The sequence below is a fragment of the Tachysurus fulvidraco genome, chromosome 19, assembly GCF_022655615.1.
Source record: "Tachysurus fulvidraco isolate hzauxx_2018 chromosome 19, HZAU_PFXX_2.0, whole genome shotgun sequence".
NCBI classification, from domain to species: domain Eukaryota; kingdom Metazoa; phylum Chordata; class Actinopteri; order Siluriformes; family Bagridae; genus Tachysurus; species Tachysurus fulvidraco.
Window position 1 is genome coordinate 13,309,355 of NC_062536.1, and position 68,233 is coordinate 13,377,587.

General features: G+C 38.2%; 1 protein-coding gene across 4 annotated transcripts; it reads left to right on the top strand.

Annotated features, from left to right (window-relative positions):
• The first annotated feature begins 11,310 nt into the window (after window positions 1–11,310).
• Window positions 11,311–59,764, top strand: arhgef39 (Rho guanine nucleotide exchange factor (GEF) 39). Of its 4 annotated transcripts, none has more exons than XM_027151909.2 (12): window positions 11,311–11,440; window positions 16,175–16,378; window positions 17,071–17,165; window positions 23,312–23,432; window positions 25,919–26,037; window positions 37,406–37,476; window positions 44,742–44,870; window positions 49,675–49,904; window positions 54,216–54,304; window positions 56,788–56,917; window positions 57,071–57,180; window positions 58,679–59,764. In XM_027151909.2, exons 2-12 carry the CDS (start codon window positions 16,229–16,231, stop codon window positions 58,716–58,718), a joined length of 1,284 nt encoding a protein of 427 aa, XP_027007710.2. In that variant the 5' UTR covers window positions 11,311–11,440; window positions 16,175–16,228; the 3' UTR covers window positions 58,719–59,764. The 4 variants fall into 4 exon arrangements, 3 of the variants coding, with proteins under 3 accessions (XP_027007710.2, XP_047660350.1, XP_027007711.2); XM_047804394.1 differs by lacking the exon at window positions 11,311–11,440 and adding an exon at window positions 11,497–11,757 and having other exon boundaries at window positions 49,762–49,904; XM_027151910.2 differs by lacking the exon at window positions 11,311–11,440 and adding an exon at window positions 11,501–11,757.
• Window positions 59,765–68,233: the final 8,469 nt, after the last annotated feature.

Below are 68,233 nucleotides of genomic sequence, written 5' to 3' on the forward strand. Positions count from 1 at the left end.
ACAGACAATACTGCTTTCGCATGAAGTCATGCAGGATGGCATTAAACCTAATTCACAACTGGATTAGCGTAAACAAAATTAAGTATGCTGTTTAACACACACACACACACACACACACACACACACACACACACACACACACACACACACACACACACACACAAAAGCAGGTATAGAAAGAAAGACCTAAAGGTAATGCGCATTGGATATGTTTTCAACAAAATCTTGGGAATATGTATGTATGTATGTATGTACGTGTCTATAAACCCTGTAGCATATGATACATTGTTAAAGAAAAACAAAATAGTTTTAATATTAATGGATACAAGTCTATTGTTTCATAAAGAATTATTAAGACAAAGCATCCAACAGTGAACTGAAGGTTCAGCTACAACTCCAGGCTTTGTAAACTCTGGCACAGACAAAGTCTTTGAAACACAGTAACCATCTGTGACTCAGATCCCCAAGGACGGCCTTTTGAGAGCACCCCGTTAATTAACCACACTGTACAGGAAACATTAGCGACTGTGTGTGACCTAAAATGCATAAACGAGTGCAGGGATAAGAAGGGCTATTCGTCCTGACGGGAATTTAAAAAAAAAATCGTTCTAACATGCATTTAGGTGAAATTTTGTCGACATTTGATTCACAGAGACGTTTGCTTTTCAGCAGTCAGAAACAGTCAAGATATTTTGTGGATCTTTTCTATGTTCTGTGTTTACACTGTGAAGTCACATATGAACGAGGCGAATGGTGATAATTAAAACAGACATATCAGGAACAGCAGAGTGCTAATAATATGTTCAAATGAATCAAGAGCACACCCGGGCCTTCTTTGCATAGAATCACTTTGAAATAAAAGACAGAATATCTCAGGAGGATAAATGCATTGTAATGAGGTAAAGGAAATCTAAAAATAAGGCTTCAGTGGAATGAATCAACTGCTCCTTGTCTGTTTACTTGTGCTAATGCTGTTGGAAGGCTCCATCTGTAATAAAACAATCAGAGAAACAATGTTGGACTTCAAACGACTTCTAAATAACATAAGAAACTTACTCATATGAAAAACAATGAGCATATGAAATTGCTTGTACAAATTCACTAAATCCTTCTTTACCAAGTCTCAAATAATTGCCATTTTTATAACTAATGCCATTTAACAAAACATTTATTTATTTGTTTGTTTGTTTGTTTGTTTATTTATTACGAAATTAGATATTTTTCTACACTCACTTCTCAATCACTGGTCACACTAGTGCAAATATGTATGTATACTAATGCAAAATAAACAAATAATACATTTATTATCAATCCCACTGGACAAGTAAAAGCGCCCATATTTTGGTTGCCTGGAAAGTCATTAGGCTAAAAATGTAGCTAATTTAATGCAGAAAACATATTCTTAGCAAGTTAGCAGACTTAGTTAAACTGTAGCTTCGTGGTTATAGTGTTGGATTAAAGATTGGAAGGTCATGAGTTCAAATCCCAGCACCAGTTGTATAAGATAAGATAAATATGTAACTCGCTCTAGATAAGGGTGTCTGCTAAATGGTGGAAATGCAGTAGTCCTGATCATCTTCTTTTTCGATATAGCACTCAACAAATTCATTGGCAAATGTTTCGGCTAAGAGGGGGGGGCATGGTGGCTTAGTGGTTAGCAGGTTAGCCTCACACCTCCAGGGTTGGGGGTTCGATTCCCACCTCCGCCTTGTGTGTGTGGAGTTTGCATGTTCTCCCCGTGCCTCGGGGGTTTCCTACGGGTACTCCGGTTTCCTCCCCCGGTCCAAAGACCTGCATGGTAGGTTGTTTGGCATCTCTGCAAAAATTGTCCGTAGTGTGTGAATGCGTGAGTGAATGAGAGTGTGTGTGTGACCTGTGATGGGTTGGCACTCCATCCAGGGTGTATCCTGCCTTGATGCCCGATGACACCTGAGATAGGCACAGACTCCCCGTGACCCGAGGTAGTTTGGATAAGCGGTAGAAAATGAATGAATGGTACAGGCTGGACTTTTCCATCCACCTTCTAGCTGTATGCTATATGCTTTATTCCACGTCTAGCATTTTGGCCTACATTTTTTGTTCGCAAACCATGAAGTCCAAACCCCTTGTTGAACAAAAACTATTCATTCATGAGAAGTGAGGTGCTTGTTAAATACCATTCAATGGACTTTTTAATTAACCATTGTTTTGTGTGATAAAGAGTAATTAATGAATCCAAAAGATCTACAAGGTGACACATACACTTAAACAAGTTTTTAATTTATTTATTTTTGTGGGGGAACAGTTGCTTAGAAGTTAACATTTTCCCCTTTATCCTCTGGGATAAGGGGACCAGTTCCTGCCTCCACTATGTGTACATGGAGTTTGCGTGTTCTTCAAGTGCTTTGCAGGTTTCTGTGAGTTCAAGGTGTCTAAATTGTTCATGGTGTGTGTGATTGTGCTCTTTCTATACACAAGTATAGAAACAGAAGAGAAAAATATATATATATATATATATATATATATATATATATAATAAAGAAGAAGAAGAAGAAGAATAAATAAGAATAAAAATAAATAAATACATACATTTAAAGTTTAAAATGAATTTTAAAATATTGATTTAAAATTTAAAATACTATTTGTCTATCCCGATGCCTAATGAGCAAGCCGGAGGCAACGGTGGCAAGGAAAAACTCCCTGAGATGATATGAGGAAGAAACCTTGAGAGGAACCAGACTCAGAAGGAAACCCATCGAAACCCAACTACGACAGTTTATGATTATTTTTTTATAACACTTTATAGAGCTCCTGGGGAACTAATTTGTCTGAGTTCACCATGAACCCAACAATAATTCCTTCCTTTCAAAATCTTGTGGTTTGGCTCCATGTCCAGGATAGACATGGATAAGCTCCAGGATGGTCTGTGATTCTTATCTTGGTTTGATTGGTATGCTTCCTTTAGCCACGCTTCCTTCATCTTCCATACATGCTGTCGCAATGGCATTATTATTGGCAGTACAGTGGTTTTGGTGTGTCTTCAAGCATAGTTTCATGAGCTTGGAGGAAAGCTGGATAGGGATATAGCTCAGCAGCAGGACTCCTTTGTGTGAGAAGGAACAGGAGGAGCTCTGCCAGGGCCTTACAAAATTACCTCCAGCAGGCTAGAGGGTGTGTATGCTCCTTAACAAACTGTCAGAAAACAGGTTCACACTTAGCACATGGGCTCAGAGTCTTGCGATGCCATAGGGAACACAGTGCTTCCTGCAACATCATCCAGCATGACCGCTTTGGCGGTTGCTCAATGATGTGGCTCACAGACCTTTATGTGCTAGCCAGTGGTGCTCAAGAGCCATATGGTCCTCAAAGCCATTGTCATGTCATCAGCCTCATGTGGCCAAAGAGTTCCCAGACCCGAATCCAATTGAGCACCTCTGGGATGTTATGTTAAGTAGCACCACAGGATGTCCAGGAGCTCACGGATGCCCTGATCCAGGTCTTGAAGGAGACGCCATGAGACACCGTCTTCCAAGTCCGCAGTACCAAGCCCAGATATTGACAGGAGTACATACAGGCACATGCGAGCCATACAAACTACTGACTTACATTATGAGTTTGTAAATTTATGCAATCAGCCTGTATTAGAAATTTTTCTTTGATTTTACAGCCCTGAGAAGATTGATGATTTTGGATTTCATTGCTCATTGTCACCTCATTTTGTTCTTAACGAATTACACAATGTACATAAGTAAAGTTTTCAACTTGATTATTTTGTTTATCGTTATTCAATATATGATTTAAGTGTTTCTTTAATTTTTTTTAGCATTGTATATAAGAGATGGGCAGATCAGAAAGAGTTAAAGGTCACCAGGTTGATTTACATTAAAATTTTCTTCTTTTAGCATATTCAGAGCAACTTCCAAAAGTGTTTTTCAGCCTCCATCAATAACAAGTTCAAGTACTACAGGTTAGAATGTAAAAATACTGTCAAGCTACAGCCTGTTATAGAAAAGTCTGTTGGTACAGAAAGAAAGCACACAAGTGAAGATTCTTTTCATATTAAAATGAGTTCTTATTTAGTGCTGTTTGCTGTAGGCAATGCTATAGGTTGTCTTTAACATCTTGAGCCTTATGTCCATTAAAAACAAATGAAAAATGCTTACAGAAGCACTCACCAACCCAACACACACACACACACACACACACACACACACACACACACACACACACACACACACACACACACACACACACACACACACACACACACACACACACACACACACACACATGCACTAAAGGATCAATAAGTATTGTTTTCTGCACATCAGAAATATGCAGAAGTTTCCAAAATGTCAAATTCAAGAAGCTCTTATAGGAAAAGTGGATAACTGCAGTAGAGTTAAATGTCATGCAACTATATCAAAGTATATAATTGATAGAACAGAATTTATCCTCCTACACCAAAAAGCAAAAAGTAAATCTTTTTAAAATGCTTAGAAACTTGCCATCATACATGGTATGCGTCAAAAGCAAGTTCAATCTTATCGACGAAAGAGCCACCGTGGCCCTTTCACGCCGGATAGATATTGAAAGATATTTCCATAGAATTCTGAAGATACACCAAGCAGGCATGCACCGAGCCTAACTTAAACATTCATACACATTCAAACTCTTCCTCCCTCAGCTAACAAGCAGCACAGACACATAATGTCATTTTAGGAGTTTAACTTCAGATTTGTTTTCTAGTCAGAGTGTGACAGGCAGCCTCCCCCTGCATGGAATGCTGCTTTTTTTTTTTTTTTTTTTAACAAAAAATAAGTTTCCTCTTCTGATTTCCATTCCCAAAAGTGGCCAACCATGACAAATACAACAGTGATGGACGTCACCATGTCATAAGCACAACACGGGCGATTCCCAAACGCTGTGCAAACCGCACACAAATTCAATACCCACTCATTCTAATGCTTGATGGCTGAATGACAGCTTTCAAGAGAGTTAGCGTCCCCCATCGTCAATTAGGAGCAAACCTCATTGACACGCATAAAACCAAGCCATCCTGCAGTTGTGGCAATTCATAGCCATGACAGTTTATCATTATCCATGAAAACCACTGGGTTTTGCAAGCACTACACTTTTTCAATGGCCCTCCTCAACTGAAGAGTCACTCAATTTTTTTGTATATCTATTAATTTGCACATGATTATTAGTTTTTCTCAGGACCGAACACTCATTTTAATTTAACTCTCTCAAACCCAAGCATTAATTGTGCTGTTATATTTTTTTCTTTTATCCTTTTAGTGGACCTATTTTAATAAAACTGTAAAGGATAAAATTACATTTATTGGGTTGGAAAACAATCTACCTTGGTGACTATTTAAATAAAAACACCACTTTTTCTAAGCTTCTGTGTTTTGGGGGATAAAACTAAAGGCAAAGCTGTATTTGTTTTGGCTTCAGATAACCAAAATTACTGACTATTATCTTAAAATATACAATTCAACCAATTAGCAAACATCAACATAAATAGAAGAAGAAGCCTGTATTTTGTCACATATACATTACAGCACAGTGAAATTCTTTCTTCCCATATCCCAACTTTGGAGTTTGGGGTCAGAGCACAGGGTCAACCATGATATAGTCCCCCTGAAGCAGTGAGGGTTAAGGGCCTCAAGGGCCCAACAGTGGCAGCTTGAACCCTGATCCTTCAATCAACAACCCAGAGCCTTAACCACTTGAGCCACCACTGCTTCATACATGGAATCACGTAAAATGGAAACACTAAAGCATTTTCCCTCATTTTTTTAAAGCTATGTAAATTAAAATATCAACAATCAAAAAAGGTTAATAAAATTTTCAATAAGCATATTACTAAATATGAATGTGATGGAAATAACAACTGTAAAATAACTGTAGGGGAAATTTATTTTTTGCTTATTTATTTATGTAAGTTTGCCCGAATTACCAGAATTGTAAGGGTTACATCTTTGGATACAAAAAAAAAAATAAAATAAATTCACACTAATGGAGCGTTATTTTTGAAAAAAAGAAAGGAAAAAAAAGGAAATATTAGAAGATAAAAAGATACAAATATTTGGATTTCTAAACATATGGATTAAGAAAGAGGTTCATGAAGGTTCCTTCATATTATGGAATTCTATATTTATATCCAAGATTGGACCATTAGGTCAACAATGTTAGCAAAGTGACAAGGTTTCAAGCTGCCATCAACTTCACTCCCTCTTGCATTAACATGAGGAAAACAGAAAGCCTGAAGTAGACAATGAGAATTGTCTGGATTCTTTGGAGTGCAAGTAGCTGAAAGATCACCATTGCCAGGCCGGGTTTTTGTCCGTCTGGTCAGTTGGAGCTAACTCTTCTTGCACTTGTGCTCGCCTTCTGCTGCTATGGATAGTCCCACATCCAAGTCTCACTCATGTTTCAATGGATAATCTCACTGGATACTGTCCATTTGAAAGTAAGAGCTGCTGCTGGTAAGCATAAAGACAATCCTGTGTTCAGCCCAAGATGCATTTGCATTATTCTCATACTCAACATCTTTTAAACACACTTACAAACTTTTTAGATATATGTACTATATATAGATAACATGGCAGCTTATTTTCATTTTGATTTATAATAATGAATGCTTTGAATGAATAAGCTATGCTTGCCAAACAGCTTGGAGGTTTTCGAATAACCTTTCCCTGATCAGTAGCTACAAACAGCATACCTAAAGGTAGCTTGTTTCGCTTTACATTGCCTAAAGCTATTCATGTATACGTTGTGCTTAGCAAATACAGAAAGCACAAGAGCTTATTATTTACATATTTTTCAAAATATCTTAATACATTCTACTGAAGTCAGTGATTCATCTAACGTTATAGCATTAAAATTGCCCAGGTTAAATGAATAAATAAATAAACGCTTATTCTACACTGGGTCACAGGGAACCTGGAGCTTATCCCAGTGGACATGAGACATGAGGCAGGGGACACTCTGAACAAACACAGGGCATGATCATACACATTTACGGCATTTTGGCAGACGGCCTTATCCAGGGTGACTTACCTTTTTTTTTTACTGCATTTTATGCAGCTGAGTAATTGAGGGTTAAGGGCCTTGTCAGGGGCCCAGCAGTGGCAGCTTGGTGGACCTGGTATTCAAACTCACAACCTTCCGATTGGTAATCCTTAACCACAAGGCTAGAATATCCCTCACACACCACACACTCGTACAATATGGACAGCGTGGACATGCCAATCGGCCTACAACGCATGTTTTTGGACTGGGGAGAACCAGGAGAGAACCCACAAAGCACGAGGAAAGAACGGCCTCAGGGGTGATGCAACCATGCTAAACCACTAAACCATGGACTCATAATAGCAACAACAACAACAACAATAATAGTAATAAAATTAAGAAGAATGGTGATGATGATGATGATGATGATGATGATGATGATGATGATGATAGTACTGAGTCATGGAATAATAATGGCCTATACTACTACTGCTACGTCTACTACTACTATTACTAATAATAATATTATATATATATATATATATATATATATATATATATATATATATATATATATATATATATATATATATATATCCATTTAATTGAATTGAATTACATTGAATTTTTGCTTTTGCTATTCATTTAAAGGTATTTATGGTCTTCCTACTATTTCAGTCACTGTGGAGTTTTTCCACTTCATTTCACATGTTAATGCAGGTAGGCTTATGTAGTCTACACTCCTTTCCTATTAAAAAAACACAGTTTTTTTTAATTATTTTTGAAGACACATCGCTTTTGGGTCTACAGGTTAATGAGCACATTGTTTTGTATACTTGTATGCCCAAACAGTGAAACGTATAGTGGCTTAGTTTGCAGATGGCTTTAATCAGGGTCACTAAATATAGACTTCAGACCATTTCTGCAAATTACTTTTGAAATTCTTCTTACAGCATTTCTTCCTTTTTCATTATAAGCCTCCTACAAAAGGACGCATTTTGCTATTATTACATTAGCTCAATAAAAACATTACCACCCACAGTCCTGTGACACGGCAAGGCTATACATATAAATGCTGATTAAAAAGCCTGGATTTGTTTTTTTTTTGGTTTCTATGTAATTAAATGTGTTTTGGAGCTGCAGCATTGCCGCTCATGACATCTTCAAGCGCAGGGTTACCTTCACTTATTCTTTTGAATGATTCATAAGCTGAAATTCAATATTATTGGACTGGAGTGAGAGGACTCAAAAAAAGTTGCACTACAAAACATTGCATTCTTTCATCTCGTGAAGTTTTTGCGTGGAGCAAAGGTCAATTAAGAGTCCTCTGGCAATGGTGAGGATGAATAATGCACCACGGGTCTGAAAAACCTTGGAGAGTTGCTTTACTTGTGTAGATTATCGACTCCAGTACCAGTTTTTCCCCCTCCTCTCCTCTCTCCTCAGGTGAAAAAGGACCCTTTGTCTGTGGTGTCTCTCTCACTGTGTATGCCTCAGTAGCCTGCAGGCAAAATGGGCCTAATTTGCACAGGTCTGTTCTGGGGCCAATTATTATAATACCAAATAGTCTGGAAACATGATTAAATAAATACATAAACAAATAAATAAATAAATAAATGGGGATTTTAAGATCATCACTTGTTGTAATAAAACCCTCCAAAAACATGATTTTTAATGTTACCCTGACAACTTTGAGTACTTTAATATCTTAACACTGCCAAATATCAAATATGTCTTTGCCTCAAGGGAATTTACAGGTCACATGACTTTGTAAATGCATGTATTTAATACTGCAACTGCTAGAAAAAATGGGACTTTTGTATATTTTATGAGAGATTTATATATTTATGTTTTGGTCACAGTGTGGTATTACTCCTGGTACTGACATTTTGATGCGATTTGGTTTCTACTCAATGCACAGATTTTTAGAAAGGCCAGTACTTCAGGATACCCTCACTCATGCATGGAAGTGTGCTAACAAAGCATAGATTCCAAATTTAAATACTAATTTTACTGGTCACATACATGATTATACACAATATGTGCAGTGAAATGATTTTTTTTGACTGTCTGTGTCATAAGAATAGAATAAGAATAGAATAACAATAAAATAAAATTTACCTATACAGATAGGAAAGGAACAAAATATATAGGAAATATTAAATAAAACATAATATATGAATGCAGATTGGTGGCAGAGAAAGTATGACTGTAAGAATAAAGTGTAGCTGTGTGCAATTGTGTGCAATAGTATGCAATATGTGTGGTGCAAAGCCCAAGTGAGGTAGCGAGTGTTGAGTTGACGAGTTCTGTGTGTCCTGGTTGAGGACCCAAATGGCCTGAAGATTCTGTTCATTCTTTCTGTGATAGACTTCAGAAGCCTGACCGCAGCAGAGAAAAGAGTCCATAGATCTTGCTGTATGAGATGTGTTTTAAGAACACCACGAAGGTTCTGTTCTTATTTAACAAAAGTGCATTATAGAATATCTTTCTTGTGATGCTTTACTGTAGGAAAAGGAACTTAATATAAAATGTGTTTTGGGCAAACACAAAATGAGATCATTACTCTGAAATATGGTGTGTGGGCTGGTTACCTTCATACAGGCAACACTAGATGTCAGTGTTCTTGCCAATGTGGGTTACTAGGGTTGCATGAGTTTGTGGGGTTTTGGGGTGTCAGAAATATGATGATGTTAAATTATAAGCTTTTTACATTAAAATGGAAGGTCTGGCTCCTTCTAAAGCACACACACACACCACACACACAAAAACACACACAGGCACTTGAGCTTTGGAGGAGGTGAAAGATCAGAACAGACTAAAAGGCTAAAGCACTGCTGCATCACTCTCACATAGAGATGAAGCAATGAAGCAAGAGCTAAATACTGCTCCATTACTCTCAGCTACATTGTTGGAACTGAACAAAATCATTAATGAAAATGGCAAATATGTTGATGAAACTAAATTCTAAACTTGAAAAGGAGTTATCACTGAATTTTCATTATAAAATAATGGTAAGATAAATGAGCAAGCCATTCAGTGTGGATTTTTCCTTTATTTTTATGGTATGACTATAAATATTATGGATTAAACCAATACTCTGTACTTATTTCTTTATGAATTAAAATGTATAATTTCCCTGATCCACACTACAGGCTTGTTGAATTATTTTAGTCTCCAAAACAAAAAGCTAAGTGCCCAAACTACTCATTACCAACATGTTGTATTCTCTCAGCTTGCTAGAAGTACATTCCTTGACCAACTACTTATAATATATACAGCAAATTCTTGCCTTTGGAGTAAATTCTCTGAGAGTTTATTCCAGCTACACTTGAATGTACTTGTGTGACAATGGAATAAATTCTAGTACAATGTTAAATGAATGCTCTTCTGGGAGTTGATTTTTCAGCTCTTTTAATGAGTTAAATCTAAACACCTGCGGAATTCAATTTCTACTAACATATAGAGTTAAAGTTAATTTCTACCTAGAGTTTATTTAAATAATAACCATTTCATAGTATTAACATATATAAAACACCAAAACTAGTTTCAGGTGAAAATAATTACAAGGAGAAAAACACAAATACATTTACAGCATTAGGTAGACACCCTCATCCAGTGTGACTTTTATACATCTGCCCCAGGAGAGGTAGATTAGCGGATCTGGGATTCAAACTCACTTCCATTTGATTAGTAGGCCAACACCTTATCCACTGAGCTACTATTTCCAAACAAGGTCAGCTTTCTCAGAAAACCCCTCACAGCATAAAAAATAGTTTAACAAATTAAAATGTCACTTTTACCTTCCTCACAACAAAGTCCAAGCCTATGCAGCTGGGCACAGGGAGGATGTAGACCAAACAACACCCAGGGAGTTGTATAGGCTCAACACCCAGTGCATGAACACCAAAATAGTACACCTTTAGAGTACCCTTTCCTTTACCCTCTAAACATCAGCTGTAGTCTAAGTTAGAAAATAAACTCGGAAAATCTAACTCTTACCCAAGTCTATATCTAACTCCAGAATATTCAACTCCTGTATTCAAACTCTTGACTGATATTTTACTCCAAACCAAGGACTTACATGAGACATAATAATTTGATTTGGCATCTGTCTTATCTATTATTATTACTATTATTATTATTATTATTATTATTATTAGTAGTAGTAGTAGTAGTAGTAGTAGTAGAAGAAGTATTTATTATTATTATTATTATTATTATTATTATTATTATTATTATTATTATTATTATTATTATTATTATTATTATTATCATCATCGGGACGTCAGATGGGACCGCGTGATCCCAAGACGCAACTCCTGACGTCAAGACGTCGTCAGCCGAGAACCAATAGCCATCTACGCAAACCCGGAAATTCCTAGACTAACAAAAAGACCGCCTGGATTCAATTTGAAAAGGATACACACTCTGTCAGGTTTGTCCATGTTTATTATGATATATATGGTTACAAACGACTACGGAAGGAGTTATATGTTTATTAATACAAGCTGTTGATAAAGCATAAAATGTGCGATGTTATACTTGTATTTTTACCTCGGTGCGGTAGTAAAACCTTCAGGCAGATGGTTTATATGTAGGGAAAATAGCAAGGGGAAGACAGGATTGTTTACAAATGACGTAAACCGCCTGCATTTTTGAGTATGAACAGAATAGAAAATAGGTGCTAACGTGTTTGTTTTAGAAAGAAGTCGTCTTTGGTAATGACATCGCAAACTAACTCTTTATTTACACGTAAGTCAACCCAACTCTCTGTTTACAGAATACTGTGATTTCTTGAAAGAATACTGACAAAAATAATCAGTGCAAAAAAAAACAAAACAAAAAACAACAACAAAAAAAATGTTTATAGATAATAACAGGATTTGATGATTACTAAACTTAGCAAAGAATGGTGATCGGTGATTGGTTGGTTGGAACAATGTGATCTCTGATTGGTTATTGGGAACAATGTGATCTCTGGTTGTTGGGAACAATTGTGATCGGTGATTGGTTGTTTGGAAGAATGGTGAACTCTGATTGGTTGTTGCGAACAGTGGTGATCTCCGATTGGTTGTTGGGAACAATGGTGATTGATTGTTTGGAACAATCAGCAGCGAGCTAGTGAACTTTATCAAGTGTAGGACAGTCTGATCACAAAGTCACTAGAATTATTATTTTATTTTTTTCTAAGCTTCAAATAATGTTGCCAAAGGGGTTAAAAAAGTTATGAAATCTAGTCAACATGCTGCCAAAACAGAAATCCCATAGCATCTGATTTCCAGCATTCTCATTGCATCATTCAGTGAGCCAGTGGATGGGGCGGGACCATCTTAAAAGACAACGCCCATCAGAATAGGGTTGCCTAATAATAGGAGCTATTTGCAGTAACACTTAACTTTAGGACTAACGGACCCAAACCATGACGGCAAAATTAGACACCCACCTCAACATAGAAATTGATTTTCTTCCTTTATTATTTTTCTTACCAGAGCTTTTTTTTCTGGTAAAAGTAGTGACTGCTCTGTCTTTTGTCAGCAGAAACATGCCCAACAAATCTGGGTAATACAATAAATGGGGGAAAAAAAGCAGTGACTGTGTAGAGATTAAATTGTGTTGGTCAGGCGGCATGTCCGGAGTGTGTTCCTTCCTCGTGTCCTGTGTTCCTGGCACAAGCTGCAGATCCACCATAACCCTGGCCTGGTTAAAACATTTAGACCAATGAATGAATAAAGAGTAAATTGTAGCTGATGGACTCAGACGTATCTAATTGCGGCACATGTTTCAGACTCTGTTTCTTATCACTGCCTCAGGAATCATTATATAATATTTTATCGTGTCTCTAGCATTTGCAATTTTTAATTACTCTCCTTTCCTGAAGTAAGCTAAATGAACATAACCGGTGGCAACATGGGGTTGATTTTTCTGCTTGGTCCATCTGCTCGTTATTAAATTGCGAGATTTGTTTACATAAATGAACAGAGGGCTTTGTGGTTTCTAGGTAGCCTGAGAAGCTGTTTTATTTGTCTTATTAATTTTGCGAGAGAGAATAAACAGAGGCTGGTGAGGGAAGCCTGTTTTCTAGCTGATGTAATATGAGTGATGCCAGGAGCTACCTTGTTTCATAGATGATCCATAACATTAAGCGTAACTATAAATGGATAAAAATCATGTCATCTTTTGCTCAATAAAACTCTAGGTGTAATCATTGGAAAGAACTGTAGAAGAAGAAAGTATAATAAGAATAAAACACTTTATAAGCTGTTCTAGTATAAGTCTTTGTTAGCTGATTGTTTTCCTGTGACAGCACTATTGATTGTGTTTTTATTTCCTGACTTTATAATCTAGCCTGTGCTCATATGGGATCACTTTTTGTTACTTTATATAAGCAAGTGGACTAATCTTAAGGTGTTTAGAATTTCGTCTTTCTACATAGTTCCTCTCCAAAGGAACGGAATATTGCAGATTCGCTGCACACTGCTGATATCTGATCAAATCGTACTTGCTGTAATTGGAGCATTTCGCTTATTTCAGGTGTTTGTTTAAAGAAATAAGCAACGTTACCTACAAATATATTATGTTCAAGCTTGAAATGAGAATTAAAGTCTAGGCTTATCTTGTTTTCAGCGAGCGGTTTGCAAGGTCAAGCGGTAATAGAAAGCCCATAAATCCTAATTAGAGCATCAGAAAGTCATCATTTGGAACCTGAGCCCATTGAGTGTATGTCTGTTTATCCTTTGAATGCTTTTGATTTGCTTACTGTGCACCGTTTCCCCCAGCCCTCCTCAGTTGGCCTTTAATTGGCTTCACTTGGCCAAAAAATGCTGCTGTATCCCCTTAAAAATTGGATGATTGTGCAAGAGAAGTGATGCAATTTAGAGTAAAACATCTTGGCTTTTGCTTATTGTAGATATAACCAGGGCTACATGGTGTACTTATTACTTCTGACTTTTTAACTCGCTTATTTGTGCTGTTTTGGCTGCCAGACGCACACCGAGCCGAGCCCGGGTGACTGACACTGCTTATGCAAGCACGGCCGCACAAAAGTGGACAAACAGCACATTGTTATGGCACCTTTTATAATCCACCTTTGCTAGCAGTCAAGCTACTGGTCCGAGGTGTTAATGAGTGCTCTGCTGGCAGCCGTCGTACAGCGGCTCTTAGGAGAAGAGCTCGAGCCTCCCCCTGCTTTGGTTCGCGCTGATGGAGGTGGCTTGTTTACCATGTTAGAGAGCGGCTGACGCCAGCTTCCCCGGGGACAGCACAAGGGTTAATTGCTGTTAAAGTGGTGGTGTTGTCCCTCTCTCCTGCCCTGATGCTCCATTAGAGCTGACACTAATGAGGCAGCGCACGGACGACACCCTAGAGCTGGGGCACAGTGTGAGTGAGTGAGTGAGTGAGGGAGAGAAAGAGCAGCAGAGAGTGATGGAGGAACTGTGTTCAGCAGAGTGCAGGCTAGGTCATAGATCAAGAATGTTGCGTAGTGATGGCGAGTGTGTCGGATGTGTGTAACTGCTTTCCTTTAATTGGAGGTTCAGATAGGGCTGATGGCCTACACATGGTTTATCATGAGTTCAATCGTGCAGTCGAGTTGCTAATATTTGTAATTTAAATAGGATCAGTGCAGGAGATATGACAAACATCATGTTTACGATACTTAATGTCATCTATACAATGCACTATATGTATATAGCGATAGACAATTTCCTCCAAAAGTACTGGAACAAAAGGTCAATTCTCTTTGTTCTTGGTTTTGCTATTAGATCAAACAAGGAATATGAGCTGATAAAATGGATATGAAAAGTTTACACACCAGGAACAACAATGTTTGTGATCATTTATGAATGACGAATCATGTCCAAACTTTTATCCACTCTCTGTGTAAAATTACAATTAGTAAAAGTTAAGTGAAAACCGATCAAACAAATTTTAGGAAAATTAGGGAAAAAAAATATCCTGCAGAAGTATTCACTCCCCTAAAGTTTAAAGTTTAGTAAGAGTCTGTCAATGTCGCACATCATGATTCTTTCAAAAACATTCACAATCCAAAAAATTGTAAGGGCATTTCAACTGTGCATGACCTATGAGCTTATATGTTTCTGATCATCCTTTTGTACTCCACATTTTAATTCTTGTGGTTCATTTCTGTACTTCTTTTGAATTCAAATCTGACCTTCCAGATTACTGCAGATGAGTGGATTACTTCTTGTTTGTCTCTGTTTCTGGTCCTTCAATCCTGGCCTGTGAAGGTTGTTGTGGATGTCACTGAATGTTGTTTGGGTTTTTCTTCACGGTTCTCGCAACTTTTGTCATCGGCTGCTGTTGTTTTCCGTGGCTGACCTCTTTAATGTCTTCTTAGTACACCAGGACGTTCCATATTGTATTGTCTATACCGAATGTTTGTGCAGAGGCTCTGATTGATTTTCCCTCTTTTCTCCCACAGACAGCTCTCTGATCTTCATGTTGGTTTATCCTATTTTTTTAACAACAAACATTCACACCTGTGAAGCCCTAAATTAGTATGTGGTCATTTGGGAAGCATGTAAATATCTTCTGTAGCTTCTAAATGGCAGCAGTAAATGAACAAATATGGCATTTATACAAATTAACCATTTATACTGATCAGCTTGTTCAAAAGTTTATACCCACGTCCTACCTGGCTATAAATGTATATCCTGTTACATTCGTGAACATCAGTGAACACGTAATGGTTGTGTTCGAACCGCTCAGTTGTCCTCGGCGTGAAAAGACGGATTTCAATCTCTCATGAACAAGCAACACAAAACGTAAAAAACGGTTATCATTTATCATCTAGGTATCAACACAGTATTAAGAATTAAACGTATGGTAAAAAAAAAAAAAAGTAATATAGACATCTGTTATGTGAAATAACTTATTCAGGGTAGAACTAAATAGAACCAGTAGATAAATCCCTCCTTTTTTTTAAATGATTTACATTTGTAGATACTGCCACGTGTATGTAAACTTATGACCTCAGATGTAATAGTGATAATAGCATAACAGACCTAGTCAAATTATAAAGGACATAAAAGATATCACTCAGGAAGTCGATCAACCGTAAGAGATATAATATCACCCTAATGTGTCTTTACTATTTCTCTCTATACATTGTTTTTTCCCCCATTGTGATGCATATCAAATGTTATTTCAGAATAAAGGATAAACCCCTGTCTAGCTCTGGAGACGGAACCCCAGCTGGACAGTTATGAGTTTTTCTCCGAGCCCATGCGTTCCTGGGGGCGTGCGCAGCATCCAAGAGCAGAGGGAACGCTGGGACAGGAAGAGGAAGCGGACCGGACGAGAGCTGGTCCAGAGTGAGCAGAGATACTGTGAAAAGCTGGACCTGATCACCACGGTAAGACTTTGAGTGCTTCTCGATCTCATTTCAGCAATCACGCAACAGAAATTAGCTTTTTTAAGAATTCAGCGATTCTTATACAGAAAAGTCGAAGCGGCTCGAAATTGCAAGTAATTACACGATATCTTAGTTACGCTCCTCTCCGTCCCTGAAAGTAGCACTCCTAAAGTTTCTATTTTACTCTTCAGTGATTCTCGACACTATCACACAATTTTCCTTCTGTGGTTTCTAACTCACCGAAGGCCTTGAGCACATTCAATTTACACAGCTCAATTTATTCCTAAATGACCTGAGAGCACCGCAGCTGTTTCTGTATGTGCCATTGTTTCTGCGTGCGTCAGAACGATTAATATTTGAACCCAGAGAGCGAGCACGGCATACCGCGTTATTCCTCTTGTTTTGCAGCGTGTTTTGTTAGGTAAGTGCCTGATTATTAAACCCCACGCATATTTTTATGAGAATCTATATATTCTCCTTCAGGTTTTCCCCTGCCCTTGGGTCGTGTTGAATTAGTTATGCGCCTAACCTTTTAAAAATAATTGAGGTGCCATTGATGCGAAATGCTTTCCTGTGTGTCTCAAGGGTGTGCTGGGTGTAAGGTGACACTCACAAGATGAAGAGTTATGAATGAGAGGCGTCAAAACGATTTAATTTTCTCCTCCTTCTTCATCTCTCCTTCTCTTCTCTAGTACTTTGTGGAGATTCTGAAGGCCAAAGGAACCCTGAGGCAGGACATTAGAGAGAGCATCTTCAGTTCAATTAAATCAATTCATTTAGTAAACCAGTAAGTATCCTTTCAATAATTAACTGGTGAGTGTGTGTGTGTGTGAGTGTGTGTGTGTGAGTGTGTGTGTGTGTGTGAGTGTGTGTGTGTGTGAGTGTGTGTGTGAGTGTGTGTGTGTGAGTGTGTGTGTGTGAGTGTGTGTGTGAGTGTGTGTGTGTGTGTGTGAATGAGAAACAGAAAATGAAAAGCAGATGGAAGGTGAGTGAAATGGGGCTAAAGAAGGATAGAGGGAGCGACAGACAGTTAAAGGGAGAGAGGTGGACTCGAAGAAATAGACAAGTAGAGTAAGAGGTGAATGGGGAGAGAGAAAGAATGAATGATTTACAATGAGACAGAGGTGCTGTAGATAAACAGAGACATGGAAAGAGACGGATAGACAGACCGAGAGAAAGACAGAGGCAGCAAACAAGAGAGACAGCTTAGAGAGAGAGAGAGAGAGAGAGAGAAAGACAAAACAAGACAAAGTAACAGACACACAGAGACTGAGCGAGCACACAGTCAAAAGGAAGAGAGGTCTGTGGTAAAGGGGAGCATGAGACGTACAGATAGTGAGAGACACTGTGAGAGAGAGTTACACAGAGCGAGAGACGGGAAGCGCGAGCTAGCGCTTTAAGAGAATGAGGAGGTTGTGAGTATTAATTGGACTCTGACAGTGAAATGAAGTTTGGAGTCTTATCTGTGTATTGTGTAAAGTGAAATCAGGAATCAATGAAGCTTTTGCGTTTAGGTTTACAGCTGCACTTTCTCCTAACTGCACTCCTCTGCTTAAACACCCTCACTATCACCCCCATTCTTCCCCATAATGACTGGCACTTATGTCCTCCAAGCAGCACACACTGATTACAGCATGTTTTAATAAATGCTGATGTTTTGAATAGAAAAACATGCATTTTTCAGGGATGTTACAGCTCTCTCTCTCTCTCTCTCTCTCTCTCTCTCTCTCTCTCTCTCTCTCTCTCTCTCTCTCTCTCTCTCTTCCTCTTCTTTTTTTTCCTTTTCCCTTTTTTAACCCTCCTGTAGCAGCTTGAGCTTCAGAAAGCAGCTTGTTTGCTACGAGGCCTGCTGTTTTTAATGGGGGCCGGAGCTCTCAGTACTCATTTATGAAGTCTAGTTGTGACTTGTGCGCGGGCTTTTCGGATTCTCTGCTTGAGGGAACCTCGCTTCGTGACAGCCGGCCCGAATGAAAAGCCGGGCCAGGGAGAAATGAAAGGACGAAGATGAAATAGCACAACAGGAGGAAGAAAAAAGCTAGCTTGAAGTCCTGTCTGAGCATTGATCTTTCAGGGTGGGTAGAACAAACTACCAAATTAACTAAACAAGTGTCAAGAAGTCGCTCTCGTGAGCGCTGGATTTCTCTGTATGGACTAAGGAGCTGTTGTGAAGAACTGAATTTTGTAGATTTTTTTTGATGTGGTGCAGGTTTAGTGCACATGAAAGCAGCACACAAGCAGCCTAATTTCCTCTCCTAGTGTCCAATAACAACAGAGAAATGAAGCCTCCAGCTTGTTTTATGTTTTTTCTTTTTCTTTCTTTCTTTTTTTTTTATTTACCTAAAGCCAGACTGGCATTTGCCATCTTTAATGACGTGATCAATACAGATGCATGTCTGATAGGATCTTCTGGCTTCTAACACGATTGGACGGTGTCGGGCTCCACAGCAACCGTGCACACGTTTAGCCTTTCAGACTAAACAGCATCAAGACAAAACCGTGACAGCAGCGAAAGGGACTCATCCTCTGCTGTGTTGATTGAGAATCATATTTGCGGTGTGAATAATGAATCACTACGAGTCCCAGAGGCTCCCATCATTGCCAGACTGACGGGCTGCGGCGGCTGAATGAAGATGGAGGGCTGAGTTACAGAGGCTGATGTATTGGATAAATTGGTACTCAGTTACCATATATCATCATTAGAATCGGTTATTGAATGTCTGCGTGAGCCGTAATGCCAGCCTCTCAATTTACATCCCTGAACAGACAGTAGGAGCTGTCTAATCTGCACTTATCGGGTCGTGTCTTCAGGTGTGCTGTAACATCTGATGTAGGAAAATCATTTTTCAGTTTTTCACAAATTGCAGCAAAAATCTTTTTTTATACACTGAAGTCAAACCGCACTGATTTTCTCTTTGAATATCATAAATGTGATCATTTTATCCGCCCACGATTCAAGTCTCTAAGAGTTAAACACCTAAGGCTTGATTATTTAGTGACATACAGTCGATTAGGTCTGCCAGGGGTTCGATTAAACGCGATCTCGAAACAGATGGCAATTCTTAAACGAACAGATTAAGTCAAAGCGCAGAGTTCATTTTAATGTAACGACTTGTTATTAACAGCAGTCACGTCTGCATGTCATTCCGAACGCTGACCTGTCAGCTAAAGAGACTTCTTGTTGTAGATCTATAAACTATAACAAAAATAAACTAGCTGTCAGTAACTGAGGGTAGAAGTGTTTCAGTGTAAATCATCCAGGCTTCAGACGCTCTGCTCATGGCTCGTTGAGTGACTGATATGTTTTGTGTACTGGTCTGGAGAGAAGTTTCAGTATCTTAAGGCTGTGATCTGATCTGCTGTATTTTCAAGAAAAGAATCTTTTAAATACAACATGCAACAGAGATGCAAACATCTACGGTTTCGTTTATCGTTTCAATATCGTTTAGGAGCCCTGTTTAGTGCTCTGGGTTGTTGATCGAAAGATCAGGGTTCAAGCCCCAGTGCTGCTAAGCCTCCACTGTTGGCCCCCTGAGCAAGGCCATTAACCCTCTGTGCTCCAGGGCCGCTATATCATAGCTGACCCTGTGCTCTGACCCCAACCTCCAAAGCTGGGATATATACAAAGAAGGAATTTCACTGTGCTGTAATGTATATGTAACAATAATGACTTAACTTGTTGATTTGACATAATATCTTGAAATAAAAGAATTATTTTAAGACATACTGTAGCTCTTGAACAACTTGTGATTCAAGGTTTGTGTAAAGAATTGATGTAAATAGTAACAGTTACTGAAAAGCTCAAAGCTATCACAGCTTCTAATAATTCATAGTTGAATTCCTTCTCCAGATTAATTTGCTTATAAGCGTCAGGATTTTGCAGAGCGTTGGGATCGAACCATACTTGAATAGTAAATATGTGACGGATGCATTGAGTGTAAATGTAAATGCGATGCATAAACACCTAATAATAGCTTGTATATAGGACAACGCGGTGTCGCTGTCGGTGGTGAAGAAAGGTGCTGTTCAGGCTGAGCGATGCTTTATATTCTGTCTTGTTTTCTCGGTCACTTGTGTGTTATTACACAGCACTTGGAATTAATATTCATCTGTCCCACTTGTATATGAACGAAGCTATTGTTTAGTCGAGTCTGTGCCCACCCTAGATGTCACAACTGCTACAAATGAAAGTGGATTAAGATGGCGCAGACAGAATGCTAATATTATCTTTAGTGTCTTCCGGTGGCCAAAAAATGTAATTGCTCTTAAAAAAAAAAAACAAGGAAAAAGAAAAAACATAAAAACGTAATTCGTAATATCATATTTATTACAATAGCCTCTGGCTGTGAGAGAAGGGAAATGGAAAGCACAGTTTTTTCCCGGCCTTTGCCCTCGTTACAACTCTCTCAGCTGCTCCGGCATCTACTGATTACGAATAGCGGCTACCTTTGGCTTGCAACTTCATTAAAATCTATTTAAATCAACTTCAACTGCAAAAAAGTGTTCCTTCTTCCTGTATGTAAGGATGTAAAGTCTTAGGGAACATCATTAGAGAGCTGGAAAGTAAGTGTGTGTGTGTGTGTGTGTGTGTGTGTGTGTGTGTGTGTGTGTGTGTGTGTGTGTGTGTGTGTGTGTGCTACCTTGCTGTAAGTTTGGATAATAAGCTCCCTCACAAGCGTCAGCGCCCTCTCCCTCACATCCTTGAATTCCATGTGCGTCGCTGTAATGTGCGTGGCAGCTGAGGCGTCTGCGTGCTTGCGTGTGTGTGTGTGTGTGCGCGCTCCACTTTGGGTGTGTTTTGTTCAGGGATTTGTGCTGTAGAAAATGCCACAGTGATGCCCTTAGGTCCTAACCCTACTGCATTGGCCTTGAACCACTGTCACAGCCAACTGTCAGGGCTTTACTCGATGCCGCACAAACGCTTTAATTTGCAAACAGCTCTACCTACGAACTTTGCATAACCCTCCTCGTTATCTTCCCACTTTACAAACGCTTCAATTTTCAAAATAGCGCAACATTTTGTTGTTTATATTTCATTCGTGGCTGTGCATGCACAATGCTTTTTTTAAACGCAAGCTCCGACTCAGGAGAAAGCTGCCAGGTGAAGCTGTATTTATTTACCAACAACATCAATGCGCCCGTGTGTTAAACGGTGCAAATATTTCTCCTACGTCTAGCATATGTTTTCAGAGTTAATTAGCGATCCGTTGAGGATCCTTCGAACGAAGTTTATCAAGTCAACAAAATGGATCTCGTACTGAGGTTGTTGTTTCTCTTTTCTCCATGTCCTCCTACGTTTCCCTGAACTCTGACGCTTATCTACAAAGCCAAAGATGGACCCCTATGTACTTGACAAATCATACTGCTGTGTATCATGTTCCCGCAATTCTCCATCCCTCAGGACATAAGGAAGATACACCTCAAGACTTTTCTCTGTACTGAACTATACTTTGATGTTTGAGAAGCTCAGTCACTGGCTGTCTTTCAATAAAGACCCACCTCTTATTTTAAACACTTAAACCACTTATCCAAGTAAGATCTAAATCTACTCACCTTGGTGTTCTACTCTTGTCTTAATATCGTACCAACTTTCCTACCAACTCTTTTTTTTTACAAGTACATCTACAGAATGGATATTGACTTATGGGACATTTTTAATAAGTATAAACGAATATCACAAGTCTGATAGAAACGGAGTCAGGACTCTGTTGGTTTTCAGTTTGAGACGCGTAGTTTTATCAATGTTACTTTACAAAGAATTTTAGTGGTTGAAGATCATTTGATTTATTAGGTTTTAGATTTATTAGCTTATGAACAAGCACTCGGGGCATTTCGAGAGAAGCAACGGGTTTAGCAGCAATATCAGCATTTACTTTGAAATATCTGTGTAGGGGGGTGTACATTTTTATTTATTTATTTTTTCTAACTTTTCTATGAATATTTTGTGACTAGTACGGTAAGTAAAAACAGAAAAACTTCCAAAAAACTGTTAATTTTTAGAAGACTGAGTATCTCCTGTCATATGAGTCATTCAGCATCACTGTGGAGTGTGACATGACAACGAAAATCGTTGATAAGCATGGACACAAAACAGGCAAAAATTCTAATTTTATTTTATTTTTTATTTTTTTTGGCTTCTGGTTAAAAAAAAAGTTAAAGGTGTTTAGGTAAATAGCAGTAGACTCCGGTTTAGATCTTGACCTGTTTGTCTGGTTGTTTGGAAAACCAGCCAAAAAAATGATGATTTTTGCCAAAAATTTGGGATTCAACATGCTTTGACATCTCTGCCTTGAAAAACTGAAAATATATTTCAGCAGAATGACACACAGTTGTGTTTATTTCCTCATTGCCAAGGCTGTCTTCCTGCAAATATCATGTTTCATATGGAGGTAGTTTAGCAAACATTGTGTTTTTAAAAAAAAAAAAAAACCCTCAGTCTGCTTAAAGATGTCTAAAACCTGGCTATTTATTTTTTTATTTGTGGGTTGAATGTCATGCTTTGATCAAGTTGCTGGATGGCTGCATGCTGCAGTGAAACGGACGGCCTGTAATCACATGCTGGCTGTCAAAATGTCTGCTGTGTTGCCAGAAGCTAAACTTTAAATGCAATTTACACTCTTTTCACTTTAATAATGCTATACTATATAGAGAAAGAGATTCCAGTTCAGGAATGTCTGTGCTTTTTTCATATATGAAATCTATATAATGTAAATAAAGTAGAAAATGTCTGCAGTTCACCTTGTGAAAGGGTTGACCAGCCCTCAACACATCTGTAGTAGACTGAGGTTGTTTGTTTGTTTGTTTGTTTGTTTGTTTGTTTGTTTGTTTTTATTAGTGGCTATAAAGCTGTATAATTCATCACTTTAAATAAAGACAACCTCATAAATTTTGTAAAGGTTTAAAAAAATAATAATAAATGTTTTGTGCTTGTGCCAGGACGCTGCTTGGCCATCTGGAGGACGGTAACTTCGGCGTCGGGTTTGATCAGTTCTGCCCTCACATGCACCTCTACAGCACGTACGTCAACAACTTCCATACAGCAAAGAAGATCCTCGCAGTAAGTTCACCCAGACCTGTGTTTTTATTTCTAACAAATTATTCTAAGAAACGATCCCTAAATGAGCCATGTACAAATTCCCCAAACTGAATTCTCTCCATTGTTGTTTCAGCGTGATTTGGATTTGCCTTTGATTTTGTCATTTATTGTGTTACCTCTGTGCTCACGTCTGTCTCTATACGTTCATAAATATGTATTTGTTATAGATTTATGCTAAAACATGAGATTGACAGTAGATCATTCTTCAGCTCTAATTAGTCTGAACCCATTAAACCTTTTGGATCGTTGCTCATCAGTGTAAAAAAAAACATTAAAAATTTCTCCCATTGTGCAAAAAGAAAAGAGAGCTCACTGTTGGGTCAGTAATTCAAAGATCGCCACTCAAAATGATTGACGTTTGGAGCGATTTAAAAAAAAAAAAAAGATAACGTCACCACCTACCTGATTAAGGCTGGTGGATGACACCCTGTGCAAACAGATCTCTCTCAGGCAAAGCCCAGTGGTACCATTAAGTCCAACACTCCCGTCTCATTAGGCCTGACTTAAGTGGGCAGCCTCCGTCAATTGGCCCCCCCAAAAAAAGTGTAATAGAGTCTCTCTCTCTCTCTCTCTCTCTCTCTCTCTCTCTCTCTCTCTCTCTCTCTCTCTGCTAATTAGCTCCTCCTTCAGTATGGCACCTGTACCCTTGTCTATGGATGACTGATTCCTTGTTAAGCCAAATCAGCTTGCAGTTAAAGAATTATCACCACACTATGCTAATGCTAGCGGTAACTACCAGTCAGGCGCCTTTTTCCAAACCGGACAGATTCAAATTAAAGCCTGATTCTCGAACATGGTTTAGGAAGAAAAGAAAAAAAAAAAACTATTCCAAATGTTTTCCTCACCTATCAGCCCAGAAGCCAAGGCTAACATCACAAACATCTGCTCTTATTTATCTGTGGGAAGCCTGGAGCTTCACAGATATTAATGTCTTAATTAAGAGGAGGGATATGTCCGCACCAAATTGACTGATTCCCATCGATTCGGGACCGAGCTGTGTGAGTTTGCATCGATTTCCCCTACCAAGCCTACATGGCAGTAATTGCAGGAACACAGAGCAGCATGTTTGCCCTGACGTGTGACTCACACACCGGCAACCTGTCCCTCCAGATCACCACTGTGTCATTGACGTGGGGTGAGCTAATAAAGCATCTCTTCCAGATACAAGGGGCAGAATTTATTTGTGTTTAATGCCAAGGATTATGATTAGCTTATTAGATCTCGGTGTATAGATTTCGGTGTATATTTGTTTACTTGTCCGTTTTTGTTCATGTGCCCTAATCTGCTTTTTAGCAGATTCAAATCTATTTGAGCAGAAAAGTGGCAAATTAATCCAGAGTGAAATTAAGTGATGACAAAATTAGCGATCTTCATCAAGTAACCGTGTTAGTCCTGAAAATAAATATTAATCATTTTAAAATTAATTTTACACACTGCTTTAAATGATTACAAAAAATATTAGATGTGTTATTAGAATGGTGTGTGTGTGTGTGTGTGTGTGTGTGTGTGTGTGTGTGTGTGTGTGTGTGTGTGTGTGTGTGTGTGTGTCTGTGTGTCTGTGTGTCTGTGTGTCTGTGTGTCTGTGTGTGTGTGTGTGTGTGTGTGTGTGTGTGTGTGTGTGTGTGTGTGTGTGAGTGATTTTATTTATTTATTTATTTATTTATTTATTTATTTATTTATTCTTTTTTTGTTTTGTGCAATGAAATCAGCCAAAATAATTTCACTTAACATTCTCACAATCAGCCAAGGTTTGTTTTGGCCAAAATTCTGTCTTTAACATGTTACGAGAGCTCAGATTTAATAAACAATATTTCGTATATTTCTCAGATTGACCTTTTCATCATGCTTAGGCAGGTTTCACACGGGTAAGAAGCCAGTTTCTGTAACATGGCAGTCTTTGCAGTAGAAGTGTTTTCCTCACACGGTGAACATCGTGCACTGATGGTATGTGCTGTAGAGAAACAGATATAAACCTAATCTAAACACACAAAACCCATTTTTAGTTCTGTTCTGTTCATGCAAAACATAACAGTTCGGGAATCTTGTTGTTTTCAGAAATATATGCAGTGTATTAAAAACTGAGACAACTCTAAATTTAAAAAAAAGAAGAAAAAAAAAAGAAATTAACCCGGTTTTAGAAGTTTAATATATTACAAATGAACAAAGTAAATGTTCTTCAAGGTTCTGCACTATTTTTGCATTACAGACTGTTCTACAGTGCTGACCTTGGAGACTTCTTCTCAAAATTTCTCACACACAAATTTCCTGTTCATGTCAAGCGATAACTTTCTTTTATAGGAAAGGAGTCAACACCTTCTAACCAATCGGAATGCAAAATTCACTAACAAAAAAAACAGCGTTTGATGTGCAAATTATTTGACTAGATATTAAATCTTGTGATGGCTTGAGTGCTGAATTCTGTTGTTAAATATTTGTGGTGCATATAGGTGCAGTTGAAGAAAAACAAAGCGTTTCGACGATTTAAGAAGCTTCAGGAAGCCAGACCTGAATTCCACAAGCTGAAACTTGAAGACCTGCTTCCTCTTCCACTAGAGCGCATTCAACAGTAAGTGACACACACGTACACGGAGGCACACACACACACACACACACAATATTATTTATACTTTTATAGTTTCTTAGTATCTCTCTCACATGTACACTCATAGAGTATGATTTCAACCGGTGTGTGTGCCCGTGTGCATGTGTCTAACACACAAATACACATGTGTCTTTTCTTCTGGTGAAAAACACTTTGGTTCTGTGGAACATATTTCTTTTTCTCAAGCTCTTCAAGTATTGACTAAGATTGGCTCAGAAAGTTTTGACTCATCAGATGTCAGAGTAACTCAGGCATTGAATTCCATATTACGTGCAAATGAAATGAATTGTTCGCCAGCACAGTGCATTTTAAACCATCTGCTTTTGCGGAGAGATTACGGCCGTTCGACAGCTCCTACAAGATGGTAACATGGATATGTAGTCATTTTCTGAAGTGAACGTAATGCATTTTGGTTATGCATCAGTGTCTCCTGACACTGGCCAGTCTGCTTCCTTTGACGTGACAAAAGTCTTCTCGTTGGCTGTCAAATCACTCAACGCTCTCTTTCCTACATCTGACTGCGTCCGTACGGGAGAGGGGAAAACGTTTTTTTTTTTTTGTTTGTTTGTTTGTTTGGTTTGGGATTTTTTTTATTTTTTTAAGAGTAGGGGGTTTGTTGGGACTCACTTGTAGCCGTGCAGAAAAGCTGTCACCACCAGGTTACGCTTTCCATGCTTGAGTCATCCCTTTTTCTGTTTCGTTGCTTTGGTGGAGTCGCCGCAAAACACGCGCCACGTACAGAGGAAAGGCTTTGGATGACAGACATAATTATTGTTTGATGTCACGCTCACACCAGCCTCGAGACTGTCCAAGAACTGTCAAAATCGCCTTTGTTAAGCAGCCGAATTTGTTGGATGTAATTTCATGCGGTCGTGGTCTCAGCTGTTAATTAGTGTAACAGGGTGCGAAATGGGCTGAAACACGCTTAAGAGCCAGTGAAAATGATGTGACATTGCTTTATCAAGCTGCTCAAGTCGATCTTAATTAGGCTTTCATGTCACTCCGACTTTGTAAATATAGTTTTGGAACATGAAAGAAGCAGACACGATGTCAGCGTTGCAATGGAGATAATTATACCTTTAAATTTCTTCCACTTGCATAACAGTGTGTCTTTTCTGCCTTATATAATGCTATATGAGCATTTTTCTGTTTTGACACCTCCATCTGCCGTAGTGAAGTCCGTCTATACGGAAAAATAGAAATTCTCTTCTCAAAGCCTGGGAATTTCAATGGACTTTATTTGGTTTCAAAGCAAACGACAGCAAAAAATTAGGCTGTTTTCTTGATAATATTGTTGTGAACTGGTATTTACAGTAAGATATTCTCTCTCTCATTTCCTCTCATCCTGGTTTAAAAAGGCTACTCAATATCAGTCCCTGAACACCATGTTGAGACACAGATTTCAGGAAACGGACCCTTAGTGGTTTCCAGTGTCTACTCAAAACGAGCAAAACTCTCTCTTCTTTTTTCTTTTTTTTTTTCTTTCTTTTCCATATGTACAACCTGATGTCTATTTTCTCTGCTTCCTTTCTAACATGTGCCCATGACCCAGAACACAGACAAGATCTGTGGCAAATGTCTGAATTGAAAATTCTCTGAAAGATACTGAATTAGAGAATAAAGGTAGGTCGATGACCTGTGAAATTGTTAACCCTTCGTCTTTCCCTACTCGTTTTGTAGCATCACTTTTACACAAAGAGACATAATAAAGTAGCAGGCCACATTATTTCCAAATGGACCTGAACACCATGACAGTACATCGCAGCTTACGTATAAACGCCTGTTCTGTTAATTCCAGTCAGCGTGAAGTATAATGCTTGCAGGTCACAAGGCTTTTACCGAGATTAAAGTTAAAGTTGAAAGGAAGCATTGGATCGAATTCCTTTTTAAGGTGAAAGTGTTTGTCCGCTTCACTTTTCAACCCTGGGTTACGTCGTACATGGGGTTTTTCTATCGAGACGCGGGTTTGTTTGACACTGAACAAAAATAGCAAAAATTATTAATTGAATTCAAATGCGTACATTGGTTCCACATGAAAGAATGTTTAAGACAGGTTTTTTTTTTAGGGACATGATTTGATCATGTGAAGTAAATTTCTCTGAGCTCAGGGTGAACCCAGGACTCGGGTGCTGTGAGGGGTGACATTGCCCTCGTAGATGAGATTGTATTACATTTCCTTTCTTCCTTCATGTCCTTCTCTTTTCCTTCCTTCTTTCCTTCCTTCTTTCCTTCCTTCTTTCCTTCCTTCCTTCCTTCCTTCCTTCCTTCCTTCTGTAGTTCTCTGTTCTTCCGGCTGTCCTTTTCTTCCTTCCGTCTGTCCTTTTCTTCCTTTTTTCTGTCCTTTTCTTACTTTTTTCTGTCCTCTTTCTTCCTTCCGTCTGTCCATTTTCTAATTTTTTTCTGTCCTTCTCTTCCTTCCTTCCTTCCTTCCTTCCTTCCTTCCTTCCTTCCTTCCTTCCTTCCTTCCTTCCTTCCTTTCCTTTTCAAGGTTTTAAGTAGCTGTGTATTAGACACGTTGAATGTAGAATATAAATAAGACAATAAATAGAATAAGACAATAAATAGGACTTTTCTATACTAATCACTTGAAATGATTTTTGTAACTACGGTATATTTCCTCTGCCACTCACACTGACCTTTCAGTTTTCCCTTTTTATGATATGACTCTACAGTCAAAACTACAGTCAGCTGCTCTACAAATAACGGTACATATGAATGCACTCATTTGAATTCTTCATCATTTATATAGCAACAACTGCTTCATTGCTGCTGGAATTCCTTTCCAGACCCACTGCAAAATCTCAGAAAGATAATAAATCATGCTGCTTTATCTTGTATACTATAACTATAAAAGGCTAAAACATACAGTGTATATACAAGTTGTTTTTTTTAAATAGAAAAATTGTAATCTTCTGTGAAAGCAGCTCATTATTGATTATTTTCTTGATATAGCATTCTCCATCATGTTTAATTCCTTACATTTACCTGCCCGAGCCTCAGCTGTCCTCATTTTTTCATGTCTACATACAAAGAGGTTTAAGTATCTGCTTAAGCAGCGGTGCTACACTGAGCAGCCTCATTAAAGAGCTTTATATTTCATGCATTTACTCTCTCCACGGCTATTGATCCCGTAAATATAACATTACCTTCATCTTATCGACTTTCGCATGTTGACCTCGGCTTGCAAATGCTTCTGATAACTGCTTCGTGAGAGGAAAGGTTCTTGGAAGCAATTGAAAAAAAAAAAAATTCTTGGAAACAGAGAATCACTAAATGTGTGTGTTTTCTTCATTTTTCTGCCGTTGTACTTTTCAGTGCAAGGTTTGAGCTTTTTATTAGGTTTATTGGGCTTAGATGCATTACATACTTAGTAGTTTGGTAATTAGGAATTATCTAGTGTAGGATTTTATTTTGTTCTTTCTTTCTTTTTTTTTTTTTTCTTTTTTTTTCCTTTTTTTGCTTCGTTTTTAAACAGCTTTAAATATTAGAGATTACCTTTTATGTTCCTTTTTTTATCACCTTTCGTTCTTTCAAACTTTCAAACGTAGCTTTCTTTTTCTTTCTTACTCTTTCTTTCTCTATTTCTTTTCTTTCTTTAATGGGTCTTTTCTTTTTTTTCTATTCTTTTTTTTTTTTTTTTTACTTTTTTGTTGTTTTTCTGTCCTTCCCGAGTTTCTTTCTTTCTCTCCTTTTCTTCTATTTTTTATTTTTATTTTTTTTTACTTTTTTGTTGTTTTTCTGTCCTTCCTGAGTTTCTTTCTTTTTTTTTCTCCCGCGCTTCCGTTTTAAACTAATGTGTATCAGAGACCTTGAATGTAGAATGTAAGTAAACATTTCTGAGGATTTTTTGTCACTTTATTTTTATTGTGTTTATAGAAATGTTAATAATTTAAAATTCATTATTATTATTTTTTCTCCCACTCACACCAAGCTGCCCGAGCGTTTCCATCCCAAAGTATGTAAAACTCTGGAATTTACACTTGGACAATGCTGAGTCTGTTTTCATTCCCGATTACCGTTTAATTGTGGAGTTTTGGCAAGTGTAGTCGCCACCTCAAAGCGTCTTGCTCATCCTCAGCAAGCTATTAAAACGCCGTAATTATGCAACCGCCTGTGCAGTGTTCAATAACCCGTGTAGGAGCCTGACAGTTTCTGTTGTCTCTTAATTAGGAATTTTAATCCTTAATGTACGTATTTAAAGGGAAATAATTAGGCAGATATTTCTTCTCTTTTCTTCTGCACTGACATGTGTGTAAGTATGGAATGACCCATGTCTGTTCAGAGGGAAGTGATGGGGGGGGGGGGGGGTTTTAAAACATGAAGCTTATTTTATCTACATACTACAAAGGCATTAGCACAGCGGGGTGTATGCAACGGTAACTAGGCCAGTCGTGCTTTCTAACACACCATGCCTCTTCATTAGAATATCTGAACTGTTATAAATATGGCTCGGATTATGTTATTGTCTTGTTATCTTCTCTTTGCTTTGGTGTTAATGAGTGGGACAGGGTGGCTAAATGAGCATGTTTCTCCGACATTATTTGGAATGTGCTTTAATAATGTTCATTAGGCTATTCCCTTTTTTAAAGCTGCTGCTTTAATTAGATTTCCGCTGCACGCACACACACACACACACACACACACACACACACACACACACACACATACCCCTTCAGCCCTAATAAGGGCGTTCGTGCCTGATAATGCCTGTAATGTGTTTGTTACTACAACATGAGACACAGAGAAAAAGAAGCGAGATTATTTCTCTTTTTAAGTGCCTCATAATAGACAGAGGCTTTGCTTGATTCTTTTCCCTTTTTGATTGCTAATGAGTTATACAGCATTTCATACACTTGTGTGTTATTTTATGGTTTATTCAAAAAACACCGGTTCTCAAAAATGGGCTCCTGGGACCTTCATGCAGGGTTGCCAGGTCTGTGCAAGGTTTTCAGTGCACGCGCGCGCGCGCACACACACACACACACACACACACACACACACACACGTACATATATACACACATATATATATATAATGTGTGTGTGTGTGTGTGTATATATATATATATATTATGTGTGTGTGTGTGTGTGTGTGTGTAAGAAAGGTATATAGAATGGTGATATGGATATTATCCATATCATATCCATATCAGCATTTTCTATAACCTTCTTTGCCATATACACTATATGGTATGTCAAAGTAACTTGGACACCTGACCCTCACACTCGCCCCAAATTGTTTCCACAAAGTCTGAAGCACACAGTTGTGTAGAATTTATTTGTATGCTGTAGCAGTACAATTTCTCTTAAAGGCTCGAACTTGTTCCAACATTACAATGTCCCTGCACACAAAGAATAGACACAAAGTCTTACTGTGCCAAGGTTGGAGTGGAAGAACTGGAGTGTCCTGCACCGAACCCTGACTCATCCTCACTGAACACCTTTGGGATGAAGTGGAACACTGACAGTGCACCAGGTCTCCTCAGTGTCTGATCTCGCTAATGTGACTTCATGTGACTGAATGAACACAAATCCCCACAGCCATATTCCAAAGTCTGGTGGAGACCTTCCCAGAATAGTGGAGGTCATTATAACAGCAATGTGGGGAGTCACTTTGGAATGGGATGTTCAACCAGCATGTACTGTACGGGTTTGGTGGTCAGGTACTGTACATTGTAGATATACTGGCTGCACCCACACTTGCACTTTTACTTTGTTTGCTTTAACTTTTAGTGGAAAGAAATTCTCTTTGATTCTGATTATTTGCTTTAAAACAAGATCTAGTAGCACCAAATTCTTTCAAAACCAACCCAAAGAAAAAGACCAACAGGTTTGTTTTTCTTCCCACAACATTGTTCCAAAAAACCAACCCCAGACCCCTTTTTTTCTACAGTTTTTAACAGTTTAAACTTTTCTTCTATTATTGTTTTTTACTTTTTTGTTGTTTTTCTGTCTTTCCTGACTTTCTTTTTTTTTCTTTCTTTTCTTTACTTTTCTTTCTTACTTTTACTTCTCTTTACTTTACTTCTCTTTACTCTCTGTCTTGCTCTGTCTCGCTCTGTCTCTCCCTTTCAAAACTAACCGTGTTTAAATAATGTGCCTATTAGTAAAATAACTGTAATATATTCCTAAACTAAATCTGTACTGGAATTTATATGAGGAAATTACTTTCCAATTAAATGTGTCTTTGGCAGCAGAAAGTTTGAGAGCCACTGCTGCAGACTTTTTGTAGCCCGTTTGATTTGTTTGGTCTCCTTAATATTGTACCATATAGAGAATCAGGAGAGCTAAGAAAAGAAAACGATGATGACGATAGCCGTTTTCCTCGAACGCTTGCATACCAGACCGCATTAGTCTCTCCATCCCATGTGTACTGCCATGATTGTCCCTTTAAAAGCCACTTTGGCACCCGTTTGTCTGTCCCAGCCATCGGTAGACTGCAAATGGAAGAGGACTGCTCCTGTCTCGATCTGATGGAGGGCGAGAAAGAGAAGAAAAAGAGGCAGCGAGAAGCACTCAGAGCAGAAATCAATGTCAGTTGTCAATGCACTTCAAGGTCACAGCCCCCGCTCCCCCCGAACGGATAGATTAAGAGAGTGATCGCTTAGCAAAACTACTTTTTCCGATCTTCACTTCACGAGTGACCTCTAGTCTTCTTCTCCAGTTTAGCACAGCTTGCTGTCGCTCTGCGTCATATTGCAGAGAGATCCCGTATTGACTTTCCAGCAATAAGACAAAAGCACAGTCTACTTAGGCCATAAATTCTTATCAGTCTTCTAGCCTGGGGAGGGCAATATGACAAATATATTATGTGAGGACATGGTCTGTGTCATGATATATCATTTCCTTCTAACAAATTGCCAGCAAAACCGTAATGTATATAAAAAAAATGTGTTGGGTATAAAATTCTACAAATGAACAGAAAATATCATTGTAATCTATGTTAATAATCAATGTTTGTTTCATGTAGTTTCATAAACTACATGGTAACAGGATAAAAACTAATATTCAGAACAAAGTTTATTGTAACTAAAGGTTTGATTTGTTTTTCTTTTTTTTGTGGTTTACAGTTTCTATGGTTTAATTATAGATTAAAACCACAATTAACACTAAAGAGGAGGAAAAATCTGTGTAAAAAAAAACTTACAATTGTATATAGTCACTACATAATTGAATCATCTACTCAACTCCATGTGTTAATTATTATTATTTTTTAATAAATAAATACTGCTCTTACCTTAGAAAACTATATTTTGGTATTTTACCTCTATATAGATCATATCATGAAATTTCCTAGCTCGTTTGGTTTTTAGTTACAATTCGGTGCACAGTGTGTTGTGTTCAGGCTGAAACCCTGAAACCTGGATTCCTCACGCTCCACTCTCCACAGTTTGTTCTGTTTGTCAGTTTTTTTTGGTGACTGTTCAAATCACCATAAGAGCCAGAATGTGTAGTAATGTAGATGTGGAGATTTCTCCGTACGTAGTCGCTCAGGTTCATCTGAGTTGTGAGATGTTTTGCTGCTTCTCAACAGATGCCGTTCGCATCTGTTTTTCTTTCTCTCCTTTTTTTAATAAGAAAATCTGTTTTTCAGATTCAAAGCAAGATGCTTGATAATTCAGGTGAGGTACAGCAAATTCCCTGATAAGACTGTCCGGGATGTACAGAGTACATCATCAGGAATAAACGAGTGTGCACATTCTGGGATTTTTTTTCTTTCTTTTTTTTCTTTTTTCTTTTTATTTCATCAAAAGTTTTGTACTGCTGTAAATAAATACCCATTACTGCATACCTGCATGACTTCAACAGGATTTGGTATGCATGCTATATTGACTCAACTCCTTGTTAGAGGGGAAGAGTGCAAATTTGAAAGGCTTATTGCAGAAGTTTCTTTCACTAAGGCCTTGAAGTATCAGCTTCCTAAAACGGCATTAAAGAAGTGAAGTTTAAAGAAAATGCTACTCGCAGTTTGGAGGCTGACGGGGGCTCAAAGCGCCTGCCGTTTGTTTGTTTGTTATTCAAACATGGCCGTGGGGCAGATGGTTATTATGACGTTTTTTTTCTTTCACATCACTTTACTTCAATTAAGTCATGTGCTGCTGCAGCTCTCGATTATTAAATCGTAACTTTCCAGCTCAGAAAGTATTATAAATGTGACAACTGTTTGAATCAGGCAGCCATTTTTCTTACCATCAGGTCCTTTAATAATGCTCTAAGTCAGGATATATTCATCTGTTTTAAGAATGAATAAAGAAGTGTTTACAAACCAACTTTTTCCCTACCTTTTAAAGAAAGTGTCTTAGGTGTGGCAAACATTCAGCTTGTACAGCATGTGAGCTGCAGGATGTTTAGTAATTTATCCTCACTTGTTCTTGTTAATTTTACTTGTTATAACTGTGTTAGTTAGCTCTATGATGGAGTAGATTTTCGATTCAGAGGTGCACAACCAGATGCTAAAGAGGGTTAGCTATAGTAAGAGTAGTGTAGTGTCTGTAGGGCAAAGCTTGTATGAATTAGGGAGAGTTAGAAAACCCTAACTCTGGCATTAAAGACATCACAGCGGGGCGAATGGGTGATGGTTAACGCTAAGGCTCGCCTATAGGTGCACCTTCCTCTCTGTTTCACATGTCAGGTTTGCTTTCCTCAGAGAGGCACCCGCTGAGAAACTGTATTCCGGGAGCTCGGGTGCCAGACGTAGCAGGTATCCTTAGGGTCCTAAGCAAGCATAGAATCTCAAAGGTCGTTTTCAACCATAACCTGCTGTAAGCTACATCGCAACACTGCATGGGGATGAGGGCCAGAGCATACTACAGCTTCAGACGCCGCCTTCGAATTTACAAACCTCTACAATATTACTCTGACTGCCAAAAGGCAGAGACTGTGTCTGTTTCCCGAGATAAGCAAAAATGTATAATCACAAAGTTTGTTTAGTAACCTGATTAGCATAAAATTAGATCATAATGAATGCACAGCAAGCACCTTTGATCTGAAGCTTGGACATAAAATCTCTTGCATCTAAAGCACTTATTAATAAAGTGATTACTGATCAGAAGTTTAGTATTGGACATTAACATGGATTGAAGCAAACAAGTTTCTCACATTAAATGAAGCTATTCCACCCAGTTATAGGTATACATCAGGCTGGGGAGGAGGTGTCGCAGTTATTTATGATGATAAGCTAGGCACCATGCAAAAACTTAGCCACAAAAAATAACTCTACCGAGTCAGTTCCACTAACTGTTATTTACAGACCTCACAGGCCATATTCTGAACTTCTTTGTGAATTTGCAGATTTCATTTCAAACCTAGTTGTTTCTTTAGACAAAGCATTAATTGTGGTATCTCAGACCATTACCTCTTTTTGTTTTAAAAATGGTTCTTGAACAATATATGCAATTTGCCATGTTAAAAGTACATTTATGCCTGCTACTGCAGAGAAATTTACCAGCAATCTCATCCATGATTCGATCACTGTCTGATATTGATCAGGCAAATGGCTTCTTAGTCAGTGTTTTTACTACATCCTAGTTTATTAGTAGTTTTAGTAGGTTCATTTAAAAGGAAAATAATCAAAGAGGAAAAAACTACCACCCTGGTAGACTGACCACACACGAACCTTAAAACAATCGACTAGGAAATTATCACGTAAATGGCGTCAAAATAAATTCTTGGTTCTCAATTTTCTATTTACTTTAGTTTATTTGTATAGTGCTTTTAACAATGGACATTTTTCAAGGCAGCTTTACAGAACATAAGACGTTTAAGATTATTATTATTAAGACACCTTTAAGAGGAACCAGACTCAAAAGATGCATCATCCTCGTTTGGGAGTGTGATTTATAAATAATGATCATATATGACCACTCATAAAAAAGCATCTCATAATGATCATGTCATATGTGAGGTGGATGAGTTACAACAGCAGAAGACTTGGTGACATTTTGCCAGGCTTGAACTGCCCTTTTACGGTGAGCCTTTGCCCACTGTAGCCTCCGAGGGCTGATTTTGGCTCACAGGAGTAGAGTCTGATGTGGTCATCTCGTCTTGTATCCATCCACCTCAAATATGACATGATGTTCCTTCTGAGATGTTTTTCATCACAGTTGTAGAGAGTGGTTATTTAGAGCTACTGTAGCTTACCCGTCATCTTTAATGGGTCTGGCCATTCTCCTCTGACCTCTCTGTTACTTACTTTTTCCCCCATTTTTTGCACCTTTCTGTCTCTAGAGACGGTAATATGTGAAAATCCCAGAAGATCAGCAGTTTCTGAAATACTCAAACCCGCAACCCTGTCACAGTCTCTGAGATCTCTTTTTTTCCCCTAGTCTATTGTTTGATGTGAACATTAACTGAAGCCCTTGACCTTCATTGAACTGCAGTCAGACGATTGGCTGATGAGTGAGTGTATATCATCAAAGAGAAACACTCTGGAAGTGAGACTGCATTTAAGAGGATATCATTTGAGAACGGCTCTGATCAAATCATTGCCTTTTCTCTGAATGTGATCTATCATTTCATAAATGTATTATTGCTATACTCACTGAGAAACGTTTTATTCACAAAGCATGTTTAGAAGAATATATGCCTGAAAACGGATTCGCCCCGAAATCTCTTGAAAGATTTCCAGTAAGTGGCAAAGCCCACGGAGGATCGAACAGTCCGTAACTTTTGAGTGCCGCCTGAATTGCACGAGGTCTTTGATGTCAGCAGGCACTGGACTCTATTTAAGTGAGCTGTAATCTCCAGTATTAAGGCTCACTCTGTCTTTATCTCAGCCTCAGAAACGGTGAAATAAATTACCCCCAAATTTCTCTTCCTCTCAATTCACTCTCACCTTGCGATAGGGGTCATTTCCTTAATAGGGCCCTTCATTTGGTCGGCCATTAATAACCTTTATCTTTGGACAGGCTGGTGATAGCACAATAATCAATATTTAATTTCTCCTTAATGTGTGGAGCTTAACCCTGTCAAATCCATTCACTTGTTTATGTGTAGAGTATGACAGGAAATATATTCACTTCCTATCACATTTTCTCGTTTCCTGTTCCCTCATTTCTCACCATGAGAAGACTTGGATTCATTGGGGATGAGTAAAATCAAATGGCTCTTTATTTATACTCTTTATTATTTATTTACCAAAAGCACTTGTTTAAGTGACCTGATATTTTCTTGGTAGGAATAATCTCGTGTTGTGATGCTGCCTGTCTAGCCCTCTCACCTGTGTGCTTTTTAAGTTTTTGTTTTTTTTTCCCCATCTTTAAAGTTGTATTTTTATTCATCTTCCAAAAACGCATGTTGTTTCACTGTTGCTTATTTGTGGATTTTCTCTGCAGGTACAATAATTTCTTGAGAGACTTGACAGAGAACACCAGTCCAGACAACCCAGAGTTCCAGCAGCTTTCAAGTAAGCGTTTCAAGCCTTTTCTGTCTCACAGCTCAACAAACACTCTCTCATCCTTGTGACAAAAATGTTGATGGGTTCATCCAACCTGGATTATTTTTATTATCTTTTTATTGTCAAGATCTGCATCAAAAAAAAAAAATCAGTCACCCAAATCCACGCTTATTACACGTTTGCCTTCCATTCTAGTTTGTCACTTTTCGAGAAACCTCTAAAGATCATTCAGCACTCGTGTGATCTTGCTTTGCTTTTGCTCCGCTAAGCAATGATACCTTGGGCCCTCTGGAGGGGGGAAAAAGGTGCAGAAAGTGGTGCATATGGTGGCAAAAACAAATCTGCCTGTGAAGTTTTTTCGCTTGCAGAGGAAAAGAGCCTCTCTTGTCTTTGTTAGGGTGACAAACAGAGTAACTTTGGGCTCTCCTTTCATCGTTCATTTGTTATTATTGTCACAGCCGTTACTGCTGATGCTCTCGCAGAGGATGAAAGTACGGCGAAGCTTAACGTGAGTCTAAATTCCCCGTGTGGATTTTGACAAAATTAATTGGGACCAGATCAGAGGATATCAACCGTGTAAAATATAAATAAATAAAATCTCCACAGTCAACAGAAGCTCCGATAATGACTAATTTCTATCGTCAAATAAACAGCAAATCAGACTTAAGCGCAAGTGTACACACAGAATTATTTATGTGTATCAATTAAAATCTCATTGGTTTCGTGCTGCTTTTGCTTACAAATTAAAACCGCGCCTGATTCTAAGATGAAGGTACATATCCAAAATTGCCCCTCATGCCATCGCTTCCTCTTCTCATTAAAGCCCTTTTTTTTCTGCTCGTCTGCTTTTATTAGGGGGGCGGTGGGGGTTTGCACACCCAGGCCAAGCACATTGTAAAGGGAATTATTTAAAAACAACCCCAGACAAATCACGTTGCATCTGATTAAGCAAACCAGCACTGAGAATTTTCCAGCAGGCTCTGTTGTTTGCTAGTTCCACCCTTGTTGTATTGGAGTGTTTTCTCAATACCCCCACCCTTTGACGTTTTATGTGGCACAGCTTTAATTGTGGTAATTGCCGCACTTCACACTCCTCGTCAATCATAAATTAAAGCACCTTTTCAGCACATACTTTTGCATGCCTGTCAGCCAGCCAGCATGACAGCCACCCACTGACCAATCCAGCACTGTCAAAGGTTAATTAAAAAAAGTTAACACTCAAGAGTTTCCATTTAAACACACTCAATGGATAATGTGGAAAGAAAAAAAAGTGATGGGGAGAAACTGTCTGCGGAATGTATAATGAGAGGTTTTTGGTCGTTAATTCAGAAAGGAAGGCTCTGTCGAACACACAGTTTTATGCAGGGATGGATGGATACCTCCATGGATGGTATTTTTATTGTGATTCACAACTGACTACTGTAAAGCTTAAGCTTAAACATTTGGTTAAAACCTGTTGATTCATTTTCTGTGACAGTAGCATTTTGTCTCCACAAAACTATCTCCATATCTAACTATACAGTAGGTGAAGATGACCGTTCATGCATAGTTTATAGATCACTATAAGATTACCATAGATGGCACTCAGAAACTTTACAGACGGTTGTAAACGTTCTTCCTTCGACAGTTTTAGGATTGGCATCGCTAGAATCACTAAACAGTGAATTGCTTCAGTTTGATAGATAGATGGATACTTTATTGAACCAAAAACAGAGAATGGCTTCCCTTTTGAAGCTGGTTCTCCTCAACGTTTCCTCCTCTTGCTGTCTCAAGGAGTTTTTCCACACCACCATCACCTCTGGCTTGCTCATTAAGGAAATGAAACGAATCAGTCAAAATTTAGTTAAATGCACCATACACATTATCCATTTATTTGACAAAATGTATAAAAACTGCAGTCCAGGAAAAACATTTATTTTTTTGGCAAAAGGCTGTGGGAAAAGAGCAATGAAACAAATTCCACATCTTGGTGACAACAGAAAGTCTGCTCCACATCAGGCTGCTTCACAGCCTTTATTTACTGCAAATAGAAGTTTAACAGAAATGCTGGTGTGCACATTCATCCATCCATCCATTCATTTTTTTCCACTAGGTTTCCTACAAAGGGTTCCACAGAACCTGGATTATATCCCAGGGGACTCTAGAATCAAGCCAGGGTACACCCTGGACAGGATGCAAACAAATCACAGGCCACAATCAAACCCCACAGACAATTTAGAGATGCCAATCGGCCAATAATGCATGTCTTTAGACTGGGGAAAGAAACCTGAGAACCAGGAGGAAACCTCGGAATCAAATCCCCAACCATGAAGATGTGAAGCAAGCCACTAAGCCACCAAACCGCCTTTTCCCTCTGACATTTTCTTCAAAATTTTAAAGAAGAAAAGTGTATAATGCAGGCCTTAAAGATTCATACCCTGTCCCTAAATACATTGCTGAGGTAGACTGCATTTATCAGCCAGATTTGTAGAAACCTTCAAAATAAAACAGCTATTAGTTCATGGTTCTTTGGGTGGTTAAAGGATTTAGTGTCATTGAGAGATTATAACTGAGATTCAAACATATCTATAGGGAAAAGAAAACCTCTGCATAGAAACTTTAAGAATCAGGAATCTTTCAGATGCCTTTGCTCATAATAACGTACACTATAACTTCAAACTAGAGACACGACTCGTTCTTCGGTTTCTGCTGTAATTTATAGAATTGTTCTGAGGATAAGTGTTCCAATTAGTCTAATTATTTTATCATGAAGAAACGACTGCACTGCCTCTACTGCAAGCCCAAAGAGTGGAATGTAAAATTAGTATCCATCTGCTGCATGTTGTTTTCAACTGCGCTAATGCCTGTGCAGACGAATATACTCAGCACACAATAATTGGCCAAACCGTTTATTCACAGCTTTCGTGTTATGTAACTGAAAATGTATTATTTGAAGCACAGCAAGCGTCACCTCTGTGTGTCATTTAGTTACAAAACAGTTTAAGTTCTGTTCAGCAATCTTAACTCTGCTTGATGTACAAGAACTCATGATTTGGATGCAGGTAGAATCAAATTTGTGCAAAAGATTTGTTGTGACGTACAATTTCACTAACTTCTCCTTTAAAATCAGGTCTCTACGAGATCTTAATAGTCCTGGTACTATAATAATAAACGACGTGTTTTCTAGGCCGACCCAAACGTGAGCACGTTCCTGGTTCCTTCAACAAAACAGCTATAGGATTTTTGGCGGTTGGATTATTACAGACGATACGCTCAGTGATCAACAGTTTATAACGTTTTCCAATCAAAATAATCTTCACAAATGAACAAGACTGCTAATTTTGAAGCCTAAATATACCATCTGTAGATGTTGAACGCTATAAGTGAAATACACAGTGGTCGCACGACTTCAACGTGACCACCACTACGCTTTCCATCTTTATTTTAAAAACGTTTTTCCTTATAAGGATCCTCTGTGCTTGGTGTCCCCAAAAACGTCTGTAGTCCCATTTACCCACTTGTTAGCAATTGTAAAAGCTTAAAAAAATACACATGGGTTATTACTGATAGATTTTATTTTGTTGAAAAAAATTTTAAAATATCTTGAGATTGTAATAGGTTGAGATTCTTGAAATATCTTGGACCTCATTTAAGACATTAAACCACAAACCTATTTATAAAACTAACAAACAAACAAAAAGAAAATTCTTTCAGGCCGATGGAACCGGAAGAGCTAAAATACTCACTCATGTCCAGGATTTAGGGCTCATTCCTGCAGCCTGTGAGCAGGACTGCATACTATGGCTAATTAAAGGAGACTCAAGCATATACACACACTGCACAGCGGCATATCGCACTCAATCAGTACAGTCTGCATGTGTTAATACACTCGTGCTGGGTCATCTGTCTCCAGGGGGTTGATGTCAAAAAAAATCAAACACGTTCTGTTTATATGTACAGAGTGTACACGTGCAGTACATGTAGATGTGTTTGCATGGGGAAATAGTGAGGGCTTGTCCACTATTGTCAATTCATATCTAGGGGAAACGAGTGATACCTTGAATAAACACCTCGCATCACATAAGTCCAGTCTGAAACTGGAATTATACAGAAGCTAGTTTTGTCATTAGAATTCAGTATATGCAAATGGTCTAGTATACATGTAGGTCTTTGACCACTGGTGACTATGGAGTACATTTTTCTTAACATTTCCATTTATGACATTTGGCAGACGCTCTTGTCCAGAGAGACATGCATTTTTCTCATTTATACAGCTGAGCAATTGAGGGTTAAGGGCCCAGTAGTGGCATCTTGGTGGGCCTGGGATTCAAACTCACAACCTTCTGATCCCACATGCATGATTAAGACACTAGAAATTTAAATTTTTTATCTGTTTTGAAGGTTTGAAATTTGTTTGCACACACGGCAAATCAGACTTATTTCTAATCACATACTGTATAAAAGATGAGCGTCCACTTGGTTTTAATTCTATTTTATTTTATATAGCACTTTTAACAATGGACATCGTCTCAAAGTAGCTTTACAGAACACAATGTTTTTTTCATTCATTTAAATGTATTAATGAGCAAGTCTGAGGTGAGTGTGGTGAGGATAAACTACCTTAGATGGTGTGTGAAAGAAACCATGAGGGGAACCAGACTCAAAAGGGAACCCATCCTCATTTGGGTAACACCTGAGTGTGTGAATGATCATAAACACCAAAGTGTGATTATAAATAATGTCCTTTCTACAGTCAATTGGAGCTCTTAAACAACTCATAAATTAGCTCATCTGTACTGATTAAGAGCTTAATCTCAAGTCCTCATGGGCTCTGCGACTTCTCTTCAAATGTCCGAAATCATCATGATGGGGAATCCAGCTGGAGCTGGTACATCTCTAAATGCCTCGGGATCCTCAAGGGGTTGGCCTCTTCTCTTTGAGGTCTAAAATCTTCATGAAGTAGAACACAACTGGAGCTGGCACAACTTCTGGATGCCTCAGGATGGGCAGAAAAAGAGAAGCAATTGGAGAGAAGTTAGCGTAGCTGCTGTTTATAATGTTACCAATCACTTAATATTATTATTAGAGATCAACTCTAATATAACACATCATATGTACATTAGGCTATGAAAATGAAAGTGAGATAATTAGGCAACTACCATCTTGGAGATTTTGTTATAGATGATATGAAAAAAACTTAAGGAAATGTTTAGACAGTACTAAAGGTAATTTTTCAAGATAACCATGACAGATAAAAGGATGAAGAGGGTATACAGCATTCATGCCGTTGTCAACGTAGGTACTACAGCTCTATATGTAGTGTATATATGTGTGGTCATGCTGTGTTTGTATACTGTTTGTGTTTCTCCCCTGACCTGCCTTCATGCTGGCTTTCACCCATGCTGTTGCCCAAGTTGCAGTTTTTTTCCATGACAGAAAGCAGCACACTCCACATGAAGATTTTTTTTTCCCTCCCATTTTGGCATTCAGATTGCAGAAAATCTTTCCTTCCTGTTCCTGTAACATGCCATTTAATCATAATTTAGCTGCCTGTTTAATCCTAGCCATCTGTGTAATGCAGTTTGAATGATTGTATACACAGTCACAGGTTTCTTTTCTATCCCTTAGCACTTTGGTCATAGCCAAGGTCACAATTTTGGAAAAAGATACAAAAAGAAAAAAAGATAAAATAGACTTTTGTCTTTCAAAAGCTACAGCTGTGAGTGGATTTCAATTTATTATAAACCCACCATTAATAAAACACAGACAGAGAAGATAATTTCCCACTTCCCTGTGTTTCTGCTATTGATTCCGGCTAAAGCACGCCCCCATCTGCCATACAGGTAGACATACGAAACGTTAGACTTAAACCTTGACTGTAGTTTTATCTACAGAATAACGACATGAAGGGAAAAACTGACAGCTCTGTAATGTTATGGAGGCATTTGGCTGGCGGAGTGTGGGTCCGTTTCTCTTTTTCGAGAAAAGTCTCTCTGCTAATATATAAAAGGCTTTCTGACCTGCTTTTCTCTCCTGGTGGGAGTGGTCTCATCCGGGATGACTCCGCCCCATTCACAGAACCTGCGGGTTCACTGAATGGGCTTATAGTGGCTCAACATTCTATTTAAAAACCTTATGCTCTTGTTTCTTTTAATTTGTCACCAATGCTGGGTCTAAATACCCCTGTTTAAAAAAAGTCAACAGTTTAAAGGTTATGGTTAGAATCAATTTTTCTTTATACTTACAACATTTTATTAGCATAAGTAGATCTATTCGCATAATTTTCCGTAAAATGCTTTTGATTTGTTTTTATTTCATTTGTATATGTTGTCATTTTACATTGAGGGTGAAAATAAAAATCTCACGATCGATCGTCGATTATTTTCTATCACGGAAAATCCTCTTGTAACAGATGTGTAGCTTTTTCTAATCTGCGTTTCTGTGTGTTTGTGTGAATATGATGAATTCTTCATCTTTTTATTACTTGGTTGAAAAATATTTCCAGCCGAATTCCTTAAATCTGCGGGGGTGTGCGAGTATTTACCCTGATGCCATCCTGACAGGCCTTTAATGCACCAATTTTCACTTCTTGCTTTTTTCAGAGGTTTTTTTAAGCTTGTCTTTAGTAAGAGAATTATTAAGTACTCAGATTCAGTCACAAAACGTTTCAGATGCAAATGCAACATCAAACAGCTTTAAACAGGGGTTCTAAATTGCCTTTTAACTGCAAAGCTAATGCAATGGATGGATTTGTTTTATGAACATAATTTTTTTTTTTAAATCCTTATTTAAATATGTGCAGTAATACTCTTGGATCTTTTATCCAAGCCATATCCAGTGAGCATGTCATTTTAGATATTTTCTTAAACTTTCCACCAACAGAAGAAATGCGGTCGAAAATTGACATTGTTTATAGTTCTGCTTGTTTGAGTTCATGTCAACTACTATAATAAACAAATAATAATAATAAAAAAACTTTGTCTCTTGAGTGTCACTGGACCCCACTTGAGAACCACTTCCTTAAAGTATATATAAAAATGACTGTAATTCCTGCCAGGAAGGCTGTACACGGCCATTCTTCCGTTTCAAACACCATGTGTGAGAGTCGACACAACACGCAATGCAGCAGTGTCTGAATCCTTATAGACTGCACTGTATTGACTTCACAAAACTCACAGATGTTATTAAGAAACAATTCACGCTTGCCTATGTAGCTGTAAGATCCTTGTGTTTGCAGGGCAGTCTAGGTGTGTGTTTCATCTGCTGTGTGTGTGTGTCTGTGTGTGTTGCTGCAGAGGCAGTGAGCGCTGTCTCCGAGGTGGCCCAGTGCATCCAGGACAACGCCCGCAGCCATGAGAACCACCTGCAGCTGCAGAGGGTCCAGAAAGTGCTCAAGGGCCGAAACACTAGGCTGCTGGCTCCAGGTTAGTGTCTGTGATCTGCTATTCCTTTCATCTAACCTCTATCTCTCTTTCCATCTCTCTCTGTCTGTATCTTGGAAAGAGAAAGAGAAGGAAGTTTTCACCAGGTGGGAACACAAGGCTGTTTCAAACATGGACGTTGACACAAGATGAGCATTTTGCACGTTATAATCTTATATTCGAGCCCGAGGATTAATCGACAGCATTGACTAGCTCCCTGTGTTAATTAGAAAGGTGGAGAGTGTCCTTTATCTCTTCACTCTTTCCATTCTCTTTCGCTACTTGTGGAGTGGAGGTCCTTTCTTCCCCTGTTGTTTGTCCCAGGGGAGAATGGCCATGTGTAACAAAAGAGAGACAGCTAGTGATGGAGAGAGAGAGAGCGAGAGTGAGAGAAAGACAGAGAGGGCCTTGTCGTCAATGCCTTGGCCTGCCAATCTCCCCCAGGACCAATTAGCGCTTCTCCTCATCTTGTGGACCGGCAGATAAAAAGCAAGCCGAGGAGAAAGAGAGAGCATGTGTGAGAGAGTGTGTACGTGTGCGTGCACAAAGGTGTTTCGAGGCTGGCGATGAATACCCAACGAGCAGCGGTCTCGTTTCACGCAGAGCCGGATGTGGGAAGTGTAAAAATCCCTTTCACTCTCCCTCACGGGCAGGATTTTCAGGCCTCTAGATTTCTCCCAAGCTCCATGCTTTTGTCCATTAAGACTTCTCCACCTCTTGCTGACTTTTTAAGAGAGCAAACTCCACAGACTTGCACTTGATCCATGATTTATTCTAAGTGCCCAAAAGAGGCTGATGCAAGTGGCATCTATGTTATTAAAGAAAAAAATCCAGTCTGAATCTAAAATGACCTCCGATAAAAGGGTCTCATTTCACTTTGGCTAATAGTTTTCTACATTACCAACAATCCAGTTCGACTGTATGCTGAGAGCGGTGCAGAAAGTTTTAGCCCCTGCTTGAACTCTATGTAATGCAGCAGAGCTTTAGTCTGTCCAGCTCTCCCACCTCCTCATCTGTACACTTAACAGATCAGCTTCCAAAAAAAGACTTTTTCTTCACTATTGTAACCAATAACTTCTCATGCTACACTCACACGTACAGTGGTTCGCAGCTGCAAAGCGACCGGGCGTTATTTATTTTTAACGTGAGCTGGTGACTTTATGCATATGAAGGACTTGATGCAGTGACTATCAATGGTATTGAAGACAGTAGAACACACACAGCTTCTCCTTTATCTCCTATGATATGATGCACAGATATACACTGCTTTCATAATTTTAGAAACAAACACTAAATCTCCCTCCATAACTTTTCATTTTAGTGGCAAGAAAATTAATTGCTAGTTGCACTTCACGCTGATAAACGTTATTGCTATGGCAACCAGAAGTAGGAATGGAATGCCTACCGGCGACTTCCTAGTACAGCGACTGGGGATCTGTGAACGAATCACAGGGACCCCAGCAAAATCAAATTTGCACCAGAATCACTAAGCACATCACAAATATTGCAGCATAAACACATTTAATGCGTGTCCGGGTGAAGTATTTCTTTAAGCGATGAGCATGGAGATAAGGGTGCAATGATTCTCAGAAGCAAAGGCTGAATCAATGGGACATCGATACAGCAGACAGTTTGTCTGTTTCCTGAGAGCCATGAGCGGGCGCTCTGCCGCCACTACTGCTACTTCTGTCCACAAGCTCCAGCTCATCTCTCCCCTTTTTACACGCTAAAGGACAAAGAGGGACGCTGAGGCAGGGGAGAAAAAAAAATCATTGATTAACAACACAACCTTGCTTTTCTTCTTATACCAATGCTTAAAGATACCCAACAACGTCTTTCTTTCCTTTTTCCTTCATAAGACCAGTGCAGGACATAACTTTGAGCACATGTATATATTTCAGCAGGAAGAACAGAACTTCAGTGTCTCGAGAGTCAAGAGTGGCTTTGCAGGCTTTGAAAAGGTTTTTTTTCCTCCCAAGCCTTTGTAGCTTCCCGACATGAAAGTATAACCTATCAAACCAAGTCCAGCTTCAAATTAACAATGATCACGCTCGGTGTCATCTAGCACCCATCATACGCACACAGACTTTCATGTGTCTCCCTGTCTTTGGCCTGGTCACATCAGGAGGACACGGCAGCCTTTGTAGTGCAACCTTTAGCACCCAGAAATTCATCGGGCCTTTGTAGCTGGGCAGAGGTGCTCTTTGACAGGGGGAGTTGAAAGCGTACGACATGGAGAGGGGCGCTCGAAGTTCCTGCTCTTTGAACTGCGCACAGTTGATGGAGCAGACAGAGTTTTTCGTCAGTGTGTCAGTCTAAAGCATAGACAAAGGAACTGGCAGAATGACAGCACCTAAATGAAAGGAAATACTCATTTAATATATTCCATACATCAACAGGTCACTGATAAAAGGATTATGTTAATTTTTTTGGACCGGGTCGCATTCAACAATAACATCAATAAAAACAAAACAACAACTCTGCCCTCAATAAACGTGTTGCTGTGTGGTGCAATTACTACGGCATTCAATATGAGAAAAAAGATCGAAGGCTCCATGTTCTTTTTCAGGGACATTCAACATCACCTTAATGCCGTACAGATACATGACAGACTCTCAGCTGCCACTCGGTGTAGCTAGCTAGTTAGTGATGTATGCAAAAAAAATAATAAAAATTTCCCCCAAAACCCCACAAATGTTTATTTGTGTTTAAACCCTCAAAAAGTAGAAGGTTTACTCAGGTGTTTGTTAAACAAATACAGCTAACCACAGGAAACAACTTCTAAAGAATCGATCCACTGTCTTTCGCTAGTTTGGATTTGACAGCTCCAGTTTCGCTGCTTTATAAAGATGTACATTTGTTCTATATTGCAGAATCTCATCAGAAGCAGTGGATCATTCATGTATTTCTGTTCAGTTTTATTTGTATAGCACTTGGTTTGGACGTTTTCGTAAAGCAACTTTACAGGGATATAAAAAATTTTTCAAAATAAAAACTAGAAAATTAAAAACTGAAATTTATATTCATCCCTAAAGAGCAAGCTAATTGCTGCTATTACATAAGTCTATATATGTTTGCAAGAACACCCCCGTGCGTACAACCCTTTAATTTTGCACAACATACAGTATACACTGGTCTTATTTCTCTTTATGTTTACCTTCTGTTCTATGTTTATGTTCTGTAAAGCAGCTTTGAGACAAAGCCCATTGTAAAAAGCGCTATACAAATAAAATTGAATTGAACTGACTTGAATACACACTGGTCGATGCTATTTTGTGTATTTGTCCTGTAGTGTTTTGTATTTTCTGTCTGCACTGTTTTTTGTCTCTCTCTGTTTGCACTCGATTACATACGATACAATTTATGTGGATAAGGCGACTTTAAGCCATTAGCTCTGTGCTGTTCTATGTAGCACCATAGTCCTGGAGAAACGCTGTCTCATTTCATTATGTACTGTGTCATATATGTATTATTGAAATGACAATAAAAGCTTCTTGACACTTGAGAGGCAATGAGGGCAAAGAAAACCTCCCTGAGACAATATGAGGAAGAAACCTTAAGAGGAACCAGACTCTGAAGGGAAATCAACCAGATTATAAGTTTGATTTATTAATCATTTCATTTCTATAACTGTACACTAGTCATAAGTAATTGTTTCAGCAGGAGGTACGGCTTTGGCTGACTGCTTTTCACCTGTTGTGTGGGGAGGGATATTCAGACACAGCTATATTTTCCCTTAATTTCTTTTTAAGTTAAAAAACAAAACAAAACAAAATGATGTTTACATTGATGCTTTTGTGTGGACTGGATGTTCTGTTTAAAATATATATATATATACATGTGGGTGGGGCTTAAAACTTGATGCTAGTATTTTTAATGAGTATCTGATTGGTGAGGCTGTGAATCTCAACATGACACACTAGAAAGTATTCCTTCCTTTCCATCTTTCTTTCCATTTCCTTACTTTGTTTCTTTAAAAAAAAAACCTCCATTATTCCAAACTCTGACACAGAATACGATCGCCAAGCTTGGCTTGTATCCCATGACGTGAAGATACTTTGATGGAAAATGTTTGTCAGTGCACACAACTCTTATTGAGAATAGTTACATAACTGACTGAATATCATAAGGGACTGTAATCTATCTCTTATTACAACAGGAGTAGTTTCCCCTGGCACATGGGACAATATTGTTTCTTAATGTTGTTAGAATTGAGTTGGGGTTTTTTTTTCTCTCTCTCTCTCCCAGAGATGGCCTCCTGATTTAAACCTCACTATTTGTTGAGCAGCAAGCAGACATTGGCCAGTTAAATGGATTTAACCGATTTACAGGAGCCATCAAATCTAATGTTCACACACCACCTGAGAGTCTCACGCGCCGTGTCCTTATTGTAGTCACATATTAAAACCCGTGGCATTTTAAAAGCAATTTGACCCCTGTTCGCCCCCTCCGCTAATCATAGAAAGCTCTTCTTTTTTTGCTCAGAGTATCCATTTTGAACTCTCTGCTTCGGCTGCAATCTCAAGGTGTGCCGGGGCAAATAAGGAATCGGTGGCGAGAGTGAAATTTAATCTTATCTTGCAAAATGTCAGCATCCAATTTAGTAGCCATCATACACCTGCCAGTCAGTGAGAGCAGAGAGCACAACAGCTCTACAACTACTGCGTCTGGGATTTTGCTTTTTGCGGTTTTGTAAACACCATCCAGTGTATATGTTGGATGTAAATGGATAAGTCAGAGTATTAATGAATCTGAAAACTCAATCCTGATGTGAGCTCTTTCTCCTGTCTTCTCCTCCGTCTGTCAGGTCGCTGGTATATCCGTGAAGGTTGGCTGAAAACGGTGCCCCCTAAAGGCACGGAGACCAAACCTAAGATGTTTTTCCTCTTCTCAGACATCTTGGTTCAGGCCAAACGGTGTAATCCTATGCATCCAACAAATGGAGACAAGCTTTCCTGTCAGAGAGTCTTCCCGCTTAAGGAGTGCACTGTGGACAAGGTGTTTGGCCATACCAAGAGCCAGGGAGGCCTCATCAGTGTGAGTGAGACATGCACATTACTGTTTCAGTTTATAAGTGTATCTATATACAATGAAATCCTTGTGCAACATTTGCACACTTTTACCCACAGACACTGTATACAAATAATAAGCCAAGTCTTATCGAGAGGTTCAAACTTTGAACACAAAAGGTTGTGCATGATTTATAATATGCTCTTTGCTGGTACAGCTGTACATACTCCTGTACAAGGGTTAGGTAATAACGTAGCTGGAGTGGGAAATAAAGCCACATTATTACATCGCAATCATTTTTAATTATTTACCCTTTTTTAAAGGTTTTTTTTTCTACACAAATGTTTCTATCTTGAAAGTAAATATTGATTTCAAACCCTTTTCTCCTGTCTGAGATACCCCAAGTGCTTGTTCATAAGCATGCAAAATTTGAAGGTGTTTCCTTCAACCAATACAATTCTTTGTACGGTTATCTCAACAAAGGGAAAAACACACCTTCAGTGTAAAAGCCAACAGTGTCCTTACTCATTTTATATAAGACTTGTATATAAGCCATAAAATAATTCATTTCTTTATACTGATCGAATATGTCCGATAAGACGATTTCTATTCAGTTGTTGGTAAAAGGGGATAAAAATACATTACAATGTATAGTATTTAGAACAGTATGATGCAGAGACGCCACTACTCTCACTTGGGTTTGATGAGATATTTTCAATATTTATTCAATGACAAAACAAAAACGTTAAAACACTACAAATTCAACCACAAAATAAGAAAAACTTGCCATCTTGTTACTTCAAATTATTTTTATATATCATTTATTTAAAATACCTGGAATATCAAAGATTTCAGTGAAATTAAGTCTCTTGGGTTATCTCTTGGGTTTTAACTGTTCTGCAGCATAATTAAGACATTACTAGTGTTCGTACTACACACTTGGCTACTTAAGACGTGCCATCTACTTACCAAAACATATTTACTTAGTAGTCTGGAAATTTCCACCAAACAAAGGCTAAAAAAATGAATTATTACTGAAAAGTTTTCTCCATTAGGTCTAAAGCAGTTTTCAGATTTGTCAACATTCTTGGCAAATCCCCTCTATCAAGTGCAACATTTCAGCACACATGAGGTTAAAAGATTAATTGATTTCAGACAGATTGGATCCCCAAGTTAGCAAAAATGCTCCATGCATCATTCTTCTCTCTCTAATTGCTCTAGTTCCTCATAACGGTTCAAGCTTTAATGTGTCTCCTCGCTGCTTGATCTCTTTCCAGGCCCGTGTTGCCGTCGGGTGACAAATTACATCTAAATGATCAGTGTGCTGTCGTGAAACATTCAGCTGAACGTATTGCACTTTCAACCACTGCAGTCCAAACCAAACAGTTTGAATGCTGTGTTTATCAGTGTTACTACATGAATGAGGAGTTCTGTAATCTCTGTCTTCTGCTCTCTGCTTGATTGTGCTGTTTGTTTAAAAAAAAAAAAAAAAAAAAAAAAAGGTATTTTAGATCTCTTAAATTTAAAATTTTTTTTTTCTTTTTTTTTTTGAGGGCAGAATCCAAAGCATATCCTACATTTTCTTAAATGTCACATGATTTTTGGTGTCTATGAAGCAAGAACCATTTGATATTCTCAAAGCATCAGCTAGCACAAGTCTATAATTTCAGATGGGAGATGTGCTGAGATCATGTGGGAGGCCTAGTGATGTCCTGTATGGTTTGGGCATCATTTAGAGCTGGCTGATGGACTGCTTAAACGCTTGTCGTGATGGGATAAGAGGAACCCTCTCGTACCACTCCATCAGATTAGAGCAGAGAGCCATCTCATCCTCTGTACCAGCAAATACATCTTCCTCAAGCACTGTTATTGCTCTTCTCGTTTTCCAGCCCCACTCCATCCTGCCTCTTCGCAGGCTGCCGCCGCTGCACGTTATCTAATGGCAAGAAATGGCATTTCATTAGCTTGTTATCCGACCCAGGGCTCAAATGCATACTCAATAGCATTAGGCGTAATTTCTCATAAGGACACATTATCGATCCCTGGTGCTACCCCACCTCCTACCTGGACCAGAGGCGAAAGAGACTGTCAGCACTCTCAGGCCCCTCCTCAACCATGCCATGAAGAATTAAAGGCAAATTAAATTTGACAGCTGGAAATGCCATGGCAATCTATATGCAAAGTTTGAAAGAAGAAGTAAAAGGAGACTGAGGTTCTTTCACAAAAAAAAAAAAAAAAAACTAAACTGAAGATTTCCTTTCCACATGTTTATATATCCATTTATTTATTTCTCCACTCCTATCTGTCACTTCTGTCCTTCTGTCTCTCCCCTTCTCCTGTTGAATATTATGCTGCATCCATGACAGAATCTCTTTGATGTATAAATAATCAAGCGAAATTACGTGCACCATGAATATAGCCTTCGTGCTTCGCCGTTCACATTATACATAGTCATTCTTACCTAAGAGGGTCAGATAGCGTGACAAATCCCTAATTACCGCGTCGCAATGGAAGCAGGATCTACGTGTGCATAAATCAAGCCTCCCGTCCCCCACGCGGTGGCCGCCTGATATAAATGGCACTTCACACCAGCTTGTTCCTCGCTCACTGAACTCTGTAATTCGATAACACTTTTGATAGTACATTCTGAATCTTAATCTTTTTTAATATATAATCAGACCTTACCCCCTCTGCCAGATTTAACGACGACGCCATTATTTTTACTGAGTATCCTTTGCTTCCTTGTCTTTCCGTCATTAGGATTCTGTTCCTGGCTGTAATAAAGATTAGAGCTGATTATTGATATGCCACCGGTAACCGCTGCTGTTTCCTCTGTTCCAATGGCCCCAGGTAAATGTGAAAGGTCATTTAATATTTTCCAGGCCCCCAATTATAATCCACTCTAATGGGTTCCGGTTTGTAATTATTCAAGGATAAAGCTAGTGCCTTTTGTTTGGTCTTGGACGGCACCCATTGTGTTGTTTGACATGCCTAATCTCTCGCTAAAGTCTCCTCAGCATGGATGAGTGATGGTAATTACTGTTGACTCGGAGGATGAGCCGGCTGATAGCAGGAGGAAAAGAGAGACGCTAGAGAACTAACTTCTCGAGTGCAGGGGGGCCGCCAAATTAGCATTGAATGTGCATCTTTGGTCGACAGGTGTCTCTCTTGGTTTTCTTCCAGCTGTTTTATTCTCTAGTCGATGGCCTGCTTCGTGAGTTGACATGCTGGCATGTACATGAACAATCGCCGTGGTCGAAGGTGAATTCATGAGGTCAGGCTCGGTTCTTGCAGGAGACGTGCGATGCACAGAAGGCCGCAGGTGTTGTCTTGCCCTTGCTATTACTTTCGGTAATTAATGTCCCTTCATTTCTGTGAAGAGCATGGCTAATAATGGTAGTGTAAACAATCTTCATTTGCCACTAGGTAGTGCTGTGAAATTCGTGGGATTAGTAGTTCAGGGCTGCCCTCTAGTGAGCACAAGTGTCATGTCCTCCTGAAGCCTCGGTGTCTTGAGAGCTGTCATCAGCGACAGAAGATCTTTCTCTCTCTTCTTTTTCTGTGAGCAGTGTTGGCTCAGTGGTTATAGTTCTGTACCAATCAGAAGACTGTGAACAACACCAAACTGCCACTATTGAGCCCTTGAGCAAGGCCCTTAACCAGTTCGGCCCCAGAGGTGCAGTATCATCACTGACCCAGCAATCTGACCCTAGCTTCCTAACAAGCTGGGACATACAGTGTGAAGAATAAGAATTCATTCTTCTGTACTTGTATATGTAAGGGATAAAACACGACCAGTTATTCTGTTACAGGAAAATAATCATCGAAGTGGTGATGCGATGAAGCAGAGTTACCTGAATTTGCTTAGTCTGCTGTAAAAGCAAGTCTTATACACATAATTACTGCTTTTAAAATTATAAATGAACAAGACTTTGTGTCATTTATGTTAAGTAACATTTTGACAAAATTGAAGTTATTCGCTCACCTGCCTTGCTTTTTTTCTTTACCAATGTTTATTATTAATAACAACAATAATAATAATAATACCACATTGTCATGTTACCCAGAGGTCCTCTGTCTTGAAAGTTTTCCTGTTTCCTGAAAACTTACTGATTAGTTAAGTGCTGACTCGTTCCATAATCGGATAAAAAAAAAACTAGACGTCATCTTATCAAAGCTGCACCTAATCAGCACCTGTGCTATTTTAAATAACTCATATATGTTTGTTGTTAAACTTGTATATGTCTACCAATCCGAATAGAGAATCTGGCAACAAAGTGATATTAAAGACTGTCCATTGTCTTTCTTTCATGTTTTCTGTCTTCTCATCTCTTACAGTTGACCTTCTCCAAAGCCAAGCTGCTCCTCATGTCCAGCCATCAGGAGGACATTAACGATTGGTACCGCAGTCTTTGCCTAGCCATCGGGTATGCGGACGCTTCATCCATATTTTCCATCTGTAAAACTTAATTGTGTAGCTCCGAGCTTCCCCGTCTCTCTCTCTCTCTCTCTCTCTCTCTCTCTCTCTCTCTCTCTCTCTCTCTTTCTCTCTTTCTCTCTCTTTCTCTGTCCCCGCCTCCAGAGCTCCAACCTATAGTCAAGGCAAGTCACGGCTAGTTTAGCATCAACCTTGTCTTCTTTCAAAGGACGTCGGGGCACAAAGAGGTTAGCATCAGGGCAAGCTCCTCACAAGGGAAAAGACCTAACTCTCATGGCTAGGCTAATTAGTTTATAGGCCTGTCAGAGTGATGGCGGAGCACAGAGGCCTCACAGTGAGGAGCCTTCTCGCCGCTGGCCCTGTGCCCAAAGCACCAGCTCAAGGGAGTGTAATTAGCCACCGAGCTGGACAGGTTGTGGTGGCCGAGGTCAGAGGCGAGCCGCAGGAGGAGGAAAAGGTGTGTTTGTTTGTGAGAAATAGAAAGATAAAGCAAATGACCTGTTGAGATGTAGTCAAGTGAGCTCTTTCTTTTTATTTATTTCTCTGCTGCTTAAGAGAAAAAAAAGAACTAGTTGTTAAAATACATCCTGTTATTAAAGCACCAATTCACCCAAAACTTTTTAAAGATCGTACATTAAATCTCAAATTGGATGAATGTGTCCAGTGTGACAATAGACAACACTGACGCTGCCCTCTGTTCCCAGAGAAACCCGTATAATGATAAATGGCCAATAATCACATAAATCACTAGACCTTCATGTTTTATGACTCAACACCTGCAAAGTTTGTATTCCCATCACACCCTGAAGTCTTTAGGGCAATAATAAATAGGCAAGCGTGTGCTCGAATGCAGCAGATACACAGGCTGAATTTTTTTTTTCTATACCTTTTGTACATGTGGTGGATTATAGACCATATTCAGTAGAGGGAAGTTCTGAGCCAAAACATCTCCTTCTGCCAAGTTTCCATGTTAACTGCTAAAACTATTTTGGGTCACATTTCCCTCTGTGCAGCAGAACAATGTGTTAAATATACAAATATCTTCTCTAAATTTACTCCATCGTTGTCATCTTCAATCGCAAATCGTGAGCGTACAATTTAAAAGCGTTTGCTAATCTGTTACAGTGAGCTCAAGGAAATGTAGCCATGGTTAGTGTATAATTTACCGTTACTGTGGTTGAAATCACAACAAACCATTATTTACTGAGTTATAAATAATGGTATGTTGTGATTTTAACTACAGTACCGGTAAATTATACACTATTTTACTTTTAAAAATATTGTCAGAGGAAAATAGAATAAAATAAGAATAAAAACGTTAGACTAGTTGCCATCCTATGAGCCTTTACAGCACTGAGGAATGATTTCTGTGGAAAAGCTCAGTCTTATATGCAGTTAAAAGCAGGGACCAATCATTCAATTCACTAATAATTATATAGTTCTTTTAACATGGACATTTAGGGAGCAGTCAGAACAGGGCTGAAGTGATTCTATCAGCAGGTTTTGACTCCACAAGCTCCTAAGTGCAGCAATACTTACCTTTTTTTATTATTATTTATTTATTTTTTTATTTTAAGACTATTTAGTGTGAATGTATTTATTTACATTTGGCAGACACCCTTACTCTGAGTGACTTACATGTTTAGCTCATTTTATACAACTGAGCAATTGTGTTAAGGGCCTTGCTCAGGGGCCCCACAGTAGCAGTTTATGACCGGTAGACCAACACCTTATATACTAAGCTACCACACCCCTGTCGACAGTCACACATTTATTTATTTATTTATTTCCCTCCCATTTTTGCGTTCGTACATTAATTTGATCTTGTTCTTAAAACTGAAAGGGAAAAAAAATCTCAAACTGCTGATGTCTCTGGTTTGTATCACATTATAAAATCCAAATCCCTGTGAATTTATTAGTAATGCATATACAGTGTTTTGTTTTCTGGATCGTGTTTAGTTTTATTGCTCATGTTGGAGAAACGTGATCGTTCTACCATTAGTAGAAATCCATGTCACTGACTTTTATAATCTTTTATTTCCTGATTTGAGGATAAGGGATTATTTATTTAATTTATTTTAAAAAAAAAATTTAGCTACTTGCTGCATTTATGCTGTTTAGCAGTAAATAAAATGCTTAAAGTCTTTGTATTAGATGTAAAATTCAGAGTACTATTAGTACACAGACGCTTTTACCTTTCTCGGTACATGTCTGGGTTTCAGTGCAATGGGAGATTGTGGTGACTTTAAGAGAAATCTTAACATATCTCACAGGAGACTTTAGGGTCAATTAGTGCAGCACATTCCTTTATTCACATGTTCCACAAATATGTTTTTTTGCATGTATGCAAACATTTAATTCAAAAACGTGTATGTATATTAGAAATGTGTATAGCCGATTAAACGGTCTTTGATTCTGTATACCAGCTTAAATTGTTTGCACTCTGATGCGTGTCTGTGTGTCTCCGAGCAGAAAGCTCAAAACCAAGAACACAGTAGTGCACAGGAGAGAGGAGCTTCTCCGACCGCCGCTCCGTGCAGCCACACACAGCCAGCAGAGCGCACCGGCCTCGTCCCAAACACACAGCAGGAAGAGAGCTATGGTCAGAGACTCACACCATCACACACTTGAATGCTAATAAACGTCAACTGACTGGGTGAATTATTCAGCCGATCTTCTGTTACTCTCCATAGAGACTTAGTGTGTTTGTTTGTGTGTATGTGTGTGTTTGTGCATATGTACTGTGTTTGTGCAGGAGAATGAACAGGGGACTGGGAGCAGCACGAGTAACTACAGACCAGCAGCTGGAGAGAGCGCATGCAGCACAACCAAAAAGATAAAACTCTCAGAGGATCCTTCTGGAAGGTACACAGTACCATCACCAAAGATTTATTTATTTATTTATTATTTTAGAGTTTTTACAACTGTTTTTTCAATTATACAAAAAAAAAAAGGAGGAGAAAAATGACAACGACAAAAAATAATGGAACAAAAAATAAGTGAATCCTGTAACAAATAGAAAGGATTATAATTACATTTGTAAAATAAATTAATAAATAATCTGGAAATATTTACATTTGAAATATATTTTGTACTGAATTGATTTTAATTGTGTTTAAACAATGTTGTATTTATTATACTGTATATGCAAAGATTTTTGTGTACAAGCTGCAATAGAAGTGTGGTAACATGCATGATGCAGCATGGTAGATCATTGAATTTCTTTTTATTAATTTTCCTGACTTCTGTGTGTGTGTGTGTGTGTGTGTGTGTGTGTGTGTGTGTGTGTGTGTGTGTGTGTGTGTGTGTGTGTGTGTGTGTGTGTGTGTGTGTTAAAGAAAAAAAATCTGAATTGGAATTATTACTGGTCGATATTTAAGGTTTCAGTATCAGGATAGACAGAAACATCTCCAGTTTCACCACATTAACACTTTCACGTGAGGATGTAATGGCAGACCTGTTCTAAAATGTGTCACCTGCAGAACATTAACAATTATTATAGCCATTCATGTTGTGTCTTGGGGTTTTTTTTTCCCCGTTATGACTTGGCATCTGTTTTGGAACCAGCTCCAGCACTCACTGGGTCAGAGGTCAAACATTTTATAGCCAGGGAGTCTTTCCTTTTAGTGTGAGAATATTACACACAACTAGAGGTGGACACACACACACACACGCACACACACACAGAGGACATTAAATACAAATATTTAGTAGGGGGAAAAAATAAAATGAAAAAATCATTATAAATTGACAAATTTTACAATTTTAAAGATTCAGTACAAAATTAGAACAAAAATCTAGTAGTATCAATATGATTATATCAACATGATGTCACACAAATGAATTTCAGTAATATAATCAAAATATTAAATATTAGACACAATAGGCAAATATTATATCATATTTATTTAACTATAGTTATTTTGATTTTCAAATTTTCCAAACCAGATACACAGCATTAATCTGTAGATACAAAAAGTTTGGTATCATAAAATTTAGACTTGAATACATTGTTTATTTTTTATATTTTGGTCTCTTAATCTTTAGGTTAGTGTTGCAAAGTCAAGCAGCTTCTTTAAGATCCTTATTTTCTTTAAGATCCTTAAGCTCATCATTTGCTGAAATAAAGCTATGGGCAGAAGAGCATCACTCAGGACTCTGATAGTAGTAGTCAGAATTGTATGAAGCTCTTGTGGTTCAAGTTCTGTTTAAACTTAATTTTTTTTCTTCTGAAAGTATTTGGTAAAAAAAAAAAAAAAAAAGATGCTCTTATAACTTCAGCATCATTGAATAATTATTTCATTTGCCTGTATATCTATTCTGTTACTGAAAGTATAATCACATGTACACCTCTCACACACAGATCCCAGGAATCGTCCGGCTCCAGCTGCGTCATCCTGTGAGACGATGCGGATGCTGAGAAAACTGCTGCTACTGCTGGGAGGCTGATATATTCCACATATTAGATTAGTCTCCTTTTTACTAAAAGAATAAGTTCATACTCAAACATTTTAAGAGTGATTTTCTCTGAAATGTTTTATTTCTGCTCCTAAATGCCAAAGAACAAACATAGACTTTTTGTTTTATTTCTGAATGTGTTTTATTTGTCTTTTGTGGTGCGTTTTCTGTCAGGCGTAACACTGTCAACTGAACACGTTGATCATATCGTGTCATCTTTTTTACTTCATATCATTAAGGTTACTAATAATTAACATTCTTACAATGATTTCTAACACCACAGCATGTTATCGTGTATTATTATTCGGGAGGAAATACGAAGTGCAATATAAAGAGAGAGCTAATGAAGGAATTTCGCTACTGATTGGGTATGGAAAAGTGATTGGTGCTGAAATTATATAATATGTAATCATCCACATCTGCAATCAACAGAACTGATTTCCACTGTTTTTTATTAATGTTAGAATATTCCCTTTTTTACCTGGTGCATTAATGTTACTAAAAATCTGTTACACCGAGCAACAGTTAAATAATTTCTATATAAATCAGGCAAGTCATTGTGACTTTTAATGTTATTCATAATTTCTAATAATTTTATTAGAGGCTGTAGAGAATTTCTGACTTTAGGCTCATTTTATGAGGCAGGTTTGATCAGTTAGTCAGAACTTGTCTGACCTTGAACCAATTAAATATAGTTAAATTGAGAAAGTGAAAGTTCTGGACAAATGTTATTAATAATCATTTGTTTATATGGTGATTGTTTATTTTGCTTTATTAAACCTGCAGATTGTGCATGTTGGGAGAACTTGAGTTGTTGGTGCATTACAAATCCAAAAGCGCCCTCTTGTGGCCAATGTAATTATCTTATGTACGCAATGCAGAGCTATTTAATGTGAAGATACAAATCCCTGTTTAGACTTTCTTTCAGTCATTATAAACTTCCTGGCAATTTATCAGTAACCAATAAAATCCTACTTTAGGGGAAAAAAAAGCAAGTGTTTAAAATATATTCATTCTTATTATTCGTTCATTCATCTTCAGGAACTGTTTCTTGGTGAACCCGGAGCCCAACCTGGAAAAGGTGATTGTATTGTTTTTTTTTTAATGTGTTGACAGAAATGAAAATATTCAGACCATGAGGAAAATGTCTTGGCTTTAAAGCACTGTGTATGTGTCAATTATTGTCATTTTTAAATGAGTGAGAAAGAGGAATCCATTTGTTTAGACTGCTGTAACCACAATGTTCTAAGCATCATTCATCTTCAATAAGCACTTTATCCTGGTCAAGATTCCAGTAGTCACAGTACATGCTCATAAAGACACTAGAAGTACAGGTTTTGAGCTCATGACCACCTGATCAGCAGCCCAAATTCTTCACTGTTGTGCTCTTGCTGCACCATTGATTGTGTACATATCAGGACATGTTACATTAAAGAGAAAGTTTTTCTAGATTAAACTCATGCACGGGTCACCAATTAGTGGGCTACGTCCAGATGTGGATCCGCCAAAGTTCTTCAACTGACTAAACTGTGCACTCAAAAGTACCATAACAGATGGGATCAGTGTAACATAGGGTGTGTGTGTGTGTGTGTGTGTGTGTGTGTGTGTGTGTGTGTGTGTGTGTGTGTGTGTGTGTGTGTGTGTGTAGGGTTGGATGCACTAATGGGCTGTAAAAATAAACATGTATGAGACATTTTGATGAAGTGAGATGAAATACTGGTCCATTCTGACTGCAAAATTAACTGAGGGACATTTGACAGTGCATTTGTGACTTTGCGCTCAAGTCTCATGACATGATCCCTCACATAAAATATCCTAATGTATCAAAAAATATTAGTTTATTTGTTTAAATTAAAATATTTGGGAAATATTTATTTCCCCAAAAATCTTTACATATATATGTAATTTTTATTTCTTTTTTTTAGACAAGATATTACATCATATATTTAATATTAAAGTGTACCTACTGAATGTTCATGCTTCATGCTTTCAGCTTTGTTTGCCATTTTTTCAGTTGATCTACTTCTGTTAAATCCTTATCACTTCATCATCCTTGTCATGCTCATTTGTGTCACATCCTTTAACTGTTCTCTCTGTTTATAGACCTTTCTGGCAAACATACTGTAAAGCCAACAAGTTAGCTTTCTTTTGTTCTTATCAGTTTGAGAGCATCAGTGCGTTTGTGGTTTAACGTTTTGGTATTAAAGGGATTTAGGTTCAGCACTGAAAAATACCATCTATGTCTTTGTAGTGCTAGAGTTAGCCACAAGGTAGCAGGGCTGCTTGTAGGAAGAGTAAAGCCTGTGTTTGTCTGATCTTAATACCGTATCTGATCAAAGAGTCTTCAACCACATTAATGTTTTCTTGTTTAACCATTTTAACTATTTCCTGTGGCATGTTAAATAACCAGACGCATAAAATATGTATCGCCTCAGTGTATTCCTTCTCTCAGTCATTTAGAGTTAAGGCATTATTCATAGATGATCGAGGTCACCATGCTTGGTATATACAGTAGTCCATGGCTAATATTTTTGTGTTTCTTTACTCTCACTTGTTAATTTGACATAAATTTCTCTCTGCTGTGTCTCTACAAGGCTCAGTCTTATAGCCTATACATTTCCCCCTTGTTTTATGCTACTTTAAATACAAATTTTACTAAAAATGATTTTAGCATTTAAATTCTTTGCTGATGACAAACAGCTGTTTCAGCAAATTCAGATAACAGACACCAGCTTAATAAAGAATGTGCAAATGACTTGATGCACCAGACCCTGAGTAACTTGCTCATATCAAACAAAACAGAATTAGTTTTACTGGAGAAAATAAGCTTTGTGATTATATAGTAACTCTAGATGGCCTTCCAGTTCCATCATGTCCAGCAAAGAAGGATTGTGGTGGAATTAATGACAATACAAATAAAAATGAATTGAAGTTAACTGACAATATGTGCTGGTAGTGAGCTCTATAGGCAAAATAAGCATATAACCAGCAAGATATATCATTGTAAAGTAAATTAACTCATGTCTGTCTCATATAAACTTTTGTTTTTAATCTATATATTGTAGTATAAAATGTTGTGATATAAATTTGTTTTCTAATCACAGTACTAAAAAGACAGAAAAGATAAAGGATTTTTCTACAGAAGTGATTTTCTGTGTAATGTTTGTTTGTGCTACTCTGCAGGATTACAGTAAATCACATTCTGTGCATATTAAACCGATAAGCTGTCTTGGATAATAGGAGGAAAAAGAAATTGGCCAGATGACACCATGCTTGGCTTCCTTCACTGCAACATGTTGATGCAAAAATGAAATAAACCAGTCTAGAAATAGCCGAAGCTTTACAAAGTGTCACCCTGCAGCCTGATACTGTATCTCTGTGTGTGGTTGTGTAAGGACAAAATAATACAAGTTACATAAGAGTAATAGTTCAGTGAAAGGGATTATTATAAAGATCATTAAAATTAAACTAAACTATTGTGAACAGTGTGCTGATTTATATTTGTACTAAAAGAGATTAAATAATAATGTGCAAAACAACTTGATTTACTTCACCAGGTGCAAATATTAATAGGTGATATCATATAACCTTACAATGATTTGTGGCTTGGATTATTGAAGACAGCAGGATTAAATGAAATTTACTTAATATTCCATTACCTCAAATATAATCGGCAACAAATAAATAATGTGCAGTGTCTGATGGAGTTGAAGTTGTAATGAAATTTACACAACAACCAGAGGAAATGTTGAGCACCACAGCTGTGAAAGCTCCAGCACAAAACAAAAGAAGCTCAAGTAGAAGCTCGGGTTCTGTTAAAGTCCTGTTCGTTTCACACTAAAAAAAATTATGACATGGAGATAAGGATGTTTTTGACTCAAATGGTGGACACTGTAATTCAATTCTAAAGGGTAACTCCCAAATAATCAGCTTATTAATGTGTTATCAGGAATAATCATAAAAAAACTGTAGATCTTTTGTAGAACTTTTTTAGTGGACTTAACTAAAGGGAGGGTTTTGCTTTTAGAATCAGAATCCGCTTTATTGCCAGGCATGTTTTCACATGTGAGGAATTTGTTTTAGTGACATAATCTCCACAGTGTAACAGAATGACATATGTAGTATAGATGAAATTGTATGTACACATTTACAGGTGTGAAATGTGCAGTTTAAATAAGCATGAAATATACATATGCAAATAGTATACAGTATATACAATTTGTATGTACACATGTGCAATTGTGAAATGTGCAGTTGAAGTAAACATAAACATTCAGACAATATGTATGCATGTATGTTCATTTGGACAGATGTATACATGTATGCATGTATGTTACATTTGGACAGATTCGGATCTTGTCTACGTGTAACAAGGAGCAAAGTTTTTCTGGAGTGTTTTAATGTCTAAACATATAAACTACATGTGAGAACTGGATATATTATGACAGACATTTGCTGGGAAATTCAATTTGATTGCATGCCATGATTTCTAAATGAACTACTTATATTCATATCTAAATAGCAGTATGCATCTAACAGTGATATAAGCAATTATGCTACAAAATATATTGCTATTTTAAAAGTATTGAAATTAAGAATGCATTAGCTTCATTGTCTCTTCTCGGCTCACACATTGTTTTTAATTGTTGTTTTTTTAATTACATTTTTGCATATTTGTCACACTTAAATGATTGAGCTAGATCAGCAAGCAAATTTAAATATTACACAAAGATAACCAGAGTAAATTCAAAATGCAGTTTTTAAATGATGATTTTATTTGTTGGGGGGAAAGAAAAAAATTGCCCCTTTTCATCCCCGTTCATCAGGAATGAACTAATATTAATCACATTTTTTGGGAAGATGAGTTAAATTCATCCATTAATTTCCTACCGCTTATCCAAACTACTCGGGTCACAGGGAGCCTGTGCCTATCTCAGTCGTCATCGGGTATCAAGGCAGGATACACCCTGGACAGAGTGCTAACCCATCGCAGGGCACACACACACACTACGGACAATTTTCCAGAGATGCCAATCAACCTACCGTGCATGTCTTTGGACCGGGGGAGGAAACCGGAGTACCCGGAGGAAACCCCTGAGGCACGGGGAGAACATGCAAACTCCACACACACAAGGCGGAGGCGGGAATCGAACCCCCAACCCTGGAGGTGTGAGGCAAACGTGCTAACCACTAAGCCACCGTGCCCCCCGATGAGTTAAATTTCACTTGAAAAATTATTTTTCACAAAAAAAACTGTATTTCTCTATCTCTGTCAAACCCCTGTCAGACCTACATGATCCATCCAGGATGACTCCACATGGACAGCCTGGAGATACATGGGATTGCGCTGGATGGTTCCACTTAGAAACCATGAACATGGCTTTTTGGACTGCAATTGCAGCACAGATTTTTATGGTTTGTTAGCTTGATGGTGTGCATGACAGCGAAGACATAGAGTACTTGGAAAAGATGCCTATCTCCTATTAATGCCTCCTATGCTATCGTAAATGATTTGTTCTCACTCTCCTCTCTTCTTTCATCCTCTGTTATAATCTCAATGTACCCTGGAAGGTTATGGAGATTATAATCTCATTTACAAGCTTCAGTATTTTTCATCAGCTCTGAGTTATGTGTCTGGCGTATGAGCCATTTAAAGCCTCAGCCCGACATGTTTACCTTCTGAGCCGTTGCCAGTCTGACCTGTTCTGTTACTATTTCTGATGGAAAGCATCAGATCCTTATCGTGCAGGATCTCTTCCTACTTCCTTGGAAGTGTTTCAGGAGGGGATTTTGCACTCTTTCCAACTAAAAATCATTTCTATTTAATAAGATCCAGTCAGAAGTAAACATCAGTGGCCTCCTTGGCGTCAAGATTTGTTCACCAACATGGATACGATCCAAATCCTGACAACTTTCCTCATGTTGGAGGACACGAAGTGATTTCCCTTTTGTCTGATGCAGGAGTAATTTGTTTGTTATAGAAGATTGTGTAGTGATTGTGATGCTGTAGAGTACGTCCTGTTTGTTTGCTCTTATGCATGCATACCATAGAGTGAACTCCAAAAAATATGGGCACCCTTCAAACAATGTGCATAAAGGTCAAAAAAAAAAAAAAGTTCATTGCATGACACATATATATTTGACAGCAGCACTGAATAAAGGTTACAGTTATACATGAATTCTTTTTGAATATCATTTCAATATCCATCCAATGCTTGTTATTCAGTTCTTCCCTCAGTGATGTACAGTACATATTTTGAATGTGGTTTCACATGACAGCATGAAAATGGTTGATGGACCACCTCCTGTGGAGTGTCCTACTTGCCGTCCTTCATGTTGGAGCTTGTGGTGACGTAGGTCATTGCTCCGACCCCCTGCTGCTTCCGGGCATGAGGGAGCAGATCAAACACTGGAATCAGGACTGAGGCTCACATCAGTGACAGAGTGACGGTGTGACACTTCACTCAGTTGCCCTCTACAGTAAGTCTGGTGATGTCTGTGTGCACAGTTGACATTTAAGCGACCTCATTTTCAACAACTAGGATCTTTGAATCACAAAGAGGAATTTTTTTATCTTACAATGCACTTTTTCTGCTTTATCTTTTTCAAACACAATGAATTACACTGACAAGTTTGTAGCTAATGCAGAATCACAGCACTGGGAGTAGAACATGACCTTAAGTTCATGTTTTTTGTCATTTTTATATCCATAAAATTCTACAAGATCGGTGTTAATGGTGGGGTTTTATTTGACTTCTATTTACACTTACTTCAGTTACTTACCAGTGCACTCTAAATGAGCTGCTTCTATTTAACAGCAAAGTAATTACTTGCCATTTACCAAAAAATCATTAATATGCGATTACTTACTCAGTCATAGACTTAGTCCAGAGCCTAGCCTGGGAACACAATAGGTGAAGTGGAAATACATCTGCCTAAGCATAAGCCTAAGCATTAAGCATAGCCCGTTAACCGTCTAACATGCGTTTGAAGAAGAGAGAAAGAAGCCTTTATTGGCCACATGTACTGTACATTACAGTACAGTGAAATTCTTCTTCTTCTTCTTCTTCTTCTTCTTCTTCTTATTATTATTATTATTATTATTATTATTATTATTATTATTAGTATTATTATTATTATAATTATTAGTATTATTTTAGATATACCAGCATGTTAGGAAGCTGGGCTAAGCGCACTGGGTCAGCCATGGTACAGCGCCCCTGTAACACAGAGGGTTAAAGGCTTTGCTTAAGGGCCCAACAGTGGCAACTTGGAAGTGCTTGAATAGTGCTTTAACTTTCTGATCAGAAGACCAGTGCCTTGACCATTGATCCACCACTCAAATATCAGCTTGGAGATGCTAAAAAGGACCCATGCATGCTTTTTCCCTTAATCGAGTGTTAAGGGCCTTGCTCAGGGGCCCAGTAGCAGCAGATTGGTGGACCTGGCATTCAAACTCATTCCAATTGGTAAACCGACACCTTAGCTACTAGGCTACCACATCCTAGTTTGAGCTAAAGGGGTCTGATTTCACTGTCCTACACAAATGACCTCTTTCCTCCTGATTCTGTAGACACTGAAGTTGTCTTTTCTTGTCATTTCTAGATTACTTGAAATAACACAGCATATACTCTATTTATACAGTTGTAGCTCTGAGATAGCGAGAACGATGCTGGAGTATGTCTGATGAATGGAGATTTAAAATACTTCCTTCTGGCAGCAAGCCTTGTTTTCAGGGATTGTGTGTGTGTGTGTGTGTGTGTGTGTGTGTGTGTGTGTGTGTGTGTGTGTGTGTGTGTGTGTGTGTGTGTGTGTGTGTGATATGATATGATATGATATGATATGATATGATATGATATGATATGATATGATATCTTATGAAAACATGGCTTCCAACACAGTAAGCTCTAATGTTCACCTCCAGGAAACAATAACAACTTCTTTATCTCCATATTCTTGCAGTGACCTCCAAGATGGATTCACATGAAAGAGTGTCTATGTTACAAAATCCAGTCTTCCTTTGAAGCAGCTCTAAGCAATAAATATTCCCTTTAATAAAAGCGCTTCTGCTTTTATATCACTGTTTCCTCCATAGAGGTGCTGGGAATCTGTCAGGACTCTGTGGGACATGCCTAAGGTCTATACTGGAAAAATACTGGATTGAGATTAACTCAAGAAAAGCATGTTAACTGTTTCCACACCTAAAGTCTTGTTAAATATACTGTAAGGTTATAAGTAAGGTTCACATTGCACCCAGGATTACTCGAATAAAAATGTAAGTGAATTTAACAAATATTTGTAGTTACATTTTCTTCAAACCTGAGTTAACATGAAATAGAAATGAATTTCTTGTTTTGTGATATTTACTTATTTTCCTCAAGCATCACAATCTCTTTAACTAATGTCTCTAATTCTGTAGTCTCAGTTTTCAGTTTTTGTTTCCAGAAGCTCTTTTTGAATGCTGACCTTGCTACAGCTGCTGAGAACAATTAGCGCTCACAAAAAGCCTGATTTACATATTGTTTCCTGCATGTTGTTTTAAAGTTGATTACATTTACATTATTTTATTTGCAAATCACCCATAATATTCCCCCTGCCTACACATGTAATTTACATGAATGAATAAGCAAACTATTGAGCATCATTCAATATATCAGGCCCTTAGTGTGTGTTAGTCTTTAAAGGAAGATTTCCCTTGCTGCGTTCACCTCTGGCTTCATTAGCGATCTAAATCCACATCTGGATTTCTGCAAAGCTGCTTTTTGATGATGTCTATTGTTAAAAGTGTTATACATCAAATAAAATGAAACTGATATCAGGTTTTGTCTTAATAAAATAGCATGTGCCTTCATCTGCTCTGTGCTAATAAACAGGATGTAGTAAATGAGTAAAGCCAACATCGATGATGTCACACTTTGGCTTTCTTGAAGCTCTGTGATTACAGATGTAATAAGTTAAAGAGATCGCTGCTTCTTCTGGCTGGTATGTCTGGTCGCCTCTAGCAAAAAAACACTCACAGCCAACAGAATCCTTTGAGCTATAAAATACTCTTCCATCCATTCATGCATAATGTAGAAACTCAAGGTTTAAAACATGGTCGAGTTTTACTTACACTGTGCATGTAGCACTTGTTGTTTTCTCATTTTCCAGCACTAGCTTGTTTGTATGATGTAGTATATTTAGGCTTGTTAAAATGATATAGGCTAGGCTGAAAGCAACAATGGTTAGACATCATGCAAACATACTGTATGCCATTTTGGGAATGTTGAATGATATTTTGTGGTTGTCTTTGCCACATAATTATGCAGTGGGTACGAACCCTGTTTTCTAACTCTTGTGCATTGGTGTGGAAGGATTGCTGTTTCCACTCATATCTAAAAACGTAGGTTGTAGTCAAAATTATCCACCAACTGATAGAATGAGAAGTTTTCGATGTTTTGGTATTCTATTTGGACGAATT

Bases quoted from the DNA above. Each gene is read 5' to 3' on its own strand.
- arhgef39 (XM_027151909.2), top strand. From the start codon at position 16,229: ATGAGTTTTTCTCCGAGCCCATGCGTTCCTGGGGGCGTGCGCAGCATC. The intron at 16,379-17,070 runs GTAAGACTTTGA...TCTCTTCTCTAG, and splicing joins AGCTGGACCTGATCACCACG to TACTTTGTGGAGATTCTGAA. The intron at 17,166-23,311 runs GTAAGTATCCTT...TGCTTGTGCCAG, and splicing joins TCAATTCATTTAGTAAACCA to GACGCTGCTTGGCCATCTGG.